General features: G+C 49.2%; 2 pseudogenes; both read right to left on the reverse strand.

Annotated features, from left to right (window-relative positions):
- Positions 1–11,028: 11,028 nt before the first annotated feature.
- On the reverse strand, positions 11,029–12,015 carry LOC147108981 (uncharacterized; annotated as a pseudogene).
- Positions 12,016–23,078: 11,063 nt separating this feature from the next.
- Positions 23,079–55,175, reverse strand: LOC147108982 (uncharacterized; annotated as a pseudogene).
- Positions 55,176–72,089: the final 16,914 nt, after the last annotated feature.

A 72,089-nucleotide genomic window follows, 5' to 3' on the forward strand; every position in this document is an offset into this window, starting at 1 on the left:
ATGACATTTCTTCTTTCAAAAGTTCTTGACAGATGGCACATCATACGTTGACGTGCATTGAGCCCACTGGGCGGGCTTAACAAGGTCAATCGGGAAAATCCCGCTGGTTGGCCAGAAGCTGATGGAGGTGGGACTGAAACCTAACAAGTGAGAGTCCTGCCTCCAAAAGCTTCCCATTCAGAAAATCCAGCCCAAAGAGCCTGCAAAGGGATATAGATAGGTGAATTGAATGGGCAAGGAATTGGCAGATGGAGTATAATGCGGGAAAATGTGAGGTTACCCACTTTGGTAGGAAGAATAGAAAAGCAAAATATGATTTAAATGGAGACTACAGAATGCTGCAGTACAGAGGGATCTGGGTGCCTTCGTACATGAAACACAAAAGGTTAGCATGCAGGTACAGCAAGTAATTAGGAAGGCAAATGGAATGTTGGCCTTTATTGCAAAGGGAATGGAATGTATAAAAGTAGGGAAGTCTCGCTACAACTGTACAGGGCATTGGTGAGAGCACCACTGAAGTACTTCTCTCAGAGTCATAGGCCTAGAAATTCGGTGGCGCCCCATTTGGGGCGCCAGGCTCACCTGGGCACCGGAATTACCGCTCCGGACGGAGCTGCTTGCGCCATCCCGATATTCAGTTTCAGCGCCCCAAACGGAAGCGGGGCGCTGCTCGAGGTGCCCCGCATCCCTCTTGGGGCGCTGCAACTGAATATCGCAGTGCAACGTGCTGCAGCACCACACGCTGCGGCACGGCGCGCTGCGGTACTGCAGGCCTTCCTCCCCTTCTTAAAGGGGAGGAGCCTGCACCAGCGCGATCAGAGATCGCGAGTGCCGGCAAAAGAGCCCGGCACCGAGGAGAAGTGCCGGGCTCTTGGGACACAGCTGGCACTGCCCGGGGGGGGGTGCTCAGGAGGCCAGGGACGGCGGCGCGAGGAGGTGCTGGCAGGCGGCCAGCAAAAAAAATGGCTGCTCCGCACCTCCTCTTTAATTAGCACCACTACTGCCGCAGGTAGGCCCCCTGAACCGGTCGCAAATTGCGACCAGCGTTACCGCGGGGGGCGCGACCAAATATTGCGATTGGGGCGGTAGCGGGGCGCTGCGCACACCGATGGTGTCATCGGTGGCAGCGCAGCGCTACAGGCTAACGCCGCCATTAGCACCCCGCTAAATTTCGTGGGAGGCGTGGCCAGTGGCGCTAAAACCACTAAGTGCCCTCTTTGGGCGCTAACTGGTGGCGTAGCCCACCAAATTTCTAGGCCATAGAGTCATAACGGCACAGAAGTAGGCCATTCGGCCCATCAAGTCCGTGCCAGCTCTCTGTAGAGCAATCAAGTCAGTCCCATTCCCCCGCTCTATTCCCGTAGCCCTGCAAGTTTATTTCCCTCAAGTGCCTATCCAGTCTCCCCTTGAAGACACTGAGGGGGAGAAATTCAGTAGGTTGCGCCACCCATTAGTGCCTTAAGAGGGCGCTAAGTGGGTCGCAAGCCAACTGGCGCCCGGGCGCGGCACTGCCCACGCCTCCCGCTAAATTTCGCCGGACGTTAGTGGTGGTGCTAACCGTTAGCGCTGCGCTGCTGCCAATGACATCATCGGTGTGCGCAACGCCCCGCTGATGCCCCGGCCGCAATATTCGGCAGCGCCCACTGATTTACTGGCGGACGCTGTGTCCGACGGGTTATGGGGGGCCTACCTGCGGCCGGGGAGGCGCAAATTAAAGGCGAGATGCGGGGTGGCCATTTTTGTTGTTGGCCGCCTGCCAGCACCTGCCTGCACTCCCATCCCCGGCCTCCTGAACCACCCCCCCACCCCCCGCGGAGTGCCGCCTGCGCTCCAAGAGCCCAGCACTTCTCTTTGGTGCCGGGCTCTTTTGCCTGCACTCCCGATCCTCGGGGGCCCAGCTGGGCCCCAGATCACGCTGCACAAGGCCACTCCCCTTTAAGAAGGGGAGGAAGGCCTGCAATACCACAACGCGATGCCACAATATTCACTCGCAGTGCCCCAAGAGGGATGCGGGGCGCCTCCAGTAGCGCCGCGCTTCCCTTTGGGGCGTAACCTCTCAATTTTGGGTGGGGGGGCGCGAATGTTTCCGGGGCGCTACTTTTAGCGCCCTGGCGAGGCTGGTGCCCCAAACGGGGCTATACTCAATTTCTCCCCCTGAGTGTCTCCGCTTCCACCACTTCCATCGGCAACGAGTTCCAGGTCTTCACCACTCGCTGCGTAAAAAAGTTTTTCTTCACATCCCCCCTGTATCTCTTGCCCAAAGCCTTTAGTCTGTGTCCCCTAGTCCTTGTACCATCAACTAGTGGGAACAGCCATTCCCCGTCTAGCCTATCCAAACCCGTCATAATCTTGTACACCTCTATCAAATCACCCCTCAACCTCCTTTGCTCTAATGAAAACAAATCCAGCTTCTCCAACCTGTCCTTGTAGCTAAGATCCTCCATCCCCGGAACCATTCTGGTAAATCTCCTCTGCACCCTCTCCAGTTCCTTCACATCCTTCCTAAAGTGTGGTGACCAGAACTGGACGCAATATTCCAGTTGTGCCCTACCCAGCGCTTTATAAAGGTTCAGCATAACTTCTCTACTTTTGTACGTGATACCTCTATTTATGAAGCCCAAGATCCCATATGCTTTGCTAACCACTCTCTCAATATGTCCTGCCACCTTCAGGGACCTATGCACATTAACTCCCAGGTCCCTCTGTCCCTGCACACTCTTTAAAACTGTGCCATTAAGTGTATATTGCCTCTCCCTGTTCCTTCTGCCAAAATGCATCACCTCACACTTCTCTGTATTAAACTCCATCTGCCACTTGTCTGCCCATTCTGCCAGCCTTTCTAAGTCCTGTTGCAGTCGATTGGTATCATCATCACTGTTTGCCACACCCCCAAGTTTGGTGTCATCGGCAAATTTAGAAATTCTACTCTGTATTCCAATATCCAGGTCATTTATATATATCAAAAAAAGCAGTGGCCCCAGCACTGACCCTTGGGGAACACCACTGTCTACCATCCTCCAGTCTGAAAAACAGCCATTTACCACAACTCGCTGTTTTCTGTCCTTACGCCAATTCCTAATCCAAGCTGCCACTGACCCACCTATTCCATGAGCCTCAATTTTGTTAACCAGCCTTCCATGTGGTACTTCGTCAAACCCCTTCCTAAAATCCATGTAGACAACATCCATTGCATTCCCTTCATCAATCCTCCCTGTTACTTCATCATAAACTTCAATTAGATTAGTCAAACATGATTTGCCTTTTACAAATCTGTGTTGGCTCTCCTTAATTAGCTTAAACCTCTCCAAGTGCCTGTTAAATTTTTCCTTATTAATGTTTCTAAAACTTTACCCACCACTGATGTTAAACTGACCGGCCTGTAGTTACTAGGATTGTCCTTACAACCTTTCTTGAACAATGGTGTCACATTTGCCACTTTCCAATCCTGAAGCACCTCCCCCGCATCTAGGGAAAACTGGAAAATTATGGCAAGCCCTTCTGCTATCTCCTCCCCCAATTCCCTTAGCAACCTGGGATGCAAGCCATCTGGACCAGGTGACTTATCCACTCGAAGCATACCCAGTCTTTCTAGTACATCCTGTCTATCAATTTTCACCCCTTCCATTGTTTCTACCTTTTCCACTTCTACCGATATTTTGTCAGCATCCACCTCCTTAGTAAACACCGATACAAAGTACTCATTGAGTATTCTAGCCTTGCCCTGCGCCTCTAAGCACATCTCACCTTCTAGTCCCTAATAAGCCTCAGCCTGCCTCTTACTACTCGCTTACTGTTTACATGCCGGTAGAAGATTTTTGGGTTCCCTTTTATGTTAACTGCCATTCTACTCTCATATTCTCTCTTTGCCAATCTTATTTTCATTTTCACTTCCCCTCTCAACTTATTGTATTTGGTCTGGTTCTCCCTTGAAGAATTCACCTGACATTCATCATACACCCTCTTTTTTTGTTTTATCATCTTCTCTATCTCCCTCGTCATCCAAGGAGCTCTTGCTTTGGTTCCCTTACCCTTCCCTCTTTTTGGAATGTACCTAGCCTGTACTTGGAACATCTCCTCCTTAAAGATCACCCGTTGTTCCATTACAGTTTTTCCTGTCAGTCTTTGGTTCCATTTTACCCTGGCTAGATCCTTTCACATCCCATTGAAGTTAGCCCTATTCCAGTTTAGAAGTTCCACTCTAGATTGTTCCTTGCTCCTCTCCATTGCTAATCTAAATCTTATGATACGATGATCTCTCGTACCCAAGTGTTCTCCCACAGACACTTGGTCGACCTGGCCCACCTCATTCCCCAGCACCAGATCCAGCAATGCCTCCTTCCTAGTTGGGCGAAGAACATATTCGACAAGAAAATTCTCTTGAACACATTTCAGAAATTCCTCCCCCTCCTTTCCCTTTACCCTAGCATTATCCCAATCGATATTTGGGTAATTAAAGTCCCCCAATATCACCACTCTATAGCTCTTGTATATCTCTGCGATTACCCTGCAGATTCACTCCTCTACCTCCCTCTCACTATTTGGAGGCCTATAGAATACCCCTAATAGCGTGATCATACCTTTTGCTCCTCAACTCTAACCAAATGGACACTGTCCTTGTCCCCTCAGGAACATCCTCCCTTTCCAACACTACAATGTCTTCCTTAATCAGCACTGCCACCCCACCTCCCTTTTTTCCTTCCCTATCTTTTCTGAACACCTTGTACCCTTGAATATTAAGTGCCCAGTCCTCACCGTTTTTAAGCCACGTTTCCGTTATTGCCACAACATCATATTGATTCAAGATTCAAGATTGAAGATCATTTTATTGCCATATGTAACGAGTACAATGGAATGCTTACTCCCCACTCACTCCCACAATACAAGCATATAAATATAAAAGCAAAAAATAAAAACAAGTATAAATAAAAACAATAAGCAAATAAGCAAAAAGTATAGCAATAACAGTCCAAGTTGCAGGATATGATGAATAGTGCAAAAAAGCCTCAATTACCACTGGAAATAATAGTAATGTAATATGATAAATATATGGTAATATAAGTATAATATATATATTTACATAAACATATAACTATAATATGTGGGGCAGTGCAGTTAGCAGTTCAGTAGGCGCACTGCCTGTGGATAGAAACTGTTCTTAAACCTGCTGGTCCTGGTTCGGATGCTACGGTACCGACGTCCGGACCGCAGGAGGGAGAACAGTTTGTGCCCAGGGTGATTGGGGTCCTGAATGATGGAGCGGGCCTTGCTCCGACACCTAGACTGGAAGATCTCCTCGATGGACGGAAGTGCACACCCGATTATCTTTTCTGCCGTATTCACAACTCTCTGGATGGCTTTCTTGTTCTGTGCAGTGGTGTTACTGTTGTGTATGTACCTTTAAGAGAATAACTGGTCTCAGACTGCAGTAGCGGCAGTGACCACCCCTGTATAAAAGGCGCTAGAGAGCCTCTGTTTGTTAGTTTTCACTATTGACTTCCACCAGTAAAGACTTGTTTGTTTTCACTCCTGCTGGCCCGTGTCTCAATCATTCACGGACATAACACTGGCGACGAGTAAGGAACGAACTTACCTGCAACTCGGCAGCACCTCAGACGACGTTGTTGAAGGTCGGAGCCAGAAGAAGAAAAAAAAAAAAAAAATTGAGTCCAAAGAAACTCGAGAAACGGGCGTCGACCGTCAATCATTGGTTTGAAAACTTGCAGGAGAGACTGTCAAGAGCCAGGTTCGGTTCACCAGTCTGTGGTTTCCCAGCTAGTCGGGCTGGTGGCAGGTAGTGCTCTGATCCTTCCTGGGCTGCGGCGGGCTGAAGCTCGATCGGGTGGCTTTTCAACGGGGCCGGGCAGCGAGTCGGGAGGCAAAGAGAGAGAGAGAGGGTGGAGCACACAGGGCGCGGCCGGTGCTTCAAAACCGGGCAGCGTTCGGACCTAAGAAGAGGGAGGGAAGTGTCCCAGAGGGTCCGCTCCACGACGGGAAAATAATAAAAGAAAAAGAATCAATACTTAACGCGCAAGAAACCGTGGAAAGCAGCGCTAACAACAGCGGGGAAGAAGGCAAAGCGCGGGAGGCGCCATTTTGTTAAATCGGGGAAGAAGGCAAAGCACGGGAGGTGCCATTTTAGATTTGCAAGATGCCGAAGACTGGCTGTATCACTGCTTTTGATAATACATTAGAGGACTGGACCACATATGTGGAAAGAGTCGAGGTATATTTCGAGGCAAACGAAATAGCGGAGGGGAAAAAGGCATCGATATTGCTAAACTTAATGGGCGCTAGAACGTACCGCCTATTGCGGGACCTGATTACTCCAGCCAAACCGAAGGCGAAGAGTTTTAACGAAATTGTTGCTGTCCTACAGGAACACTTAAACCCTGCACCGCTGTTGATAGCAGAAAGATTTAAATTCCACAGGAGAACTCAGCACAAAGACGAGAGCAATGCTGAGTATCTTACGGAACTACGCAAGCTATCAAAGCACTGCCAGTTCGGAGCAGGACTGGCAGATACTCTACGGGACAAATTTGTCTGTGGACTCCTGAGTGAAGGAACACAGAAGAAGTTACTCTCAGAAAAAGAGCTGACGCTAGATAAGGCTTTCAGCGTGGCAGTATCGTATGAAGCAGCAGCCAGGGGAGCTGCAGAAATTCAACAAAAACCACAGGAATACGGCACCCACGAAATGACACGGGGATTTGCAAGATGTTATCGCTGCGGCAGAACTAACCATGACCAGAAGGACTGCTGGTCCAAAGACAAAATATGCAGACAATGCGGGAAGATTGGACACATTGCACGAGTTTGCAGGTCTGGGAAGAAGACCAGCGACAACAAAAAGGCTACTAAGGAACCGTACAAGAAAGTACAAAAGATGACGGACAGTAGTTCCAAAGACCAGATGAGCGATAGTGAATCCGAGAACAGGAGACTAAGCTGTCTCAAACTTCACAATGTAATCGCAAAAGAGGATCACCGAACCATTTGGGTCACCCTCACGATAGCAGGGTCCCAAGTTAAAATGGAATTGGATACAGGATCAGCGCTAACCGTCATGAATCGACGAGACTACGAGCGGCTATTTTCACACATACCCTTGAGAGAGACATCCACCGTCTTGACGACGTATACGGGGCAAAAAGTATACCCCAGAGGAAAAATAAGGGTGCCTGTCGAATACAATGGCAAGAAAATACGGAAATTGTATCTCTACATACTGCCAAATGGTGGACCACCGTTATTGGGATGGGAATGGATCAGGAAGATAAACTTGGATTGGCATTCCATTCATGCAATGATGGTGGACGGTAAAAAAGATGAAGACGTCACTCCTGGACGATTGTCAACAATCTTAGCTAACGCCAAAGAGGTATTTCAACAAGAACTGGGCACGCTTAAAGGCGTAACCGCCTCGATAAAAATAGAAGAGAATGCAGTTCCCAAGTTTTTCAAAGCAAGACCGGTACCATATGCAATTCGCCCAGCCGTCGAGGCAGAGCTGGAGAATCTGGAGAAGGCGGGCGTGTTGTCTAAGGTCGACTGGAGCGAGTGGGCGACACCCATCGTTCCTGTCATGAAGAAAACGTTAAGCAATAAGTCCGGAGAGCCAAGGAAGATTCGCATCTGTGGGGATTTCAAGGTGACGGTGAACCCTGTCCTTCACACAGTACAATATCCTCTTCCAAGGATAGAAGATATCTTCGCCTCACTGTCTGGAGGGAAGCGTTTTACAAAAATTGACCTAGCACAAGCATATTTGCAGATGGAGGTTGAAGAGTCCTCTAGGAAGTATCTCACGATAAACACTCACAAAGGTCTTTACCAGTATCATCGATTGGTATTCGGAGTAGCATCGGCTCCGGCGATATGGCAAAGAGCGATGGAACAAGTCCTGCAAGGGATTCCGGGGACTCAGTGTTACTTGGACGACATCCTTGTAACAGGTGAAGATGACAGTGAACACCTTAACAACCTAGAACAGGTGCTCACTAGACTACGGGAACATGGGCTGCGAGCCAACCACCCCAAGTGTGAATTTTTTAAGAAACAGATATCGTATTGTGGCCACGTGATTGATGAAGAGGGGTTACATAAGTCCCCTGACAAAATTGAAGCGGTTGTTAAGGCCCCAGCGCCTGAAAATGTGTCGCAACTGAGGTCATTCCTCGGATTGGTGAATTACTATCATAAGTTTTTGCCGAATTTGTCGACAATTTTGCACCCACTAAACGCCCTGCTACGAACGGGGGTAGCATGGAAATGGAGCGATGATTGTAAGCGTGCTTTTCAGAAGAGTAAGGACTTAATCACTTCAAGGGAAGTATTGGCTCACTACAACCCAGCACTGCCGATCAGACTGGCGTGTGATGCGTCTCCCTACGGCATTGGGGCGGTACTGTCACATAAGTTCCTTGATGGGTTAGAGAGGCCGATAGCTTTTGCATCGCACTCGTTAACTTCTGCCGAGCGTAACTACGCTCAGATTGACAGAGAGGCCCTCAGCCTAGTGTGGGGGTTGAAGAAGTTCAATCACTACCTGCACGGTCAAAAATTTACTCTACTAACCGATCATCAACCTCTTGTCTCCATTTTCAACCCTCAGAAGGGCGTATCGATAATGACGGCACAACGGCTGCAGAGATGGTCCCTTTTCCTAGGGGCACACCAATATGACATCGAGTACAAAGGAACTAAACAACATGGAAATGCTGATGGATTGTCACGCCTACTGTTGCCGACGGTGGAAGAAGAAGACCTTGCAGTGGATCCAATGGAGTTATTCCACTCGACCATAGTCGAATGTCTCCCTGTGACGAATGCAAATATAGAAAACGAAACACGGAATGACCCGACACTATCACGGGTCTATGATTTAACGGTGAAGGGATAGCCAGCACATGGCGAACCACTGCTGCCAGCCTTCTCGCCGAGAAGAGAACAGCTGTGTGGATCCAGAGTAGTAATTCCACCTAAGTTGACGGATAGAGTACTCAATGAGCTTCATGAGGGTCATCTGGGTGGGGTAAAAATGAAGAACTTAGCCAGAGCGTTTGTGTGGTGGCCGGGAATCGATAGAGAAATCGAAGAGATGACCAAGAGCTGTGCAGGATGCCAGAAGGTCCAAAACGCCCCACCACAAGCTCCTCTGCATCCATGGGAGTGGCCCTCATCTCCATGGCAAAGGGTGCACATTGATTTTGCTGGTCCCTTCATGGACTCGATGTTTTTAATTGCGGTGGATGCACATTCAAAGTGGCCAGAGGTAATAAAAATGTCCTCAACCACCACGGAAAAAACTATCACAGTTTTGCGAACCATATTCGCCAGGAATGGGCTGCCTGAACAGATTTGCTCTGACAATGGACCACAGTTTGTGTCTGAAGAGTTCCGGAGGTTCTTAAAGAACAATGGCGTTAAGCATTACACATCTGCCCCATATCATCCAGCCACTAATGGATTGGCCGAGAGGTTTGTCCAAACTTTCAAGAAGGCTATCAAGGCAATGTGTAATGAAGATATACCCCTACAACACAAGGTGGACAACTTCTTGTTTGCCTACCGGAATGCGACACATGCGGTTACCAACCAAACTCCAGCCATGATGTTCTTCAATCGAAGAGATGTGGAGAACAGGCAGTTTCAGAATATGAATGAAAGGCCGACCAGGAGTTTTAAGATAGGTCAACCAGTTTTGGCCCGGGACTACCGCACTGAGAAATGGCAGCCAGGAACGATTTGTACATGACAAGGACCTCTCATGTATACCGTGGACGTCGGGGAGAGCATTGTAAGACGCCATGCTGACCAGATTCTAGAGTCACTGGAAAACATCAACTCCACACCACGATCTGATACACCTGGTAATGAAATTGACGTTCCAATTGCAGCTACCGCAGAACCGGTAATATTGGAAGCAGATGAACCAAACAAAGACATTGATCCTGACGCAACATTGCCAGAAGAACCTGATACCCCAAAGAGGCGTTATCCGGACAGAATCAGGAAGCCTCCTCAAAGACTGAACTTATAATTGCTTAAACTTAACCAATGTATCTAGCAACAGTAATTGTGATTGTAATTCGTTATCATTTAGTTGTTAAATGAATGTTATGTACTGTTTATCTAAAAGGGGAGGAATTGTTGTGTATGTACCTTTAAGAGAATAACTGGTCTCAGACTGCAGTACCGGCGGTGACCTCCCCTGTATAAAAGGCGCTAGAGAGCCTCTGTTTGTTAGTTTTCACTATTAACTTCCACCAGTAAAGACTTGTTTGTTTTCACTCCTGCTGGTCCGTGTCTCAATCATTCACGGACTTAACAGTTACCATACCACACATTGACACCACTCGTCAGGACACTCTCTATGGTGCCGCGGTAAAAGTTCACAAGCCACTATGTGCTTATGCCGCATTTCCTCAGGCACCGTAGAGGGTAGAGGTGCTGGTGTGCCTTCTTCAGCATAGCCTCAGTATTATGGTTCCAGGCCAGGTCATCAGAAATCTGCAGTCCCAGGAATCGGAAGCAACTGACGACTTCCACTGGTGTCCCGTCTATGCTGATGGGGCAATGGTTCCCTCGGTGGCTTCTGAAGTCCACGATGAGCTCTTTAGTCTTGCCAACATTCGGGGCAAGGTTGTTGTCATTGCACCATCTCATCAGCTGGACTATCTCATCTCTGTACTCCGTCTCGTCATCGTTGCTTATCAGGCCAATTACTGTGGTGTCGTTGGCAAATTTGATAATCCGGTTGTTGCTGTGTATGGCTGTACAGTCATGTGTAAACAGATTTGAAAGCGGTACGCCACACAGCTAATTGTGCTTGTAGCTCACCAACCTTATTCACCACACTTTGTGCGTTTACGTACATGCATTCTAAACCCATTTTTGAATTTTTCATAGTCTTTCTTAGTCTGCTCCTATCTAATATGGTACTACTTCCGCCTCTAGTACTACTTTCTTCTCTAGTACTATCCAACTCACTCACTCTTTTATGCACCTTATTCCTCTTTTCTATTCCTATATGCTGGTTCCCATCCCCCTGCCAAGCTAGTTTAAACCCTCCCCAACAGCACTAGCAAACCTCCCAGCGAGAATATCGGTCCCGGCTCTGTTGGGGTGTAACCCGTCCGGCTTGTACAGGTCCCACCTTTCCTAGAAATGGTCCCAATGCCTCAGGAATCTAAAGCCCTCCCTCCTGCACCATCTCTCCAGCCACGCATTCATCTGTACTATCCTCCTATTCCTGTACTCACTAGCACGTGGCACCAGGAGTAATGCGGAGATTACTACCTTTGAGGACCTGCTTTTTAATCTCTTTCCTAGCTCCCTATAGTCTGTCTGCAGGACCTCAGCCCTCTTTCTGCCTATGTCATTGGTACCGATATGGTCAACAACCTCTGGCTGTTCACCCTCCCCCCTCAGAGTGACCTGCAGCCACTCAGTGACATCCTTGACCCTGGCACCAGGGAGGCAACATACCATCCTGGAGTCACGTCTGCGTCCACAGAAACGCCTATCTGTTCCCCTAACCAATGAATCCCCTATCACTATTGCTCTTCCACTCTTCTTCCTCCCCCCCACCCCCCGTGCAGCTGAGCCACCCGTGGTGCTGTAGCCTTGGCTCTGGCTGCTCTCCCCAGAAGAACCGTCACCCCCAACAGTTTCCAGAACTGAGAATTGGTTAGTGAGCGAGATGCACTCCGGGGACTCCTGCCCTTCCTGCCTGGTCCTCCTTCTCTGTCTGGCGGTCACCCATTCCCTCTCTGCCTGCACACTCTGAGGCTGCGGGGTGACCACTTCTCGAAATGTGCTTTCCACGTATTTCTCAGCCTCGCGGATGCACTGTAGTGACTCCAGCTGCCGCTCAAGCTCGGAAACCCGGAGCTCGAGTTGCTGCAGTTGGCGACACTTCCTGCACACTTGGTCGTCCAGGCCACAAGAAGCGTCCAGGATATCCCACAGGGCACAGGATGTGCAAATCACAGGACTGAGCTGCCCTGCCATGCCAAGGGTCATGAATCTTTGGAATTCTCTACCTCAGAGAGATGTGAAGGCTGAGTCAGTGAATATATTCAAGGCGGAGATAGACCGATATTTGAGCTACAGGGGAGTCGAGGGTTATGGGGAGCGGGCGGGAAAGTGGAGTTGAGGCCAAGGTCAGACCAGCCATGATCTTATTGAATGGTGGAGCAGGCTCGAGGGGCCGTGTGGCAGAGCGGGCTCGAGGGGCCGTGTGGCAGAGCGGGCTCGAGGGGCCGTGTGGCGGAGCGGGCTCGAGGGGCCGTGTGGCGGGGCAGGCTCGAGGGGTCGTGTGGCGGAGCAGGCTCGAGGGGCCGTGTGGTGGAGCAGGCTCGAGGGGCCGATTGGCCTACTCCTGCTCCTACTTAGAAAATTATAATATAGTCAAGCAGAGTCAGGGAAATCATGTTTGACAAATTTGCTGGAATTCTTTGAGGATCTAACGAGCCGGGTGGATAAAGGTGAGCCAGTGGATGTCATGATTTGGATTTCCAGAAGGCATTCGATAAGGTGCCACATAAAAGGTTACTACACAAGATAAGAGCTCACGGGGTTGGGGGTAATATATTAGCATGGATAGAGGATTGGCTAAATAACAGAAAACAGAGAGTCTGGATAAATGGGTCATTTTCAGGTTGGCAAACTGTAACTAGTGGGGTGCTGCAGGGATCAGTGCTGGGGCCTCAACTATTTACAATCTATATTAATGACTTGGATGAAGGGACTGAGTGCACTGTAGCCAAATTTGCTGATGATACAAAGATAGGTGGGAAAGCAAGTTGTGTGGAGGGCGCAAAGAATCTCCAAAGGGATATAGATCGGCTAAGTGAGTGGGCAAAAATCTGGCAGATGGAGTTTAATGTGGGAAAATGCGAGGTTATCCACTTTGTTAGGAAAAATTAAAAAGCAAATTATTATTTAAATGGGGAGAGATTACAAAATGCTGAGGTACAGAAGGATCTGGGGGTCCTTATACATGAATCTCAAAAAGTCAGCATGCAGGTACAGCAAGTAATTAGGAAGGCAAATGGAATGTTGGCCTTTATTGCAAAGGGAATGGAGTATAAAAGTAGGGAAGTCCTGTTACAACTGTACAGGGCGTTGGTGAGACCACACCTGGAGTACTGCGTACAGTTTTGGTCTCCTTATTTAAGGAAGGATATACTTGCATTGGAGGCAGTTCAGAGAAGGTTCACGAGGTTGATTCCGGAGATGAAGGGGTTGTCTTATGAAGAAAGGTTGAGCAGGTTGGGCCTATACTCATTGGAGTTTAGAAGAATGAGAGGGGATCTTATTGAAACATATAAGATTCTGAAGGGGCTTGACAGGGTAGATGCAGAGAGGATGTTTCCCCTCGTGGGGGAATCTAGAACTAGGGGGCATAATTTCAGAATAAGGGGGCACCCTTTTAAATCGGAAATGAGGAGGAATTTCTTCTCTCAGAGGGTCGTGAATCTTTGGAATTCTCTTCCCCAGAGAGCTGTGGAGGTTGGGTCATTGAATATATTTAAGGTGGAGATAGACAGATTTTTGAACGATAAGGGAGTCGAGGGTTATGGGGAGCGGGCAGGGAAGTGGAGTTGAGGCCAAGATCCGATCAGCCATGATCTTATTGAATGGCGGAACAGGCTCGAGGGGCCAAATGACCGACTCCTGTTCCTACGTCTTAGGTTCTTATGTTGTTAGGTTCTTATATTCGTTATGTTCTTGTGGCTCCCTGAGCTTCCTTGAAAGTCACTAGTAGAAGAATTGTTTTTCAATTGCCTCTTTTTTGCATCTGTTCCTGTTCTGCTGAACAACAGCTTGTATTTATATCGCGCCTTTAACCTAGTAATGTCCCAAGGCACTTCACAGGAGCATTTTCAAACAAAATTAGACACCGCACCACATATGGGGATATTAGGACAGATGAGGTAGGTTTTAAGGAGCATCTTGAAGGAGGAGAGAGAGGCGGAGAGGTGTAGGGAGGGAATTCCAGAGCTTGGGGCCCAGGCAGCTGAAGGTGGAACGATGGAAATCAGGGATGCGCAGGACGCCAGAATTGGAGGAGCGCAGAGGTCTCAGGGAGTCGTAAGGCTGGAGGAGATTACAGCGATAGGGAGGGGCAAGGCCATGGAGGGATTTGAAAACAAGGATGAGAGTTTTAAAATCGAGCCGTTGCTTAACCGAGAGCCAATGTAGGTCAGCGAGCACAGGGGTGATGGGCAATATTCCCCGTAAGCTGCACTGCCTCCTGTGCGGTCAGCCTCCCCCAATGTGTGGCCCATTCAAACTTTTGTGTCTGCGCCGTACCTACAATGTAAAAGCCGGCAAGTGGCCTGCACGGGACCTTGCAGATGGCTATTAACTGACAAGTGAGAGTTTCAGCACTTGTTAGTTGGACAGCAAATACCAGGAGCTCCTCACAAGCTGCTTGATGAGTAGAAAATTCCCGACTACATCGTGGACATGGACCACTTCCCATCCAACGGCAGGGCCAAGGCTTGAAGGTGCCAAGTTTCAGCAGCAGCAGCTCTCTGTGACCCAATCATGGTTTGCACTGAACCCTGGATATAGGTGCATGTGTTGTCATACCTGACCTCCAGGTAACACCATCCAGCACCTGGCGCAAGTCTCACAGAGTTCTCATCGTCTATACACTAGACATTTTCAGTCTCCAGTGTGATGCAACGACCAATGCAGAACAGTTTGTGATGTACCAGCCATCTTGATGCTCTAGACTGGCAAGGGTACAGGAGTATAATGGTTATTTTACTAGACTAGTAATCCAGAGGATATTGGGGAAACACTGTGTGTATGTAGATAAACCTGTATAATCCCCTTTTAACTACTGTATTCCCCTCCCCCCGCAAGACAGTTGTAAGCTGAGAGGAATAAGGCACGTTCAGACTTGCCTGCTGCTGATAGAAGGAAAACCAATCAGGTTCCAGCAGGTGACCAATCTGTGAGTCATCACAGGTTCATGGGCTTCACGAATTCAGTACTGTATTGTGAGAGTTGGAGTAAAGACCTATTTCTTGTAGCTCGCTGTGTTGCCTATTTCTTTACGCGGGAGACCGTAGTCCCCCACATTGGTGACCCCGAATGTCGGCAGCCGAAGCCCCCGACTCACGCAGCCCTACAGAGGCCAGCAACGACCCGATGGCAACCAGCAGCAGCCTGATGTCGGCCGGCGCCTCGTCCTTGAAGCTCCCCACCTTCTGGGAACACCAAGCACCAGCTTGGTTCGCGCACTCGGAGGCCCAATTCACCCTTCGCAGGGTTCAAGACGATGAAGAAAGGTACCTCCACGTAGTCTCAGCGCTAGCAAACTCTACCGCCGTCAAAGTTCTCGACCTGCTGGGGAACCCACCACAGACCGGCAAGTACTCAACCATTAAGGGCCACTTGCTGCAGGCTTACGGCCTGTCCAAGGAGGAGAGGGCCCGTAGGCTTCTCTCACTACCAGGCCTCGGCGATTCTACCCCGACCCAGTTGATGAGCCGGATGCTTGCGCTCCTGGGCTCTGAACCGCAGTGCTTTTTGTTTCGGGCCCTTTTCCTCAGCCTGCTTCCTCAGCAGGTACAGACTGCTCTCGCGGGGTCCCCGATCACGGACTGCGTACAACTGGCAGCCGCCGCGGACAAAGTTTTCGCCGTCGCCTAACTCGGCTGTGCAGCCGCGAGGCTCCCCGACACCACTGAGCGCACGCCGCCACGCCAGGCCGCAGAACTATGCTACTACCATGCGCGTTTCGGCCACAAGGCCCAACGCTGCAGAGCACCCTGCTCTTTCGATCAAACCAAGATGGCCGCCCGGCCCAACGCACCAGCCCCGCGCCGCCACCTAGGCCCGCTCGACCGCATCCCCGCCGCCACGATGGCCATCGGCACCGCAGGTAAACTGCTGTACATAACCGACTCTCTGTCAGGGCGCAGATTCCTTTGCGACACCGGAGCCCAATGCAGCATAATTCCTGCCTCCCAGCTCAACATCCAGGCAGGCCGCAGCAGCCCACCCCTCGTGGCGGCAAATGGCGCAGCCATCGCTACTTTCGGAAAGCGACGGGCCGAGGTTTGTTTCAACAGCCAACGATTTACGTGGGATTTCGTGACGGCCTCGGTGGCACATCCTTTGCTGGGCGCCGATTTTCTTTGCGCCCACGGACTCCTGGTCGACGTCCGCGACAGGCGCCTGATCGACGCAGCAACTTTCGCTTCACTGGCCTGCCAGCAGAGCAACAGCCCGGGCCTCGTTGGGTCCTGCTCCGCCCCGGCGCATGACGACTACGCCCGCCTACTCGCAGATTTCCCGAGGCTCACACAACCGACCTTCTCAGCCGCGGCAGCCAAGCATGGGGTCGAGCACCACATCGCCACTACGGGACCACCAGTGTTCGCTCGAGCCAGACGCCTGGACCCAGCCAAGATGGCGGTGGCCAAGGAAGAATTCGCAATGATGGAAAAACTGGGCATCATCTGCCGCTCGAACAGCCCTTGGTCGTCCCCCCTCCACATTGTGCCCAAGCCGGGCGGTGGCTGGTGCCCCTGCGGCGACTACAGACAGCTCAACGATGCCACCACGCCCGATAGATACCCCATTCCGCACATCCAAGACTTCTCGGCACACCTAGCAGGAAAGTCCGTCTTTTCCAAGATCGACCTGATTCGCGGCTACCATCAGGTCCCCGTCCACCACGCAGACGTCCAGAAGACGGCGGTCATCACCCCCTTCGGACTGTTCGAGTTCCTGCGCATGCCCTTCGGGCTTAAGAACACCGCACAGGCCTTCCAACGGCTCATGGACTCCGTCCTATGGGACCTGAGCTTCCTGTTCGTCCATCTGGACGATATCCTCGTGGCCAGTGCCAGCAAGGCCGAGCACATCGCGCATTTGCGCTCCCTTTTCCAGCGCCTCAGCCAACACGGGCTAATCGTCAACCCGGCCAAATGCCAGTTCGGAGCAGCCTAAATTGACTTTCTCGGCCACAGAATCTCGCCAAGGGGAGCCATTCCCCTACCTTCCAAGGTGCAGGCGGTGGCGGACTTTCCCCAGCCCACCTCGGTTAAGGCGATGCAGGAATTTTTGGGGATGGTCAATTTCTATCACCGGTTCGTGCCCAAGGCCGCCGCACTCATGCGCCCCCTCTACGAAGCCACCAGGGGCAAAACGGGCAAAGAGCAACTCACCTGGTCCAGCGAGATGGCAACAGCCTTCCACCGGACCAAAAGCGCCTTGGCCAATGCCACACTACTGGCCCACCCCATCCCGGGCGCCAAGACCGCCCTCACCACGGACGCCTCGGATTACGCCGTCGGCGCCGTCCAGCAACAGTGGGTCGAGGGCGCGTGGCAGCCACTGGCATTTTTCAGCCGACAGCTGCGCAAGAACGAGCAGGCCTACAGCACGTTCGACAGAGAGCTCCTGGCCCTGTTCCTGGCAATCCGGCACTTCCGTTTCCTTCTGGAAGGCCGGCCGTTCACCGCATTCGTGGACCACAAGCCGCTCACTTTCGCCATGGCCAAAGTAACCGAACCCTGGTCCGCACGCCAACAGCGCCAACTCAACTTCATCTCGGAGTTCACCACGGACATCCGCCACGTCGCCGGCAAGGACAATTTGGTGGCCGACTGCCTCTCAAGACCCTCGCTCCACGCAGTGCACCTGGGCGTCGACTACGCCAGCATGGCGAGAGACCAGGCTGCCGACGCGGAGATCCAGGCCCTCAGGACGTCAACTACCAGCCTCACCCTGGCCGACATCCACTTCCACACAGCCGGCACAACCCTCCTGTATGACGTCTCAGTCCCCTCGCCTAGGCCGGTTGTTCCATCCGCCTGGCGCAAGCGAGTTTTCGACATCATCCACGGCCTTTCACATCCAGGGATGCGTGCGTCTCAGAAACTTATGTCCGCCAAGTTCGTCTGGCCTGGACTCCACAAGGATGTGAGAGACTGGACCAACACATGTGTGCCGTGTCAGCGCGCTAAGGTCCAGCAGCACACCAAGGCGCCATTGGAGTGTTTCCCGGTGCCCGAGAGGCGTTTCGACCACGTCCACGTCGATCTGGTAGGCCCCTTGCTGCCGTCGCACGGTTTTACACACCTGCTCACGATCGTCGACCGCACCACCAGATGGCCCGAGGTGGTTCCCCTCGCCTCCACCACCATGACCGACGTCGCGCGAGCATTCGTCTCGACATGGGTGGCCCGGTTCGGCATGCTGACCAACATATCCTCGGACAGAGGCCCCCAGTTCACCTCCCACTTGTGGAATGCCATCATCGCTGGCCTCGGCACCAAGTTACACAGGACAACAGCCTACCACCCGCAGGCCAACGGGCTCTGCGAGCGCTTTCATCGTTCTTTGAAAGCCTCCCTCCACGCCAGCCTGGCCGACACCAGCTGGATCGACAAACTACCCTGAGTTCTCCTGGGATTGCGTACCGCGCCCAAAGAGGACCTCCGCGCCTCTGCGGCCGAGATGGTCTACGGCCAACCGCTCAGAGTACCAGGCGACTTCCTCCCCCTGACAACGGAGCCGTGGTCGGCCGCCAGACAGCTTTCCCTGCACCAGGACGCGGCCCAGCAATTCCGTCCAGTGCCCACTTCGCAACACGGCACGCAGCCGTCCTACGTGCCTCGAGACTTACGACATGCGGAGTTCGTCTTCGTGCGCCGGGACGCGCACAGAGGCCCGCTGCAGGCACCATACACCGGCCCCTTCCCAGTATTGGAGATGGGGGACAAAGCTTTTCTTATCGATGTCGGCGGGAAGCCGGACCTTATTTCAGTAGACCGCCTCAAACCGGCGCACCTGGACCTCAGCTTCCCGTTTCGGCCGGCTCTTCCCCCACGGCAGGGCAGACCTCCCGCGTTGGCGGCGGCCCCACAAGAGGACCAAGACACGCCAGAACCTTACTTCCCGGCCGCCGCCCCACCTTCGCCGGCAGCCCGTCCAGCCAGCCCACCGGCAGACCAGCCGCCAGACCAGCCGACGAACCAACCGGCCGACCTCCCAGACAGCCCGCCTCACACGCCAGATGGCTACTACAGCCGCTACGGCCGCTTGGTCAAACCTCCGCAGAGACTGACTTTTACAGTTAACAAGGATTCTGGGGGGGCGTATTGGGGAAACACTGTGTGTATGTAGATAAACCTGTATAATCCCCTTTTAACTGCTGTATTCCCCTCCCCCCGCAAGACAGTTGCAAGCTGAGAGGAATAAGGCACGTTCAGACTTGCCTGCTGCTGATAGAAGGAAAACCAATCAGGTTCCAGCAGGTGACCAATCCGTGAGTCATCACAGGTTCGCGGGCTTCACGAATTCAGTACTGTATTGTGAGAGTTGGAGTAAAGACCTATTTCTTGTAGCTCGCTGTGTTGCCTATTTCTTTACGCGGGAGACCGTAGTCCCCCACAATATGAGTTCAAATACCACCATGGCAGTTTGAGAATTTGAATTCAGTTTAAAAAGTCTGGAAATAGAAAGCTGGTAGGACAGCAGGTTCCTCTCCCATGGAACCACTGTCCTGGGGCTGTGCCTCAGCACTCTTACAGCTCTGTGCAACAACAGCGCAGGAGTGATTTGACACTCTGGAAGCCCCTGTCAACGCTGGCCCCTACTGCCAGGTGACAGTGGTCTGAACTTCTGTCTCACATGTGTGAGCTGTCATGGAAGTTGTGAATGCTGTCACCAGAGGCTCCATTACGGTGGGCCCCACTGTCGTGTTCGCATGCTTGACAGAATTGTCTCCACGCTATGTGCAAATCCCCGGCACAAGTTGGAGCTGGACTCCTCCAGTACACCTAGCGTTTCCTGGTATATGCCTACCAGCCTTCTTCGGTAGTCTGGGCTCTCAAAATCAGCATCTGAGTCATCGGAAGAGGAACTAGTGTGTGACCTCGCCCTCCAGTGAGCTGGCAGCTGTGGAGTCCTACCTCCCTGCTCGAGCTTGTGCCTGGTGAGCCACACGTGAAGAGCCCCCCTCTAGCCTAACCTCTAAAGGACACGTGATGCCAATCTCTAAGCTGGTGTTTGCTAGTGCTTGAGTGCTGCTGCATCTTCAGGGAGGCTGGCCTCCTCTTCCTCTACATCTTCAGAAACTGATTTTTTTTAAATTCATTCACGGGATGTGGGCGCCGCTGGCAAGGCCAGCATTTATTGCCCATCCCTAATTGCCCTTGAGAAGGTGGTGGTGAGCCACCTTCTTGAACTGCTGCAGTCCATGTGGTGTTAGGGAGGGAGTTCCAGGATCTTGACCCAGCGACGATGAAGGAACGGCCGATATATTTCCAACTCAGGATGGTTTGTAACTTGGAGGGGATCTTGGAGGTGAACTTGGAGGTGGTGTGTTTCCATGCGACTGCTGCCCTTGCCCTTCTAGGTGGTAGAGGTTGTGGGTTTGGGAGGTGTTGTTGAAGGAGCCTTGGTGGGTTGCTGCAGTGCATCTTGTAGATAAGAACATAAAAAATAGGAGCAGGAGTCGGCCATTTGGCCCTTCGAGCCTGCTCCGCCATTCAGCAAGATCATGGCTGATCTTCTACCTCATCTCCACTTTCCTGCACTATCCCCATATCCCTTGATTCCCTTAATGTTCAAAAAATTTATCGATCTCTGTCTTGAATATACTCAACGACTGAGCCTCCACAGCCCTCTGGGGTAGAGAATTCCAAAGATTCACCATACTCTGAGTGAAGAAATTTCTCCTCACCTCAGTCCTAAATGGCCGACCCCTTATTCTGAGACTGTGACCCCTGGTTCTAGACTCCCCAGCCAGGGGAAACATCCTCCCTGCATCGACCCTGTCAAGCCCTGTAAGAATTTTGTATGTTTCAATGAGATCACCTCTCATTCTTCTAAACTCTAGAGAATATAGGCCTAGTCTACTCAATCTCTCCTCATAGGACAATCCCCCCATCCCAGGAACCAGTCTGGTGAACCTTTGTTGCACTCCCTCTATGGCAAGTATATCCTTCCTTAGGTAAGGAGACCAAAACTGTCCACAATACTCCAGGTGTGGTTTCACCAGGGCCCTATATCATTGCAGTAAGACGTCTTTACTCTTATACTCAAATCCTCTTGTAATAAAAGGCCAACATACCATTTGCTTTTCTAATTGCTTGCTGTACCTGCATGTTAACTTTCAGTGATTTGTGTACAAGGACACCCAGGTTCCTCTCTCAACCCTACCACGGTCTCTAAATTGTCAGACTGCTTGTCCGACATCCAGTTCTGGATGAGCAGAAGTTTTCTCCAATTAAATATTGGGAAGACCGAAGCCATTGTTTTCGGTCCCCGCCACAAACTCCGTTCCCTCGCCACTGACTCCATCCCTCTCCCTAACATCTGTCTGAGGCTGAACCTTGGTGTCATATTTGACCCTGAAATGAGCTTCCGACCACATATCCGCAGCATAACTAAGAACGCCTATTTCCACCTCCGTAACATCGCCCGTCTCCGCCCTTGCCTCAGCTCATCCGCTGCTGAAACCCTCATCCATGCCTTTGTTACCTCCAGACTTGACTATTCCAACGCATTCTTGGCTGGCCTCCCACATTCTACCCTACGTAAGCTTGAGGTCATCCAAAACTCGGCTGCCCGTGTCCTAACTCACACCAAGTCCCGTTACCCCATTACCCCTGTGCTCGCTGACCTACATTGGCTCCCGGTTAAGCAATGCCTCGATTTCAAAACTCTCATCCTTGTTTTCAAATCCCTCCATGGCCTCGCCCCTCCCTATCTCTGTAATCTCCTCCAGCCCCACAACCCCCTGAGATATCTGCGCTCCTCTAATTCTGCCCTCTTGAGCATTCCTGATTATAATCGCTCCACCATTGGTGGCCATGCCTTCTGTTGCCTGGGCCCTAAGCGCTGTAATTCCCTGCCTCTGCCTCATTACCTCTCTCTCCTCCTTTAAGACGTTCCTTAAAACCTATCTCTTTGACCAAGCTTTTGGTCACCTGCCCTAATATCAACATAAGTAGCTCGGTGTCTAATTTTGTTTGATAACGCTCCTGTGAAGCGGCTTGGGATATTTTACTACGTTAAAGGCGCTATATAAATGCAAGTTGTTGTTATTGATCGTGCTCCCAGAATGGTATTAGACAGGGAATTCCATGATAATGACCCAGCGACAATGAAGGAACTGTGATATATGCCGTCAGGATGGTACATGACTGGGAGGGGAACTTGGAGGTGTTGGTGTGTCCCTGGTCCTGTCCTTCCCAGTGCTAGAACTCTCAGGGGAGGCAGTGCAGTCACAGGAACCTTGGTGTGTTGCTGCAGTGTATCCTGTAGTTTGTAAATACTGCAGCTACGGAGGAGGTGGATATTCAGTCAAGTAGTAGATGTGCCAGTCAAGCAAGTTGCTGTGCCCGGATAGTGGTGAGCTTGATGATTTGTGTTGGGAAACTGAATTTTGTGACAAAATTCTGGAGAATCTGTTCACTCAAGTGAACAGATTCTCCAGAATAAACTCTAGATGCAGTGAGTGTGTAATTATAACACCACTTGGCACAGATGGAAACCTATAAAGGACTGACATCGCCAAATGCTTGGAAATGTTACACCAGCTTAGACCCTTCCATCAGGCTGTTACAATGAAGCTGCCCTCTGCAGTGTGTCTCAAACTGAGCTCCTCACTGCCAGTAATCTGAGACTGAGGAGTTATGTTTGTGGTTTGCTGAAGCAGTGATTGGAGGTTAGTTGGAGCAGCTGGGCTGTGTTAGAGTGAAATGCAGTCTGGGCACTCGGCCTTGTTTGTGTTCAAATGTTAAAGGAGACCACTTGAATTACAAAACAATGTTATATTTTAAGAAAAAGAGAGATTTGCACAATCTTTCAGTCACGGTTTTAACAATATATCTATTCACCTGCCCAGTATCTCTCTGATGGAGGTATCTGTGCACCAGACCATCCCAGTGCTCCATGAATCATGCTTTGGCTATGATTCTGTCACATATCAAATTGATCTCCCACCCTTCTGCTCACTTGGCAGAGTGACCCTCCTAATATGTATATAGAAATAAAATATGATTTCATTCTGTGGTGTTACAATAGTATTCAGTTTACTCGTGTTTCAGTTGTAAATTCTGCTGTCTATTGCTGCCTGCCACAGCAATCGACACCAGGCAAACTGTCAGGTGGCTCATTTTGGCACCTTGGAAGGTACAAAACTAAATGGGGTAGAGGAACAAAGAGATCTGGGAATACATACACATAAATCATTAAAAGTAGCAACACACGTTGATAAGGCCATAAGGAGTGCGAACCAAACACTGGGGCTCATTTCTAGAGGAATAGAATACAAAAGCTGGGAGGTACCAGGCAGGTAGGGCAGAAATCCCCAGAGTGCATCTCGCTTGCTAACTGGTTCACAGTTCTGGAAACTGGTGGGGGTGATGGTTCCTCTGAGGAGAGCAGCCAGAGCCAAGGCCATGGCACCACACGTGGCTCAGCTACACAGGGCGGGGAGGAAGAAGAATGGAAGAGCAATAGTGATAGGGGGTTCATTGGTTAGGGGAACAGATAGGCGTTTCTGTGGACGTAGACGTGACTCCAGGATGATATGTTCACCAACCTCTTGTGTGGGACCTTATTGAAGGCCTTCTGAAAATCCAGATACACCACAACTACTGGTTCCCATTTGTCTACTCCACTAGTTACATCCTCAAAGAACTCCAATAGGTTTGTTAAACAGGATTTCCCTTTCATAAATCCATGTTGACTCTGCCCAATCTTACTATTAGTTTCTAAGTGCCCAGTTATTGCATCCTTTATAATAGATTCCAGCATTTTCCCAACTACTGATGTGAGGCTAACAGGTCTGTAGTTCCCCGTTTTCTCTCTCCCTCCTTTCTTAAATAGTGGGGTTACATTTGCTATCCTCCAATCTGCAGGAACCGTTCCAGAATCTATCAAATTTTGGAAGATGACAACCAATGTGTCCACTATCCCAATGACCACCTCTTTCAAAACCCTAGGATGTAGGTCATCCGGTCCTTGGGATTTATCGACTTTTAGTCCCATTAATTTTGCTAGTATTTTTTTTTACTAATAATAATTTCTTTAAGTTCCTCATTCTCTCCACACCCTTGGTTTTCTCGTATTTCTGGGAGGTTTTTTGTGTCTTCCTCCGTGAAGACAGAAACAAAGTATTTATTTAATTTCTCAGCCATTTCCTCATTCCCCATTATAAATTCTCCCATCTCTGACTGTAAAGGAGCTACATTTACCTTCGCCAGTCTTTTCCTTTTCAAATACCTATAGAAGCTTTTACAATCCAATTTATATTTTTCTCTAGTTTGTGCTTATATTCCATTTTCCCTTTCTTCATCAATTTCTTGGTCTCCCTTTGCTGATTTCTAGTTTCCTCTGTTTGGATTGAAGACCTTAGTTTCAGATTGGACTACATCACTCTCAAACTTAATGTAAAATTCAATCATATTATGGTCAATTGTCCCTAACGGCCCCTTTACCACAAGATTATTGATTAGCCCTTTCTCATTACACAGTACCAGATCCAGAATAGCCTGTTCCCTGGTTGGTTCCTCCACATACTGATCCAGGAAACCATCTCGCATGCATTCCAAGAATTCGTCCTCCACAGCATTAGTGGTAATTTGATTTGCCCAGTCAATATGTAGATTAAAGTCCCTCATGATTACCGTATTGCCCTTGTTACATGCACTTCTAATTTCTTGAGTCATTGGGACCATTTCTGGGGAAGGTGGGACCTGTACAAGCCGGACGGGTTATACCTCAACAGAGCCGGGACCAATATTCTCGCGGGGAGGTTTGCTAGTGCTGTTGGGGAGGGTTTAAACTAACTTGGCAGGAGGATGGGCACCAGGATGTAGGAGTAGAAAAGAGGAATAAGGTGCATGGAAGAGTGAGTGTGTTGGATAGTACTAGAGAAGAAAGTAGTACTAGAGGCGGAAGTAGTACTATACTAGATAGGAGCAGACTAAGAAAGACTATGAAAAATTCACAAATGGGTTTAGAATGCATGTACATAAATGTACAAAGTGTGATGAATAAGATTGGTGAGCTGCAAGCACAATTAGCTGTGTGGCAATATGATGTGGCAATAATGGAAACGTGGCTTAAAAACGGTGAGGACTGGGCACTTAATATTCAAGGGTACAAGGTGTTCAGAAAAGATAGGGAAGGAAAAAAGGGAGGTGGGGTAGCAGTGCTGATTAAGGAAGACATTGTAGTGTTGGAAAGGGAGGATGTTCTTGAGGGGACAAGGACAGAATCCATTTGGTTAGAGTTGAGGAGCAAAAAGGGTATGATCACACTATTGGGGGTATTCTATAGGCCTCCAAATAGTGAGAGGGAGATAGAGGAGAAAATCTGCAGGGAAATCGCAGAGATATGCAAGAGCTATAGAGTGGTGATATTGGGGGGCTTTAATGACACAAATATCGATTGGATAATGCTAGGGTAAAGGGAAAGGAGGGGGAGGAATTTCTGAAATGTGTTCAGCAGAATTTCCTTGACCAGTATGTTCTTCGCCCAACTAGGAACATTGCTGGATCTGGTGCTGGGGAATGAGGTGGGCCAGGTCGACCAAGTATCTGTGGGAGAACACTTGGGTACGAGTGATCATCATATCATAAGATTTAGATTAGCAATGGAGAGGAGCAAGGAACAACCTAGAGTGGAACTTTTAAACTGGAATAGGGCTAACTTCAATGGGATGCGAAAGGATCTAGCCAGGGTAAAATGGAACTAAAGACTGACAGGAAAAACTGTCACGGAACAATGGGTGATCTTTAAGGAGGAGATGTAAGTACAGGCTAGGTACATTCCAACAAGAGGGAAGGGTAAGGGAATCAAAGCAAGGGCTCCTTGGATGACGAGGGAGATAGAGAAGGTGATGAAACAAGAAAAGAGGGTGTATGATGAATGTCAGGTGAATTCTTCAAGGGAGAACCAAGCCAAATACAATAAGTTGAGAGGGGAAGTGAAGATGAAAATAAGATTAGCAAAGAGAGAATATGAGAGTAGAATGGCAATTAACATAAAAGGGAACCCAAAACAGTAAGGGGGTAGTAAGAGGCAGGGTGGGGCCGATTAGGGACGAGAAGGTACTCGCCCGTAATTTCCGATCGGAGGCTTCCTGCCGATGCCTCCTACCGGAAAAAAATCGCCGCACTTACCTGAGGGCTCCTGAGGTCCGGACACTTCCACTCCTGGGCCTCTCCACAGTCAAAATGCGCAGGGTTCACGTATCCCAGGGGCGCATGCGGTCCGCAAGCGTCCCTGGGATCACGTGGGCCAGGCGAGCCAATGAAAGAAGGGAATCTCCCTTTATACTTTTGTCAGATAGACCTGTCAAAAGTATGAATGGGGACCACTGAAAGCAGACACTAAAATATTAATTACATTTTTTTTTAAATCACGTTTTTAAAATGAGTAAAATTACATTAAATTAAATATTTTAAACAAAAATTGAATTTTTTGAAAAAATAAGTAAAGTTTTTTACAGGGCTAAAAATCAACTCACCTTTTTTAAAAGTATTTTAAAATTACAAATGAGTGAATTTTTTTTACTATTTTAAACTCTTATGCTGGTAAAAGCAGGCTATACGTCTATGCTTTTACCAGGCGTAAGATTTCTAAGGGTTTTCAGCGGGCGGAGGTTCTCTCCCCCCGGAGAGGCCCTTCTCCAGGGCAGGCATCCGATCTGTCAAGAGGATTCTTGACAGATCGGAAATGCTGGTTTTCAGCGCATGCGCTTCCCATGCCTGAATCCTGCATTTCTGATGTCCCTACCGGTGTGTACACAGCTCGTACACACCCGTCGGCATAGGAAAATACAGGCCGATATATGCTTAGAGGCGCAGGGCAAGGCTAGAATACTCAATGAGTACTTTGTATCGGTGTTTACTAAGGAGGTGGATGCTGACAAAATATCGGTAGAAGTGGAAAAGGTAGAAGCAATGGAAGGGGTGAAAATTGATGGACAGGATGTACTAGAAAGGCTGGGTATGCGGAGAGTGGACAAGTCGCCTGGTTCAGATGGCTTGCATCCCAGGTTGCTAAGGAAATTGGGGGAGGAGATAGCGGAAGGGCTTGCCATAATTTTCCAATCTTCCCTAGATGCGGGGGAGGTGCCTGGGGATTGGAAAGTGGCAAATGTGACAATTGTTCAAGAAAGGGTGTAAGAACAATCCTAGTAACTACAGGCCGGTCAGTTTAACATCAGTGGTGGGTAAAGTTTTAGAAATAATAATCAAGGAAAAAATTAACGGGCACTTGGAGAGGTTTAAGCTAATTAAGGAGAGCCAACACAGATTTGTAAAAGGCAGATCGTGTTTGACTAATCTAATTGAATTTTTTGATGAAGTAACAGGGAGGATTGATGAAGGGAATGCAATGGGTGTTGTCTACATGGATTTTCGGAAGGCGTTTGACAAAGTACCACATGGAAGGCTGGTTAACAAAATTGAGGCTCATGGAATCGGTGGGTCAGTGGCAGCTTGGATAAGGAATTGGCTTAAGGACAGAAAACAGCGAGTTGTGGTAAATGGCTGTTTTTCAGACTGGAGGATGGTAGACAGTGGTGTTCCCCAAGGGTCAGTGCTGGGGCCACTGCTTTTTTTGATATATATAAATGACCTGGATATTGGAATACAGAGTAGAATTTCTAAATTTGCTGATAACACCAAGTGAAGTTATGCTGAAACTTTTTAAAGCGCTGGTTAGGCCACAACTGGAGTATTGCGTCCAGTTCTGGACACTTCACTTTAGGAAGGATGTGAAGGCACTTGAGAGGGCGCAGAGGAGATTTACCAGAATGGTTCTGGTGATGGGGGAATCTTAGCTACAAGGACAGATTGAAGAAGCTGGATTTCTTTTCATTAGAGCAAAGGAGGTTGAGGGGTGATTTGATAGAGGTGTACAAGATTATGACGGGTTTGGATAGGCTAGACGGGGAAAGGCTGTTCCCACTAGTTGATGGTACAAGGACTAGGGGACACAGATTTAAGATTTTGGGCAAGAGATACAGGGGGGATGTGAGAAAAAACTTTTTTACGCAGCGAGTGGTGAGGACCTGGAACTCGCTGCCGACGGAAGTGGTGGAAGTGGAGATACTTAATGTTTACAAGGGGAGACTTGAAGGAAATAAACTTGCAGGGCTACGGGGATAGAGCGGGGGAATGGGACTGACTGGATTGCTCTACAGAGAGCCGGCACGGACTTGATGGGCTGAATGGCCTCCTTCTGTGCCATTATGGCTCTATGACTAATTACTTTATATCGAAATAACAACAGAAAACGCTGGAAAAACTCAGCAGGTCAGGCAACATCCGTGGAGAGAGAAACAGAGGCAACGTTTCAGGTCGAAATCCTTCTTCAGGTTTTGACCTGAAACGTTAACTCTGTTTCTCTCTCCACGGATGTTGCCTGGCCTGCTGAGTTTTTCCAGCGTTTTCTGTTGTTATTTCGGATTTCCAGCATCCGCAGTATTTTGCTATCGTACTTTATAATGAACCTTGGTTAGACCACACTTGGAGCACTGTGTGCAGTTCTGGTCTCCATACTGCAAAAAGGACATTGAAGCACTGGAGAAAGTGCAGAAAAGATTTACAAGGATAGTTACCAGAATTGAGAGGATGCGACTATCAGGAAAGATTGAGCAGACTGGGGCTCTTTTCTCCAGAAAAGATAAGACTAAGAGGAGAGCTGATAGAGGTCTTTACAATTCGGGTTCGGCTATTTCTATGTGGGTGAGTCCTGAACAAGGGGCGTAAATATAAGATACCCACTAACAAATCAAATAAAGAATTTAGGAGGAATTTCCTTTCACAGAGAGTGTTGCGAATGGGGAACCTGCACCACATGCAGTGGTTGAAGCAGAAAGCATTGATGCATTTCGAACGAAAGGCTTGGATTTCTATCGCGCATTTCACGACTTCAGGACATCCCAAAGCGCTTGCAGCCAATTAAGTACTTTTGAAGTTTAGTCACTGTTGTAATATAGGAAACATGGTACCTAATTTGTGCACAGCAAGACCCCACAAACAGCAATTTGATACCAGAAAATCTGATGTTGGTTGAGGGATAAATACTGGCGAGAACACCAGGGAGAACTCACCAGCTCTTCTTCGATATAGTGCCAAGGGATCTTTACGTCCACATAAGAGGTTTAACATCCACTCTGAAAAACGGCACCTTCGACAGTGCAGTGCTCCCTCAGTACTGCCCCTCCGACAGTGCAGCACTCCCTCAGTACTGCCCCTCCGACAGTGCGGCGCTCTCTCAGTACTGCTCCTCCGACAGTGCAGCGCTCCCTCAGTACTGCCCCTCCGACAGTGTGGCGCTCCCTCAGTACTGCTCCTCCGACAGTCCGGCGCTCCCTCAGTACTGCCCCTCCGACAGTGCAGCGCTTCCTCAGTACTGATCCCCGACAGTGCAGCGCTCGTTCAGTACTGCCCCTCCGACAGTGCAGCATTCCCTCAGTACTGCCCCTCCGACAGTGCAGCATTCCCTCAGTACTGCCCCCCACCCGACAGTGCAGCGCTCCCTCAGTACAGCGCCTCCGACAGTGCTGCGCCCCTTCAGTACTGCCCCTCCGATGATGCGGCACTCCCTCAGTGCTGCCCCTCCGACAGTGCAGTGCTCCCTCAGTACTGCCCCTCCAACAGTGCAGCGCTCCCTCAGTACTGCCCCTCCGACAGTGCAGCGCTCCCTCAGTACTGCCCCTCCGACAGTGCAGCACTCCCTCAGTACTGCCCCTCCGACAGTGCAGCACTCCCTCAGTACTGCCCCTCCGACAGTGCAGCACTCCCTCAGTACTGCCCCTCCGACAGTGCAGCACTCCATCAGTACGGCCCCTCTGACAGTGCAGCGCTCCCTCAGTACTGCCCCTCTGACAGTGCAGCGCTCCCTCAGTACTGTCCCTCCGACAGTGCAGCGCTCCCTCAGTACTGCCCCTCCGACAGTGCAGCGCTCCCTCAGTACTGCCCCTCCGACAGTGCGGCGCTCCCTCAGTACTGACCTACCGACAGTGCGGCGCTCCCTCAGTACTGCCCCTCCGACAGTGCAGCACTCCCTCAGTACTGCCCCTCCGACAGTGCAGCGCTCCCTCAGTACTGCCCCTCCGACAGTGCAGTGCTCCCTCAGTACTGCCCCTCCGACAGTGCAGCGCTCCCTCAGTACTGCCCCTCCGACAGTGCAGCACTCCCTCAGTACTGCCCCTCCGACAGTGCAGCGCTCCCTCAGTACTGCCCCTCCGACAGTGCAGTGCTCCCTCAGTACTGCCCCTCCGACAGTGCAGTGCTCCCTCAGTACTGCCCCTCCGACAGTGCGGCGCTCCCTCAGTACTGCCCCTCCGACAGTGCAGCACTCCCTCAGTACTGCCCCTCCGACAGTGCAGCGCTCCCTCAGTACTGCCCCTCCGACAGTGCGGCGCTTCCTCAGTACTGCCCCTCCGACAGTGCAGCGCTCCCTCAGTACTGTCCCTCTGACAGTGCAGCGCTCCTTCAGTACTGCCCCTCCGACAGTGCAGCGCTCCCTCAGGACTGTCCCTCTGACAGTGCAGCGCTCCCTCAGGACTGTCCCTCCGACAGTGCAGCGCTCCCTCAGTACTGTCCCTCTGACAGTGCAGCGCTCCCTCAGTACTGTGCTGAAGTTTCAGCCTAGATTTTTCTGCTCAAGTGTCTGGAATGGGACTTGAATCCGCAACCTCCGACTCAGAGGCAAGAGTACTACCCACTGAGCTGCGGCTAACATTCCAATTGCATATTTAACGGTAGGCTGGAAGTTGAAATTAATTTGCCATTTAGATGCCCCTTCAGCAAGTTTATTAATATGTTTTTGTATTTAACATTGTCGGGTAGATGTATTGTAGCTGTACCAGAACAGCTTGGCCAAGGCTGCGGTTAGTTCTGGTGCACAGCCCTTAACAGGACAGGTCGATTGGTGAGGACAAGGTCCAGTAGGTTGTCCCCTCGTGTTGGTTCTCTCATCTCCTGCCCCAGGCCCAGTCTGGCAGCTATGTTCTTCGGGCATTGGCCAGCTCGGCCAGTCATGGTGCTACCGAGCCACTCTTGGTAATAGACATTGAAGTCCCCCACCCAGAGTACATGCTGTGCCCTTGCTACCCTCGGTGCTTACTCCAAGTGGTGTTCAACATGGAGGAGTGCGGATTTATCAGCTGAAGGAGGGCGGTAGGTGGTAATCAGCAGGCGGTTTCCTTGCCCATGCTTGACCTGAAGCCATGAGACTTCATGGGGTCTGGAGTCATTGTTGAGGACTCCCAGAGCCACTCCCCTCCCCAGCGCACCCACCCTTCCGACTGTATACCACTGTACTCCCACTTCAAAAAAATCCTTGGGATATGGCCATTGCCAGCAAGGCTAGCATTTATTGCCCATCCATAGTTGACCTGACTAAGAGTCAAGCACATTGGTGTGGGACTGGAGTCACATTTCGGCCAGATTGGGTAAGGACAATGGGTTTCCTTCCCTAAAGGACTTTAGTGAACCAGTTACATTTTTGCGACAATCTGGTAGCTTCATGATCACTTTTACTGATTCCAGCTATTTATTTCTTAATTCAAATTCTCAAACTACGATGGTGTTTTGAACTGTCTGGCCGGAATTTTGCCTGCACTCAGGGGTTTGGAGGCAGGACCTCTGGCAAAATCGCGAAGATTGACAGCAGGTGGGAAACCCGTTGTTAACCCGCCTCCAATCAATCTTCCCAAGTGTTGGGTCCCCAATTTGTGCATGGACCTGACACCTAGTGGCGGGAAGAGGATTATAGCCACTTAACTGCCTGTTAAAGGTTGTTAACAGGCAGTTAACAGGCTCTGTTTCAATTTTGACACGTCTACTTTGGGCTTCCTGACGTGTGGCGTGCTGTGAGTCTGCTGTAATGTTTCTGCATTGATGACAGCTGCAGAAGTGGTGTGTAGGATTCAATTGTGCACTGGTGAGTTTCAGTGGTAAGAAAATGTTGGGAAATTCATTTTTAATGCATTTAGACTTTTCTGTACGTAACAAGTTTTGAATTGTATGTGTAGTCCCACCTCATTGGGAGAACCTCTCTCACCAGTGAAAGATCACTTCTGTAACCTCACCTGCAGCTGCTATCTGTTCTAGCCTAAGAAGGGAGTCACTGGAGAGCCTGGGTGCAAGAGCTCACCTGTGAACAGTCATTGTCAGTGTTCGCAGCACCTCAATGCTGTCAAACGCTGAGAAATGAGCTGTCAAAGAAAAATTGTGCGTAATAACAACAGAAAATGCTGGAAAAACTCAGCAGGTCAGGCAACATCCGTGGAGAGAAATTTGAGTTGACGTTTCGGGTCGAAACCCTTTTTCAAAACTGGAAAGGAAATAAAATAGATTGAAGGCAGGGCTGCGATCGAACAAAAGAAGTAAAAGAGACATTAAAAGGTATTCAAAACCAGATGAGATGGTAATAGGCCAGTGGAGACAAAAGACAGCTGAGATTAGGTGAGAAGTGTACTGGCTGGATAAGAGACAGCTGCCAGGTGGGAGAGAGAAAAAAAAGGAAAGGGGGAGGGGGAAAGGAGGACCCAAAACAAAGGGGTGGAAAAAAATATAAGTAAAAAAGTAATAGCGGCCGAGGTTATGATCTGAAGTTGTTGAACTCGATATTAAGTCCGGAAGGCTGTAAAGTGCCTAATCGGAAGATGAGGTGCTGTTCCTCGAGTTTACGTTGAGCTTCCGTGGAACAATGCAAGAGGCCAAGGACGGTGAGGTCCGAGTGGGAATGGAGAATTAAAATGACAGGCGACCAGAAGCTCGGGGTCACCCTTACGGACTGAACGGAGGTGTTCCGCAAAGCGGTCACCCAATCTGCGTTTGGTCTCCCCAATGTAGAGGAGACTGCATCGTGAGCAGCGAATACAGTATACTAGATTGCAAGAAGTACAAGTAAATCGCTGTTTCACCTGGAAGGGGTGTTTGGGGCTCTGGACAGTGGGAAGGGGGGAGGTATAGGGGCAGGTGTTACATCTCCTGCGCTTGCACGGGAAGGTGCCAGGCGAAGGGGAAGGGCTGTTGGGGGTGATAGAGGAGTGGACTAGGGTGTCTCAGAGGGAGCAGTCCCCACGGAATGCTGAAAGGGGAGGGGAGGAGAAGATGCGTTTGGTGGTGGGATCACTTTGGAGGTAGCGGAAATGGCGGAGGATGATCCGTTGAATGTGGAGGCTGGTGGGGTGAAAGGTGAGGACAAGGGGAACCCTATCATGGTTCCGGGAGGGAGGGGCAGGGGTAAGGGCAGAAGTGCAGGAGATAGAACGGACACGGTCGAGGGCCGTGTCAACCACGGTAGAGGGGAATCCTCGGTTGCGGAAAAAGGGAGACATGTCGGAAGCACTGGTGTGGAAGGTGACATCGTTGGAGCAGATACGGCGGAGACGGAGAAACTGGGAAAATGGAATAGAGTCCTTACAGGAGGCTGGGTGGGAGGAAGTGTAGTCCAGGTAGCTGTGGGAGTCAGTGGGCTTGTAGTGAATATTGGTCGATAACCTATCCCCAGAGATGGAGACGGAGAAGTCGAGGAAGGGAAGGGAAGAGTCAGAGATGGACCATGTGAAGGTGAGGGAAGGGTGGAAATTGGAGGCAAAGTGAATGAAATTGTCTAGTTCGGGGCGAGAGCAGGAAACGGCACCGATACAGTCATCAATGTACCGGAAAAAGAGGTGAGGGAGGGGACCTGAGTAGGACTGGAACAAAGATTGTTCCACATATCCCACGAAAAGGCAGGCATAGCTAGGACCCATGCGGGTACCCATAGCAACACCTTTGATTTGGAGGAAATGAGTGGAGTTAAAGGAGAAGCTGTTCAATGTGAGAACAAGCTCAGCCAGGTGAAGGAGAGTGGTGGTGGATGGGGACTGGACGGGCCTCTGTTCAAGGAAGAAGCGGAGCGCCCCCAGGCCATCCTGGTGGGGGATGGAGGTGTAGAGGGATTGTACGTCCATGGTGAAAAGAAAGCGGTTGGGGCCAGGAAACTGGAAACTGTTAAAGTGGCGGAGGGCGTCCGAAGAGCCACGGATGTAGGTGGGAAGAGACTGGACAAGGGGAGAAAAGATAGAGTCGAGATAGGAAGAGATAAGTTCCGTGGGGCAAGAACAGGCTGAAACGATGGGTCTACCAGGGCAGTCCTGTTTGTGGATCTTGGGAAGGAGGTAGAAGCGGGCTGTGCGGGGTTGGGGAACTATGAGGTTGGTGGCAGCGGGGGGAAGATCTCCAGAGGAGATGAGGTCAGTGACAGTCTTGGAAATGGTGGTTTGATGTTCGGTAGTGGGGTCATGGTCCAGGTGGAAGTAGGAGGAGGTTTTGGAGAGTTGACGTTCAGCTTCCGCTTGGTAGAGGTCAGTTCGCCAAACAACAACAGCACCACCTTTGTCAGCGGGTTTAATGATAATGTCAGGGTTGGATCTAAGAGAATGGAGTGCTGCAAGTTCAGAGGGAGGTAGGTTGGAGTGAGTGAGGGGAGCAGAGAAATGGAGACGGCCGATGTCACGGCGGCAGTTAGCGATGAAAAGATCTAGAGAGGGTAAGAGGCCAGGGGGAGGGGTCCAGGTAGAACGGGAATTCTGCAAGCGGGAGAAAGGGTCAGTTGTGTGGGGGGAAGACTCCTGGTCAAAGAAGTGGGCACGGAGACGAAGGCGGCGGAAAAAGAGCTCAACATCGTGCCGAGCTCGAAATTCATTGAGGTGGGGGCGTAAGGGGATGAAGCTCAGGCCTTTGCTGAGGACTGATCGTCACTGGCCTATTACCATCTCATCTGGTTTTAAATACCTTTTAATGTCTCTTTTACTTCTTTTGTTCATTCGCAGCCCTGCCTTCGATCTATTTTATTTCCTTTCCAGTTTTGAAAAAGATTTCGACCCGAAACGTCAACTCAAATTTCTCTCCACGGATGTTGCCTGACCTGCTGAGTTTTTCCAGCATTTTCTGTTGTTATTTCGGATTTCCAGCATCTGCAGTATTTTGCTATCGTACTAAAAATTGTGTGTGGTCCCTTTAAGAAAACCGGCAGATGACGCGTCATCAAATGACGTCATCTGACCGGCTTCTTCTTTGTTGGCTGGCAAACCCGCAGGGCGGGCTTAACAAGGCCAATTGACGTAAAATCACGTCCGTGGGCCGGATGAAGTTGGGGGCGGGACTGGAACCCGGAAATCAGCTGACCCACTCCCAAGCCGCATCGATCGCGGCCTTATTCTCTGGTTTACTAGTCCAGTAAAATAACCACTGTACTACCATATACTCGGCATGAGGTATTGGCAATGTGTTTAGGTCACTAGTTTGGACCACACTGCAGCCTACATGTTATATATGCACTGATTCTCTTAGATCCTGTTAGTCAATGGCTGGCCATCACTCCATAAACATGCTAAAGCTTTGGAGGTAGCTGTCTTCACACATCTATTAACACACATGAGAAACTATTAAATGTTGGTGTACAGAGCAATTTAGGTTTCCTCGTACAGGAAACACAGAGTTAGCATGCAGGTACAGCAAGCAATTAGGAGGTCAAGTGGCATGTTAGCTTTTATTGCAATGGGGTACTTAAAAAAGAAATTAGGGGAGCGAAGAGGGGGCATGAAAAAACACTGGTGTTGTGTATGTACCTTTAAGGGAATAACTGGTCTTAGACTGCAGTACCGGCAGCGACCACCCCTGTATAAAAGGCCCTAGCAGGCTTCTGTAGTTTCAGTTTCAAGCTGCCTCTTGTTCAGTAAAGTACCTGTTAAACTGTTCTCCCGAAGTCCGTGTATTATTGAGGCGCGGACTTTACAGTGGCGACGAGTAAGTTCGAACTCACCTGCAGTGTGGCATCATCTCACGGGGATCTCGCCTGAAAGGAAGGTCCTGGAAGGTCGTAGTCCGAGCAACGGGCGTCGACCGAGGGCAACTGCCCGAAGAATCCATCGGTGTTTGGAGAATTGCGGGAGAGACTGTGGTTCCAGCGAATCGTGCTGGTAGCAGGTAGCGCGCTGACCCTTCCGGACTGCGGCGGGTTCAAGCTCGATCGAGCGGCTCTACAAATCGGGCCTCGCAGCGTCGCCGGGAAAAGAAAACAAGAGAGAGAGGGTGGAGTGCACAGGGCGCGGTCGGTGCTCGAGAACAGGACAGCGGAGAGAAACTAAACGGGGGGGAAGGAAAGCGAGGCGCGCCGAAGCTGCGGGTCGCCGCCATTACCCCGTAGAACGCTAGAAGCAGCATGGCAGTAAGGGGAAGCAGCAAAAGCGCGGGAGGCACCATTTTATCCCGTTGGGGAAGAAGCAAAAGCGCGGGAGGCGCCATTTTATTCCATTGGGGAAGAAGCAAAAGCGCGGGAGGCGCCATTTTAAATCGCCCAAGAAGCCGAAAAGTGGCAGTATCACTGCTTTCGACAACGAGGTAGAAGACTGGACCACGTATGTGGAAAGAATTGAAGTGTACTGCAAGGCAAATGAGGTGGCTGATGGAAAGAGGGCGTCGGTATTATTAAATCTGATGGGTGCGAGTACGTACGGCCTATTGCGGAATTTAATTACCCCAGCTAAACCAATGGAGAAAAGTTTTGAGGAGATTGTTCATATCTTACAGGAACATCTAAGCCCTACACCACTGCTGATAGCAGAAAGATTCAAGTTCCATAAAAGAAACCAGCACAAAGATGAGAGCAATGCTGACTATCTTACGGAACTACGCAAGTTATCGAAGCACTGCCAGTTCGGAGCAGGACTGGCAGACACCTTACGGGATAAGTTTGTCTGCGGGCTCCAGAGTGAAGGAACCCAGAAACGACTACTTTCAAAAAAGGACCTGATGCTAGAACAGGCTTTCAGCGTGGCAGTATCCTACGAAGCAGCAACACGGGGAGCTGCGGAAATACAACAGAAACCACAAGAATACAGCGCTAACGAAATGGCGTATGGAGCCGAAAAGTGCTATCGCTGCGGCAGAACAACCCATGAGCAGAAGGACTGCTGGTTTAAAGACAAAATATGCAGACAATGCGGGAAAATGGGACATATAGCAAGAGTCTGCAGGTCGGGAAAGAAGACCAACACGACAAGAACTACTAAGGAACAGTACAGGAAAGTAAAGAAACTGACAGATAGTAGTTCAGAAGATCAGGAGAGTGATAAGGACTCCGGGAGCAGGCGACTAAGTTGTTTAAAGTTACACAACAGGATCGCAAAAGAAGATCACCGAACCATTTGGGTCACCCTCATGATAGCAGGGTCCCCAGTGAAGATGGAATTGGACACAGGATCAGCCCTAACTGTCATGAATCATAGTTACATATAGTTACATAGAGATAGGAACAGGAGTAGGCCATTCGGCCCTTCGAGCCTGCTCCACCATTCAATGAGATCATGGCTGATCTTCATCTGAGATCTTAGCTGATCTTACCAGTTCAGTACCCCGTCCCCGCCTTTTCTCCGTAACCCTTAATCCCCTTAGCCTTCAGAAATATATCCAATTCTCTCTTGAAAATATTTATTGAATTAGCCTTCACAGCCCTCTGTGGCAGGGAATTCCACAGGCTCACCACTCTTTGAGTGAAGAAATTCTTCCTCATCTCTGTTTTAAATGATTTGCCCGCTATTTTTAGACTGTGGCCCCTGGTTCTGTGCTCCCCTGCCATTGGAAACATTCTCTCTGAATTCAGCCTGTCCAGGCCTGCCATAATTTTATATGTTTCGATGAGATCCCCTCTCAATCTTCTAAACTCCAGTGAGTACAAGCCCAAACTATTCAATCTCTCCTCGTAGGTCATTCCCGCCATTCCAGGTATCAGCCTGGTGAATCGCCGCTGCACTCTTTCCATGGCAAGAACATCCTTCCGCAGATGGGGCGACCAAAACTGTACACAATACTCCAGATGCGGTCTCACCAGCACCTTGTACAGCTGTAGTAAGGTATCCCTATTCCTATACTCGAACCCCCTTGATATGAAGGCCAACATACCATTTGCCTTCTTAATCGCCTGTTGCACCTGCATGCTCTCCTTCAGTGACTGGTGCACAAGAACACCCAGGTCCCTCTGCACTTCCCCATCTCCCAATCTATTGCCATTTAGATAATAATCTACCCTCCTGTTTTTACCCCCAAAGTGGATAACCTCGCATTTATCCACATTATAGTGCATCTGCCACGTATCCGCCCATTCCCCCAACCTGTCCAAATCGCACTGTAGCCTCCTGACATCCTCATCAGAGCCCACCCCTCCTCCTAGTTTAGTGTCGTCAGCGAATTTGGAAATATTGCATCCAATTCCCTGATCCAGATCATTTATATATATTGTGAACAGCTGGGGTCCCAGGACAGATCCTTGCGGCACCCCGCTGGTCACTGCCTGCCACTCCGAAAACGAGCCGTTTATTCCAACTCTCTGTTTTCTATCCGCCAGCCAGTTCTCTATCCACGTTAATACTTTGCCCCCAATCCCATGAGCCTTAATTTTGCATGATAATCTTTTGTGTGGAACCTTATCGAAGGCTTTCTGGAAGTCAAGGTACACCACATCCACTGGCTCTCCCCCATCTATTTTACCAGTTACTTCCTCAAAAAATTCCAGCAGATTAGTCAAACACGATTTACCCTTTGTAAATCCATGTTGACTCTGTCCGATCCTTTCCCCATTTGTCAAGTGCTCCGCTATTTTATCCTTAATAATGGACTCTAGCATTTTGCCCACAACCGATGTAAGGCTTACTGGTCTATAATTCCCTGCTTTCTCTCTACCCCCCTTTTTAAATATTGGGGTAACATTAGCTACCCTCCAATCCACGGGTACTGTTCCCGAGTCAATGGAGTTCCGGAAGATGATCCTTAGAGCATCTGCTATCTCCAGGGCCACCTCCTTAAGTACCCTAGGATGTAGTTTATCAGGCCCCGGGGATTTGTCGGCCTTCAGTCCCCTCAACTTACCCAACACCATATCCCTAGAGATACTAATTTCTGTCAGCTCCTCCCTCTCATTAGTCCCTATGTTTGCCGATATTCCTGGGAGGTTATTTGTGTCCTCCTTTGTGAATACAGAACCAAAGTATGAGTTTAATTGGTCTGCCATTTCCTTATTCTCCATTATATATTCTCCCGAATCGGACTGCAAGGGACCGACTTGGGATTTTACCAGTCTTTTCCTCCTGATATACCGATAAAAGCTTTTGCAGTCTGTCTTTATGTTTGCTGCAAGTTTACTTTCGTATTCTATTTTCCCCTTCCTGATTAATCCCTTTGTCCTCTTTTGCTGTATCCTGTACTGCCCCCAATCTTCCGGTCTGGTGCTTTTTTTTGCCAGTTGATATGCCCTTTTTTTTGATTTTATGCTGTCCCTAATTTCCCTCGTTATCCACGGTTGAGCCACCTTTTTAGGTTTATTTTTATGCCAAACCGGTATAAACATGTTCTGGAATTCTTCCATTCTATCTTTGAATGCTTGCCATTGTCTATCCACTGTCAATCCCCCCAGAAACACCACCCAATCAATCTTACCCAATTCCCGTCTCATACCCTCGTAATTCCCTTTATTTAAGTTCTGGACCTTAGTCTCTGATTCAATTTCCTCACTCTCCATCTCGACTGAGAGCTCGATCATATTATGATCGCTCTGACCCAAGGGGCCTCGTACAAGAAGATTGTTGATAAGTCCCTTCTCATTGCACAATACCCAGTCTAAAATGGCCTGATCTCGAGTCGACTCCTCGACATATTGGTCCAGATAACCGTCCCGAAAACATTCCAGGAATTCCTCCTCCTCAGAATTTTTACTAATTTGGGTAGTCCAATCAATATGTAAATTAAAGTCACCCATGATGACAGCTGTGCTCTTATCGCACGCTTCTCTAATTTCCCTTTTTATGCCTTCCCTCACCTCCATATTACTATTTGGAGGCCTATATATCACACCCACTAACGTTTTCCTCCCCTTGCTATTTCTCATTTCTACCCATACAGATTCCGTTTCATCCGAGTTAATATCCTTCCTTTCCATTGCATTAATCCCCTCCTTTACCAGCAATGCTACCCCACCTCCCCTACCTTTTTGCCGATCCTTCCTAAATATTGTATATATATAATCGACGAGACTATGAGCGGCTATTCTCACACATACCCTTAAAGGACACGTCCATTGTATTGAAGACATACACGGGGCAAAAGGTCAACCCCAGAGGAAAAATAAGGGTGCCAGTTGAATATAACGGAAAGGAAACACAGAAACTATACATGTATATACTACGAGATGGAGGACCACCATTATTGGGACGTGAATGGATCCGAAGACTACAATTGGATTGGCATTCCATTCTGGCACTAACTGTGACTGACAAAAAAGATGATGACGTCGCACCTGGACGTCTGTCACAAATCCTATCTGACGCGGAAGAGGTGTTCCAACAAGGACTTGGGACTCTAAAAGGAGTAAAGGCAACCATAAAGATTGAGGATAACGCAACCCCAAAATTTTTCAAGGCCAGACTGGTGCCATACGCGATACGCCCAGCTGTGGAAGCTGAACTGGACAGTCTGGAGTGTTCGGGGGTGCTGTCTAAGGTGGGCTGGAGCGAGTGGGCCACACCCATCGTTCCTGTAATGAAGAAAGCATTGAGCAGCACGCCTGGGGAGCCAAGGAAGGTTCGCATCTGTGGGGACTTCAAGGTGACTGTGAACCCAGTCCTGCACACAGTACAGTATCCGCTTCCGCGGATAGAAGATATTTTCACCTCACTATCTGGAGGGAAACGTTTTACAAAGATTGACCTGGCTCAAGCATATCTACAAATGGAGGTGGAAGAAGCATCTAGGAAATACCTCACGATAAACACTCACAAAGGCCTTTACCAATACAATCGACTGGTATTTGGGATAGCATCGGCCCCGGCTATGTGGCAGAGGGCAATGGAACAAGTCCTGCAAGGGATCCCGGGGACCCAGTGTTATTTGGACGACATCCTGGTTACGGGCGAAAATGACAATGAACACCTTGCCAACCTGGAACAGGTGCTCACGAGATTGCAGGAATATGGGCTACGAGCCAACCATCCCAAATGCGAGTTCTTCAGGAGACAAATCTCGTATTGTGGCCACATGATTGATGAGGAAGGGTTGCATAAGTCGCCGGGCAAGATTGAGGCTGTAGTCAAGGCTCCAGCACCAGAAAATGTGTCGCAACTGAGGTCGTTCCTCGGGCTGGTGAACTACTACCATAAGTTCTTGCCGAATTTATCTACAATTCTGCACCCACTGAACGCCCTCCTTCAAACTGGTGTAACATGGAAATGGAGTGATGAGTGTAAGCGTGCCTTTCAGGAATGTAAATGCCAAATCACTTCAAAAGAAGTATTGGCCCACTACAACCCAACACTACCGATTCGGTTGGCATGTGATGCGTCACCTTACGGCATTGGAGCGGTGCTGTCACACAAATTCCGTGATGGTTCAGAGAGGCCAATAGCCTTTGCATCGCGCTCGCTAACCTCAGCCGAGTGTAACTGTGCCCAGATTGACAGGGAGGCCCTCAGCCTGGTGTGGGGGGTGAAGAAGTTCAATCACTATCTGCACAGGCAGAAATTCACCCTACTGACTGATCATCAACCCCTGGTCTCAATTTTTAACCCAAAGGGCGTTCCGGTGATGACGGCGCAACGGCTGCAAAGATGGTCACTTTTTCTGGGGGCACATCAGTTTGACATAGAGTACAAAGGTACGAAACAACATGGAAACGCTGATGGGCTGTCGCGCCTACCGTTGCCTACGGCGGAAGAAGCACCTGCAGTGGACCCGGTGGAGATATTCCATGCGACCATAGTCGAATATTTGCCTGTTACAAACGCAAGTATTGAGAAGGAAACCCGAAATGACCCGACACTCTCTCGGATCTATGATTTGACGGTGAAGGGATGGCCAGCATATGGCGACTCACTGTTGCCAGCATTCTCGCCAAGGAGAGAACAGCTGTCAGTGTGCCAGGGAACCTTGATGTGTGGATCCCGAGTGGTAATTCCACCCAAGTTGAGAGATAGAGTACTCAATGAGCTTCACGAGGGTCATCTGGGAGGGGTAAAAATGAAGAGCCTAGCCAGGGTGTTTGTGTGGTGGCCGGGAATCGATAAAGAAATCGAGGATATGACCAAGAGATGCACAGGATGCCAGAAGGTCCAAAACGCTCCACCACAGGCCCCGCTACATCCATGGGAGTAGCCCTCATCTCCATGGCAACGGGTACACATTGATTTCGCTGGTCCATTTATGGACTCAATGTTTCTAATCGCTGTGGACGCCCATTCAAAATGGCCAGAGGTCATTAAAATGTCCTCCACCACCACGGAGAAAACTATTGCAGTCCTAAGGACCATATTCACCAGGAATGTGTTGCCAGAACAGATCTGTTCCGACAATGGCCCACAGTTTGTGTCTGAGGATTTCCGGAGGTTCCTGAAGAATAATGGGGTGAAACATTACACATCTGCCCCATATCATCCAGCCACAAATGGATTGGCTGAGAGGTTTGTTCAGACCTTTAAAAAGGCCATAAAGGCAATGTATAATGACGACATACCACTGCAACACAAGGTGGATAACTTCCTGTTTGCTTACCGGAATGCGACACATACAGTAACCAACCAAACTCCAGCCGTACTGTTTTTCAACCGGAGACTAAGATGTCGCTTGGATTTGCTCAAACCAAACATAAGACAAGATGTTGAGGATAAGCAGTTCCAGCACATAAATGAGAAGCCAACCAGGAGCTTCAAGATAGGGCAACCAGTCTTGGCCCGCGACTACCGAACAGAAAAATGGCAGCCAGGCACGATATGCACACAGCAGGGACCACTAATGTACACAGTGGACGTTGGAGAGAGCATCGTGAGACGCCATGCTGACCAGATTCTAGAGTCACAGGAACAAGCCAAACCTGTACCACAAGCATGTGCACCTGGTAATGAGCCCGAAGTACAGATTGCGTCTACCTCAGAAGCAGGGGTATTGGAAGCTGACGAACCAACCAATGACAATGAGCCAGAATTGACTCCACCGCCAGAACAGGATACTCGAGAAAGGCACTATCCAGTCCGGATCAGGAAGCCTCCTCAAAGACTGAACTTATAAATGACTATTTCAGTTGATGTATATATTACTGAGAAAATTGTAATTGTAATTAGTTATTATTTAGTTGTTAAATGAATGTTATGTACTGTTTATCTAAAAGGGGAGGAATTGTTGTGTATGTACCTTTAAGGGAATAACTGGTCTTAGACTGCAGTACCGGCAGTGACCACCCCTGTATAAAAGGCCCTAGCAGGCTTCTGTAGTTTCAGTTTCAAGCTGCCTCTTGTTCAGTAAAGTACCTGTTAAACTGTTCTCCCAAAGACCGTGTATTATTGAGGCGCGGACTTTACAACTGGCGAGCAAAAAAAAGGAAAATCCCAAGGTGTTTTATAAGTATATTAAGGGTAAGAGGATAACCAGGGAAAGAGTAGGGCCCATTAGGGACCAAAGTGGCAATCTGTGTGTAGAGCCGGAAGATGTAGGTGAGGTTTTAAATGAATATTTTCCATTTGTGTTCACTATGGAGAAGGACGATGTAGGCATAGAAATCAGGCAGGGGGATTGTGATATACTTGAACAAAACATAGTACCATTGTTCAAGAAGGGTAGTAGGGATAAACCAGGGATTTACAGGCCAGTGAGCCTAACATCAGTGGTAGGGAAATTATTGGAAAAAATTCTGAGGGACAGAATAAGTCTCCATTTGGAGAGGTAAGGATTAATCAAGGATAGTCAGCATGGCTTTGTCAGGGGGAGATCATGTCTAACCAATTTGATTGAATTTTTCGAGGGGGTGCCTAGGTGTGTGGATGAGGGTAGTGCAATTGATGTAGTCTACATGGACTTAAGTAAGACTTTTGACAAAGTCCCGCATGGGAGACTGGTCAAGAAGGTAAGAGCCCATGGGATCCAGGGCAATTTGGCACATTGGATCCAAAATTGGCTTAGTGGCAGGAGGCAGAGGGTGATGGTCGAAGGTTGTTTTTGTGACTGGAAGCCTATGTCCATTGGTGTACCGCAGGGATCGGTGCTGGGTCCTTTGCTGTTTGTAGTGTACATTAATGATTTAGATATGAATGTAGGAGGTATGATCAGTAAGTTCGCAGATGACACAAAAATTGGTGGAGTGGGTAAATAGCGAGGAGGGAAGCCTCAGGCTACAGGACGATATAGACGGGTTGGTCAGATGGGCAGAACAGTGGCAAATGGAATTTCACCCTGAAAAGTGTGAGGTAATGCATTTTGGGAGGACTAACAAGGCAAGGGAATACACAATGAATGGTAGGACCCTAGGAAGGACAGGGGGTCAGAGGAACCTTGGTGTGCATGTACATAGATCCCTGAAGGCAGCAGAACAGGTGGATAAGGTGGTTAAAAAGGCATTTGGGATACTTGCCTTCATTAGCCGAGGCATAGAATATAAGAGCAGGGAGGTTATGATGGAGCTGTACAAAACGCTGGTGAAGCCACAGCTGGAGTACTGTGTGCAGTTCTGGTCGCCTCACTATAGGAAGGATGTGATTGCTTTGGAGAGGGTGCAGAGAAGATTCACCAGGATGTTACCTGGGCTGGAGCGTTTCAGCTATGAAGAGAGACTGGACAGGCTGGGGTTGTTTTCCTTAGAGCAGAGAAGGCTGAGGGGAGACCTGATTGAGGTGTACAAAATTATGAGGGGCATAGATAGGGTAGATAGAAAGGAACTTTTCCCCTTAGTAGAGGGGTCAATAACCAGGGGGCATAGTTTCAAGGTAAGGGGCAGGAGGTTTAGAGGGGATTTGAGGAAAAAAAATTTCACCCAGAGGGTGGTTGGAATCTGGAACTCACTGCCTGAAAGGGTGGTAGAGGCAGGAACCCTCACAACATTCAAGAAGCATTTAGATGAGCACCTGAAACACCATAGCAGACAAGGCTACGGACCAAGTGCTGGAAAATGGGATTAGGATAGATAGGGCTTGATGGCCGGCGCCGACACGATGGGCCGAAGGGCCTCTTTCTGTGCTGTACTATGACTATGACAGGAGTAAGGAAGTCTTGCTACAATTGTACAGGGCTTTGGTGAGACCACACCTGAAGAACTGTGCACAGTTTTGGTCTCCTTATCTGAGAAAGGACATACTTGCCTTAGAGGCGGCACAACGAAGGTTCACAAGATTGATCCCTGGGATGAGAGGGTTGTCCTATGAGGAGAGATTGAGTAGAGTGTGGTTATACTCTCTGGAGTTTAGAAAAATGAGAGGTGATCTCATTGAAACATACAAGATTCTGAGAGGGATTGACAGGATAGATGCTGAGAAGTTGTTTCCCCTGGCTGGAGAGTCTAGAACTGGGGGCAGAGTCTCAGGATTGAGGGTCGGCCATTTAAGACTAAGATGAGGAGGAATTTCTTCACTCAGACGGTTGTGAATCTTTGGAATTCTCTACCCCAAAGGGCTGTGGATGATGAATTGTTGAGTATATTCAAGGCTGAGATCGATAGATTTTTGGACTCTAGGGGAATCATGGGATATGGAGATCGGGTGGGAAAGTGGGGATGAGATTGATGATCAGCCATGATCTTATTGAATGGCGGAACAGGCTCGAGGGGCTGTATGGCCGACTCCTGCTCCTAATTTTTATCTTATGTTCCTAACAGCTGCATGACATCTGGTAATAGCAGGACAAACAGAACCCCCCATAATCTTATGAAAGAATTGATCCATGGAAGTGATTCAGATACATTTGTAAACCAATAAGGTTTTGTTATGGTTTATGCTATCTCAAAACCATTATAATCTTGTTATCACTCCTGGGTAAAACTATTACTCTTTGTTTTTATAGCATAAATATAATCTGGATAATTTCATGGAAGATCTCAACATTTTAACCAGTATATAACAGGTTATTGAATCTATATTCCTGATGTTATCTCTTAATCAATAAAAGTGGAGTCTATTCTCTTTTCTTCTCCTTAGGCAGTCCCTGGGAACCGAGGATGACTTGCTTCCACACTAAAAATGAGTTCTCAGGTGACTGATGAGTCTAATGCGGGACCTACAGTCTCTGTCACAGGTGGGGCAGACGGTGGTTGAAGAGGTGAGTGGGTGGGGTGCTTGGGTTGACGTGCGCTCCTTGCGCTGCCTGCGCTTGGTTTCTGCTCGAGGTGTTCGGCGCCTTCCCAGATGCTTCTCCTCCACTTTGTGCGGTCTTGGGGCCGGGATTCCCAGGTGTCGGTGGGGATGTTACAATTTTTCAAGGATGCTTTGAGGGTGTCCTTGAAGCATTTCCTCTGCCCACCTGGGGCTCTCCTGCCGTGCCGGAGCTCCGAGTAGAGCACTTGTTTTGGCAGTCTCGTATCGGGCATGCAGACGATGTGGCCCGTCCATCGGAGCTGATCGAGCGTGGTCAAAGCTTCGATGCTGGGGATGTTGGCCTGAGTGAGAACACTGACGTTGGTGCGCCTATCCTGCCAATGGATTTGCAGGATCTTGCAGAGGCAGCGTTGGTGGTACCTCTCCAGTGCGTTGAGGTGTCTACTGTACATGGTCCATGTCTCTGAGGCATACAGTAGGGCGAGTATCACTACTGCTCTGTAGACCATGAGCTTGGTGCCGGGTTTGAGGTCCTGGTCTTCAAACACTCTCTTCCTCAGGCGACCGAAGGCTGCACTGGCACACTGAAGGCGGTGTTGGATTTCGTCATCGACGTCTGCCCTTGTTGACAGTAGGCTCCCGAGGTATGGAAAGTGGTCCACGTTGTCCAAGGCCTCGTCGTGGATTTTGATAATCGGGGGGCAGTACTGTGTGGTGGGGGCAGGTTGGTAGAGGACCTTTGTCTTTCGGTTGTTTAGTGTAAGGCCCATGCTCTCTTATGCTTCGGTGAAGGTGTTGACGATGGTTTGGATTTCGACCTCTGACTGTGCGCAGATGCAAGCGTCGTCTGCATACTGTAATTTGATGACAGAGGATGGGACGACCTTGGATCTGGACTGGAGGCGACGGAGGTTGAACGGTTTCCCGTTTGTTCTGTAGATTAGCTCCACTCCAGCGTGGAGCTTACTGAGGGTGAGGTGGAGCATTGCAACAAGGAAGATCGAGAAGAGCATTGGTGCGATGACACAGCCTTGCTTGACCCCGGTCCATACGTGAAATGGTCTGACTGCGCTAAAGAATCCACGCATGTTATGGTTGTCGGCTAGCTGCTGAATCTCCTGCGCTTTCTCCACCCACCATCTGTTCTTTAGGTCGCGAGTTTTTTGTTGGACCTCGGCCTTCAGGTGTCTGTAGAGCTGCTTTCTTGCTCTCGAGTTGTGTTGCTGTTTCCAGATCAGGAATGCCTTGCGCTTGCGGCTTATTAGCTGCTGGATCTCCTGGCTGTTTTCATCGAACCAGTCTTGGTGTTTCCTGGTCGAGTGACCGAGCGTCTCTTCACAGGTGCTGATTATGGAGGCCTTGAGTGCAGACCAGGCGCTGTGGACACTCTGTGTCTCTGCATCACTGGGAGTCATCAGGTGGGTTGTGAGGCGAGGCTGAATTTGGCTTTCTTAGCAGGGTCTTTGAGTGCTCCAGCGTTGATTTTCCTGCGGCATTGTTTCTGTTGCTGCCGCTGTTTTGGGGGTACATTGATGGAGATAACAGAGCGGATTAGGCTGTGGTCTGTCCAGCAGTCATCAGCTCCTGTCATGGCGCGGGTGACGCGGACGCCCTTGCGGTCCCTCACTCGGACGATGACGTAGTCCAGCAGATGCCAGTGCTTGGAGCGAGGATGTTGCTATGAAGCCTTGGGCTTGTCTCTCTGATGGAACAAGGTGTTGGTTATAACAAGGCCATGTTCTAAGCATTTCGTCAGGAGGAGGGTACCGTTGGAGTTGGCTTTCCCTACCCCCTCTCTGCCGATCACACCTCCGCAGTGGTCTGTGTCCTTTCCAACTCTGGCGTTAAAGTCACCAAGGATGATCAGCTTGTCGCCGTTGGGACTCGGGGCAGGGATTGCTCGAGGCTGGAGTAGAATTCCTCTTTGGTCTCGTCTGTGATTTCCAGTGTTGGGGCGTACGTACTGATGACCGTAGCGCACTGGTTCCGGTCTGTGATTTCCAGTGTTGGGGCGTACGCACTGATGACCGTAGCGCACTGGTTCCGGTCTGTGATTTCCAGTGTTGGGGCGTATGCACTGATGACCGTAGCGCACTGGTTCCGGTCTGTGATTTCCAGTGTTGGGGCGTACGCACTGATGACCGTAGCGCACTGGTTCCGGGCTGTGATTTCCAGTGTTGGGGCGTACGCACTGATGACCGTAGCGCACTGGTTCCGGTCTGTGATTTCCGGTGTTGGGGCATACACACTGATGACCGTAGCGCACTGGTTCCGGTCTGTGATTTCCAGTGTTGGGGCGTACGCACTGATGACCGTAGCGCACTGGTTCCGGTCTGTGATTTCCAGTGTTGGGGCGTACGCACTGATGACCATAGCGCACTGGTTCCGGGCTAGGCTGAGCCGTGGAGTCATGAGGCGTTCGTTTATTCCACAAGGAGAGTCTCCGAGACGTCCAACTAGCTCATTTTTTATGGCGACTCCGACCCCATGGAGGCGGCGTTCTTCTTCAGGTTTGCCTTTCCAGAAGAAGGTGTAACCACCGCCTTGCTCCTTGAGTTGGCCTTTCCATGCCCGCCGGGTCTCACTTAGGGCGGCGATCTCTATATTGAAGCGTCTGAGCTCCTGGATAACGATAGCAGTACGGCGTTCCGGTCTGTCACTGTTGGGGTTGTTCATGAGGGTCCTGACATTCCAGGCCCTGAACTTCATTTTAAAGGGTGGAAGATGCCTGTGTGGGAATTCTTTTAACGTGGGGTGGCCGTTGCATACCAGCTACCACACGGGCTTGACAGAGCAAGATCTTGGTCCAATGGCAAGGGGATCCAAGACGATTGGAGACCAGGCTCTGCTACATCGGCCTAGCACACACACACAAACATACTGCTACTGTCCTCCTCCCTCCTTCCTGCAGGTCCTCTCTGCCTGGGTTTCATAGGATGCAATGTAATCCTCCCGACCTCGCTATTGGCCCATGCTGCACCTTCCCTGGGCGCCGACCCCGCTGCTGGTCCACGCTGCGCCACTCCTGGGCCTCAACCATGCTGCTGGGCTGGTCCTTGTTCCTGGGGCTCGTCCTCGTCCCTGGGCCTCGACCTCGCTCCTGGGCCTCGACCTCGCTCCTGGATCCCGGCCTCGCTGCTCCTCCCATCCCTGCTCCTGGGTCTCGACCTCGCTCCTGGGCCTCGACCTCGCTCCTGGGCCTCGACCTCGCCCCTGGGTCCCGACCCCGCTCCTGGGCCTCGACCTCGCCCCTGGATCCCGACCTCGCTCCTGGCTCCCGTCCCTGCTCCTGGGCCTCGACCTCGCTCCTGGATCCCGGCCTCGCTGCTCCTCCCGTCCCTGCTCCTGGGCCTCGACCTCGCTCCTGGGCCTCAACCTCGCTCCTGGGCCTCGACCTCGCTCCTGGGCCTCGTCCTCACTCTCGACCTCGTCCTTGCTCCTGGGCCTCGACCTCGCTCCTGGGCCTCGTCCTCACTCTCGACCTCGTCCTCGCTCCTGGGTCCCGACCTCGCTCCTGTGTCCCGGCCTCACTCCTGGGCCTCGACCTCGCTTCTGGGCCTCGACTATTAATTGGTAGTAATCTTAATTTCATTCCGATCGGAAAAACACGGCGATATCGGCGTCTCTAGCCGCATCTTCCGCTCCCTCTGCAGAGCTCATGTCGGCGGCGGCCTCTCTCTCATCTCTTGTAATCAGTCCTTGAAACACAGTCTTGTTTATGGGTGGCCTAAATTCCCCTCCTACGAATTTGTTTTGCTAACCTGCAGCCTTGACATCGGCGTTTTAAAAAGTCATAGGTTTTTAAAATAACGAAAAATAAAATTAGGATTCTCAGTATAACGGAACAGAGCATTATATACTTTGAGCAGTCTGAGTTGGCATGACCTACTCAAAGGTCAGGCACAGTGTTAGTGGGGTGGGAGGAATTCAGCATTTTGACTTTCCAGTCCAAACCTAGCAAGTTCTAATGGATATTCTATGTGGTGTTTCAGCATTCATTACCTCCTTTGCTGTCTCTCTCTACCTCAGTTAGGCATAGGATCAGCTGAATGTGATAACAAACAAATTTTATTTGGCACAGGAGGCATTTCATCAAGCTGATCATACTACGAAAATCAGACGGATTCACAAAAATAGGCATTCTCTCAACAAACCACGGACATTAAATTAATATTATATTAAAAATCTTATATCTGCATGCACTTCCTGTCTCCAAACCTTATTTCCTGCTGTCATGCTTTGGCCGCACATCTGTGTCAGTTTTTCCCATTGTAACTTCCTCTTTCCATATTTCCTATTCAATTTACTTGTATCAACTTTGCCACAGTTTGTTGATGAACCAATCAAATCACTCAAAATGTTTTTTCAAGAGATTTTCATCCCCCATTTTTTCTCAGTAGCTGAAATTTCTAATGCCCAAAATAAGGTTTGAAGCAAAAAAAATAAAAAATAAAAATAATTATATATTTTGCAATAATATAATTACATTTATTAATTGCATTGTTTTTGTGTTTTTTACTTGAAGGCCTCAGCCCCTACTAAAAGCCTGAGCCAAGAGTGCATGACTCTGTTCATTGAAGGCAGGTGCTGAAGTCTGAGCATGTGCAGTGCGCAGATTGCCCACCTGTTGTAGGACCTGCTCTTCAATAGACAGATGCTCTGCTCTGCCACATTACTGCCCAGGTGGTTCAGCTGAAAATACCCCTCTGTGTTCTTCATTCTCTCTTCTTCAGCTTACTATGCTTCTGACATTTATATCTATCTATATATATAAAAGGATACTTCTGTCTGTCATTCCGTCTGTCTTTCTGTCTGTCTGTCTGTCTTGATTTAACTCGAAAGTTATAGAGCGTACCTACACGTGCATTACGTCAAAAGAAAGCTGACGATTCCAGAACCGTCCTAAGCGTATTTACGTTTCGGCCGGACAAAAATTGCGCCCGCGGTATCCAAAAAACGTTCAACATTCCGTTCATTAGCATCTCATTATCCACTCATTAGCGACAGAGTGACCTCGAGGTCGACCAATCGTACGCCGGGTTCCTGGCGCGTGCGGGTGGGCCCTCCTACAGTCGAGTGACGGGACGATTGACCAATCCTACACTTTGGTGACCTGACGGTCGGCCAATTGGTGCGTGTGTGGGCGGGCCTTATCGTTCTGAACCGAGGTGAGTCGCCGCCATCTTGATTCTAAACTTTTCATTTCTTTTTCCCACTTTCTGCGTGTTCCTTTTCAAATCTACATTTCCAGCAAAAAAAAAGTTGCTTTTAAAACACAAATTGTTTTTAAAAAAAGTTAATTAATTTGTAAATCTTTTCTCTAACCTCTATAATTCTCCTACCTTTCACCGTTTTTCCAGGCCCGGGGCCTAGGCTTCTCCAACTGCCAGCAGTGCAACTCTAGACCCAGGCTTCCGGCCTAGGCAGAGACAAACACTGGCAGAGGAGAGAGGGTGTGCTGCCTCAGCTCCATTCCCAGGGTCAGTAGGTGGGGAGGCTTCATAAGCAACTGGGGTAGGTCGCAAGCCCTGAATAATAATCTGAAGATCCTGTGTTTGCAGCTGAGGAAATTTCTTCTGCTGACAGCCCCAGATTAACGGCAGCCATCTTTGTCAAGGAGGGCGAAAAGTTTCAGTGCGACGCCATTTTGATTCAGTGTGTAACAGAGTGCCTGCGCGGCCATCTTAGCACAGGAACATAGAGTGGGTGGGGCTTCTGTGCTCCAAATCGGGTCCTGGTGACCGAGACAGACAATCGACTGTGTGGGCGGGGCCTAATCTTTCCAACTGAAAAGCAAGCGGCGGCCATTGTTTGTGGTACAACACTGAGAGGTGAGGACCCCTTTTTTAATAAAAAGATTGGTGAGGTTGTAAAGTGTATGTTATAGAAAGATTTACCAAAAATGTTTTATAAGTACAGGAAACTTTGTGCTATCCAGAGGTGAGCTATCCGGCAATCTGGAGCCACCACAAAAATCAGCAGCCGTTTTTTATTCTTTGTTTGTTTATTTTCCTTTGTTTGAACAGTCAAGCTGTGCAAGGTCTGTAGCTATAGCAACAGCTTCAACTGTAGAGCTTTAGGGCCACACCTGAAGCTGTTGCTAAGCACCAGTGTTTGTTGTCAAATACGGAGATAAGAATCTCCATATCTCTCAACATTAACTCTGGAGAGTAGGGCAGTTTTAAGGCAAGGCAGCAGCTCGGTCCCGTGGGTGCCAGATAGCACAAAGTTTCCTGTACTTTAAGTATATCTCCCCCCCTCCCTTTCCACCCCCCACACCCCCACCCCCCCTCCCCCCCACAGCCCCCACCCCACCCTTCCCCCCCACACCCCCTCCACACACCTCACACACACCCCCACCCCTCCTTCCCCCACCACACCCCAACCCCCCTTCTCCCCCTCACACCTCCACCCCCACACACCCCCACCCCCCCCACACCCCCACACCCCCACTCCTTCCCCTCCCCCCTCCCCTCCTCCCCCCTCCCCTTCCCATCCGCTCTCTCTCTCTCTCTCTTCCCCCCAGTCGCTCTCTCTCTTCCCCCCCAGTCGCTCTCTCTCTTCCCCCCCAGTCGCTCTCTGTCTTCCCCCCCAGTCGCTCTCTCTCTTCCCCCCCAGTCGCTCCCTCTCTTCCCCCCCAGTCGCTCTCTCTCTTCCCCCCCAGTTGCTCCCTCTCTTCCCCCCCAGTCGCTCCCTCTCTTCCCCCCATCGCTCCCTCTCTTCCCCCCCAGTTGCTCTCTCTCTTCCCCCCCAGTCGCTCTCTCTCTTCCCCCCCAGTCGCTCTCTCTCTTCCCCCCCAGTCGCTCTCTCTCTTCCCCCCCAGTCGCTCTCTCTCTTCCCCCCCAGTCGCTCTCACTCTTCCCCCCCCGTCGCTCTCACTCTCCCCCCCGTCACTCTCCCTCTTCCCTCCCGTCGCTCTCTCTCTTCCCCCCCATCGCTCTCTCTCTTCCCCGTCACTCTCTCTCTTCCCCCCATCGCTCTCTCTCTTCTCCCCGTCACTCTCTCTCTTCCCCCCCAGTCGCTCCCTCTCTTCCCCCCCAGTCGCTCTCTCTCTTCCCCCCCAGTCTCTCTCTCTCTTCCCCCCAGTCGCTCTCTCTCTTCCCCCCCGTCGCTCTCTCTCTTCCCCCCAGTCGCTCTCTCTCTTCCCCCCAGTCGCTCTCTCTCTTCCCCCCGTCGCTCTCTCTCTTCCCCCCAGTCGCGCTCTCTCTTCCCCCTGTCGCGCTCTCTCTTCCCCCCAGTTGCGCTCTCTTCCCCCCAGTCGCTCTCTCTCTTCCACCCCAGTCGCTCTCTCTCTCTCTTCCCCCCCAGTCGCTCTCTCTCTCTCTTTCCCCCCAGTCGCTCTCTCTCTCTCTTCCCCCCCAGTCGCTCTCTCTCTCTCTCCCCCCCCAGTCGCTCTCTCTCTTCCCCCCCCAGTCGCTCTCTCTCTCCCCCCCCCCAGTCGCTCTCTCTCTTCCCCCCCCCCAGTCGCTCTCTCTCTCTCTCTTCCAACAACAATATGCCCTCAAAAGACCCTCGGCACCGCCGGGCACTTCAGCTAGTAGAGTATAAAGTAACTAAAGCTACAACATGTGTATAATTAGTACAATCTGTCATTTTTTCTTTCCTTCTATCTCTCTCACACACATATAAACAGTCGATATCTGAATAAACCCTTGAAGTTTGTCCTCTAACTTTTCTTCAAATCATTGTGAAAAACAAACAAATAGGTTTTGTTCGAGACTAAAAAGAAGCACTCTATCATTTGGCTAGCTGAAATGCGTTTGATGCATTCTGAGACATTGTGCACACTGCAGGGACTATCAGCTAGGAGGGAAATTAATTTTTACCATTTACATATTGATTGATGTTAAGTTGAAATTTAGTACAAAATACAAATATTTAACAAGTGAGGAGAATACCTTTAAGGTTCAAATGTGTTGCAATGAGCAGATTTAGCAAACAAGCTGAGACAGGTGAAGACTAAAGTTAGAAGGTGTTCCACAGGTGGAGAAAGGGGTGTATTGCAGGCTTACTAGTGATCTGTGACCTTACTTCAGTTAAATTAATGTTGGGAGAGGTGGTGGGATCACACAGGAGAGACTGAATGGTGAACAATTATCACCTTGTACATAAGAACATAAGAAATAGGAGCAGGAGTAGGCCATTCGGCCCCTCGAGCCTGCTCTGCCATTCAATAAGATCATGGCCGATCTTGTATCTCATCTCCACTTCCCTGCATTATCCCCATATCCCTTGATTCCTTTAATATTCAAAAATCTATCGATCTCTGTCTTGAATATACTCAATGACTGAGCCTCCACAGCCCTCTGGGGTAGAGAATTCCAAAGGTTCACCACCCTCAGTGAAGAAATTCTCCTCATCTCAGTCCTAAATGGCCGACCTCTTATTCTGAGACTGTGACCCCTGGTTCTAGACTCCCCAGCCAGGGGAAACATCCTCCCTGCATCGACCCTGTCAAGCCCTGTAAGAATTTTGTATGTTTCAATAAGATCACCTCTCATTCTTCTAAACTCTAGAGAATATAGGCCTAGTCTACTCAATCTCTCCTCATAGGACAATCCCCCCATCCCAGGAACCAGTCTGGTGAACCTTCGTTGCACTCCCTCTATGGCAAGTATATCCTTCCTTAGGTAAGGAGACCAAAACTGTCCACAATACTCCAGGTGTGGTCTCACCAGGGCCCTATATAATTGCAGTAAGACGTCTTTACTCTTATACTCAAATCCTCTTGTAATAAAGGCCAACATACCATTTGCTTTCCTAATTGCTTGCTGTATCTGCATGTTAACTTTCAGTGATTCGTGTACAAGGACACCCAGGTCCGTCTGAACACCAACATTTCCCAATCTCTCACCATTTAAAAAATACTCTGCTTTTCTAGTTTTCCTACCAAAGTGGTTAACTTCACATTTCTCCACATTATATTCCATTTGCCATGTTCTTGCCCACTCACTTAATCTGTCTATATCCCCTTGAAGCCTCCTTGTATTCTCCTCACAACTTACATTCCCACCTTGCTTTGTACAGAAACAAGGGCTGTGGTGTCGCTCATGATGTCAAAGATACGGTGCTTTACAACAAAGGGGTGTTTAACTGTATGGTGCACAAGATCAGGGCCACTGATATAACTATCATTTTCCATTAGTCCCACTCCCCTGCTCTTTCCCCACAGCCCTGCAATTCTTTTCTATTCAAGTATTTATCCAATTCCCTTTTGAAAGTTACTATTGAATCTGCTTCCACCGCCCTTTCAGCCAGCGCGTTCCAGATCACAACAACTTGCTGCATAAAAAAAATTCCCCATCTCACCTCTGGTTCTTTTGCCAATTACATTAAATCTGTGTCCTCTGGTTACCGACCCTCCTGCCACTGGAAACAGTTTCTCCCTATCTACTCTACCAAAGCTCCTCATGATTTTGAACACCTCTATAAAATCTCCCCCTTCCACATTCTCTGCTCTAAGGAGAACAACCCCAGCTTCTCCAGTCTCTCCACACAACTGAAGTCCCTCATCCCACTATTCCATTTTAAGTTATCTGCTAGTCTTTTTCCACATTCCCTTGATAATTCTCCTCTTGACGGCACGACATGGCAATTCCTCTCAACACAGAAGGCAACTATAATTTTCAGCAACATTCCCCAAGACTAATCCAGACATTGGAATCTTTGTTTGAGCAGATTCTGCTTTATTTTGCTCCTTGTACATGCATGTGCCCCACTGCATTTTCTTTCCACTGTACTGTGGTAATTCCAAACTTATCTCATCAGCCAAGGCTCAAGATATCCTTGGCCATTCAGTATGCATCAATCAGCCAGAACAGTCTTGAAATGAGGTTAGGACTATAGACTGGCATAGAATGAATGTATTGTGGCAGCTGGCACAATATGTATTGCGTGCCTGGGATCTACCTGCATGATATAGTTCCAGGATCACATATAACCTGCATGTTAATAGAAAGGCATTGTTGAAAGAAAACCATTAAAAAAAAATTGTTCTTAGGATGTGGGCAACACTGGCAAAGCAGTATTTATTGCCCACCCATAGTTGCCCTGAGGGCATTAAGAATCACCACAAAGTTTAGGACTGTCATCACAAATTAATACAATTGAAAATCATCATAACCTTTATAAATTAGCTGTACTGTTGCAGTGCACCTTTCTCAAAATGTTTGCTTTATATTGTAGGAATTCCAGAGATATTGCAACATAAACCCATGTATGCTGTTATTTAAACCAATGCACCAAGCCAGTCGTCACTCCGTCCAGATGCCCGTCCCCCACTGGCTGTCAACCCTGTATTTAGAGATTGTGTTGTAGTCGCCATTCGCTGGGGCTGTCTGGAGTGGGGCTCAAACCTTCTGACTCAGAGGCAGGGATGCTGCCACTAATTGTACCTTAAAGTACAATATTTAAAATCCTAAATGTAGCCAAAATGATGTAAATTCTCAGGAATGACCATTCGGGGATTGTGCTTTCCTCCCATATGTTCTCTGAATAATCTTTGCACAATTCCTTGTCACGTAGAGAGAACTTGAACTCTGACTCTCTGCAAGTAATGTGTGGCTAACTTAATAAATACAAAGTTTAATGACTTTGACACATCATCCACAAATTAGGCATTGTAAAAATGTTATCCCTTTGTTATTAATGATTATAAATCACTGCATTCTTGCCTTCAAATGAAACAGTTTGGAATGTATTATTGCACGGGTGTAGCTTTCACCATTGTACACCGTTCTATTAATACTGGTGAACTTTGGCTTGCTTTATGTTTAAAAACTGCAGCTGCAGGCAACAATCACTAATTTTGCTTTCATTGACAACTGATTGTCCCTCCTGTTTATTGCTGCGTTGGTCCCATTTCTTTGGAGATGTAGTTAACAGAGCTAATAGCAAGGTGGGAATAGGAGAGTTGTGGTCTGGTATTTTACACAGTATGAACCTAAAGAGAACCTAAGACTGCAGAGAAAAGGAAGATGCCGGGCAGGTTGATTTCATTTAAGAAAGAAAAAAGAATGACTTGCATTTATATAGCGCCTTTCACGACCTCCGGACGTCTCAAAGCGCTTTACAGTCAATGAAGTACTTTTGAAGTGGAGTCACTGTTGTAATGTAGGAAATATTAAGGCAGGAAATATTGTATCGATTCACTGACCCTATCCGAATGTCAAGAATTTGGAATTTATAGGGAGACGGAACTGGATTTCTTGTGGATTGAGAATAATTTCATTTACAGTTGGAGAAAGAAGAACATAAGAACATAAGAAATAGGAGCAGGAATCGGCCACTTGGCCCCTCGAGCCTGCTCCGCCATTCAATAGGATCATGGCTGATCTTGGGCTCAAAGCCACTTCCCTGCCCGCTCCCCATAACCCTTCACTCCCTTATCTTGCAAAAATCTGTCTACCTCCACCTTAAATGTGTTTAATGACCCAGCCTCCATGGCTCTCGGGCAGAGAATTCCACAGATTTACGACCCTCTGAGAGAAGAAATTCCTCCTCATCTCAGTTTTAAAAGTGCGACCCTTTATTCTGAAACTGTGCTCCCACGTTCTAGATTTCCCCATGAGGGGAAACATCCTCTCTGCATCTACCCTGTTGAGCCCCCTCAGTATCTTAAATGTTTCAATAAGATCACCTCTCATTCTTCTAAATTCCAATGAGTATAGGCCCAGCCTGCTCAACCTTTCCTCATAAGTCAACCCCCTCATCTCTGGAATTAACCGTGTGAATCGTCTCTGAACTGCTTCCAATGCAAGTATATCCTTCCTTAAATAAGGAGACCAAAACTGTACGCAGTACTCAAGGTGTGGTCCCACCAATACCTTGTACAGTTGTAGCAGGACTTCCCTGCTTTTATACTCCAACCCCCTTGAAATAAAGGCCAACATTCCATTTGCCTTTTTGATTACTTGCTGTACCTGCATGCTAACTTTTTGTGTTTCATGCACAAGGACCCCCAGGTCCCTCTGAACTGTAGCATTTTGTAATCTCTATTTAAATAATAATTTGCTTTTTTTATTTTTCCTTCCAAAGTGGATAACCAGGCACTTTCCCACATTATACTCCATCTGCCAAATGTTTGCCCACTCACTTAGCCTGTCTATATCACTTTGCAGATTCTTTGAGTCCTCTGCACAACTTGCTTTCCCACCCATCTTTGTATCATCTGCAAACTTGGCTACATTACACTCGGTCCCTTCATCCAAGTCATTAATGTAGATTGTAAATAGTTGAAGCCGATGGATGAGGACATTGCGAACGATGTGAAAGAGCACACCATAGCCACACTGGGCTGCACTTTGCTTCTAGCTAACCCTCATGCTAGCAATCAGAAGAATTCGACAGATAATCAGCATTATCCAGGAATTAAATTTGCAGCCCAAAATACATCAAAGTGGTAAAGATGATACTCGCTTTATTGAGATGGAGCATAAACTTGGGACAGGAGTTTTGATGTCAAGGTGGGAAACCTGAGTAACTGATCAATGTCCAATAGTATTGGAATCTTTAGGCCTGAGGGTATGGCTGTGAGTCTCTATATGAGCACAATTTTTATACAAAGGGTTTCAGAGTCTGGTTTCACAAGTCGTTGCTCTCACTGCATATTTGCTCTATTTTATAACGTTAAAGTGGCATTGAGGAGTACATGCTATGTCAATACAGCGTGCTGTATTTTATGTCAGCTCAGCCTCTGCCATTACCAGAGACCCATTATCAGAACCCCATTACCAGAACCTCATCACCAGAACCTCATCACCAGAACCTCATCACCAGAACCTCATCACCAGAAACTTATTACCAGGGACCCATTATCAGAAACCCATTACCAAAAACCCATTACCAGAACCTCATCACCAGAAACTTATTACCAGGGACCCATTGCCATAAATCCATTACCAGAACCCCATTACCAAAAACCCATTACCAGAACCTCATCACCAGAACCTCATCACCAGAAACTTATTACCAGGGACCCATTGCCATAAATCCATTACCAGAACCTCATCACCAGAACCTCATCACCAGAAACTTATTACCAGGGACCCATTATCAGAAACCCATTACCAAAAACCCATTACCAGAACCTCATCACCAGAAACTTATTACCAGGGACCCATTGCCATAAATCCATTACCAGAACCTCATCACCAGAACCTCATCACCAGAAACTTATTACCAGGGACCCATTATCAGAAACCCATTACCAGAACCTCATCACCAGAAACTTATTACCAGGGACCCATTGCCATAAATCCATTACCAGAACCCCATTACCAAAAACCCATTACCAGAACCTCATCACCAGAACCTCATCACCAGAAACTTATTACCAGGGACCCATTGCCATAAATCCATTACCAGAACCTCATCACCAGAACCTCATCACCAGAAACTTATTACCAGGGACCCATTATCAGAAACCCATTACCAAAAACCCATTACCAGAACCTCATCACCAGAAACTTATTACCAGGGACCCATTGCCATAAATCCATTACCAGAAACCATTAACAGGGACACAGCCCAATTTATAGGTAGACATAGGTTGAAAGAGGGATGCGGTTCTGCAGGCAGAATTTAGGGAGCTTGGAAAGAGATTAAAAAGCAGGACCTCAAAGGTAGTAATCTCCGGATTACTCCTGGTGCCACATGCGAGTGAGTATAGAAATAGGAGGATAGAGCAGATGAATGCGTGGCTGGAGAGATGGTGCAGGAGGGAGGGCTTCAGATTCCTGGGACATTGGGGCAGGTTCTGGGGGAGACGAGACCTGTACAGGCCGGACGGGTTACACCTCAACAGGGCCGGGATCAATATCCTCGTGGGGAGGTTTGCTAGTGCTGTTGGGGAGGGCTAAAACTAGCTTGGCAGGGGGGATGGAAATCTGAGCATAGATTCAATAGGAAGGAAAGCAAAGCTGGAAATGGAAGGCAGTAAATTAGTAAGTGAGTTTGGAAGGCAGAGGAAGCAAAGGCTAGAAAATAGACAACAAGGGCATTTGGCTGTGCTAAATGGTATATACTTCAACGCAAGGAGTCTAGGGAATAAAGCAGGTGAGCTGAGGGCACAGATAGACATGTGGGAGTCTGATATTATAGCTGTTACTGAGACATGGCTGAAAGAAGGGCAGGAATGGCAGCTCAACATTCCTGGTTACAGGAGGAGATAGAGAGGGGGATAAAAAGGGATGGGGGGCGCTCGTAATATTGGTTAAGGAAACAATTACAGTTGTGAGGAGGGATGATCCGTTAGAAGGATCATACAATGGGTTGAACTGAAGAACAAAAAAGGGGCAATCACACTGCTGGGAGTGTAATATAGACCCCCAAACAGTCAGAGGGAGATAGAAGAGCAAATATGCAGGCAAATTTCTGAGAAGTGTAAAAACAATAGTGCAATATTAGTAGGGGATTTCAACTACCCTAATATTAACTGGGATAGAATTAATGTAAAAATAGAGGGTGCAGAATTCTTAAAATGCATTCAGGAGAACTTTTTAGCCAGTACGTAACAAGCCCAACAAGAGAGGGCAGTTCTGGACTTAGTTTTAGGGAATGAAGCTGGGCAGGTGGAAGGGGTATCAGTGGGAGAGCATTTTGGTGGTAGTGATCGTAATTCAGTTAGATTTAGTGTAGTTATGGAAAAAGACAAAGATAGACCAGGTGTAAAAGTTCTCGATTGGGGAAAGATCAATTTTACTAAGCTGAGAGGTGATTTAACAAAAGTGGACTGGAGACAGAAACTTGAAGGTAAATCAGAGTCAGAGCAGTGGGAAACATTCAAGGAGGAGATAGTGAGGGTTCAGAGCAAGTACATTCCCTTAAAGAAAAAGGGTGGGACTTTCAAATCCCGCCCCCTGGAGGTCAAGGAGCATACAGGGTAGGATAAGGAAATAAAGGGAAGCTTTTGTCAGATACTGAGGACTCAATACTGCAGAAACCCTAGAGGAGTATAGAAAGTGCAGGGGTGAAATTAAAAAAGAAATTAGGAAAGCAAAGAGAGGGCGTGAAAAAATATTGGCAAGTAAAATCAAGGAAAACCAAAAGATGTTTTATAAATACATAAAGAGCAAGAAGATAACTGAGGAGAGAATAGGGCCTATTAGAGACCATAAAGGTAACCTGTGTGTGGAGGCAGAAGACATGGGTATGGATCTTAATGAATATTTTGTGTCTGTTTTCACAAAAGAGAGGGATGACATTGTAGTTAAGGAGGAGGAGTGTGAAATATTAGATGGGATAAACAAAGTGAGAGAGGAAGTATTAAGGTGTTTAGCATCTTTGAAAGTAGACAAATCGCCAGGCCCCGATGAAATGTATCCCAGGCTGTTAAGAGAGGCAAGGGAGGAAATAGCGGAGGCTCCGACCATCATTTTCTAATCCTCTCTGGCTACAGGCATGGTGCCAGAGGACTGGAGGACTGCTAACATTGTGCCATTGTTTAAAAAGGGAGAAAGGGACAGACTGAGTAATTACAGGCCAGTCAGCCTAACCTCGGTGGTGGGAAAATTATTGGAAAAAATTCTGAGAGACTGTATAAATTATCACTTAGAATGTCTTGGATTAATCAAGGAGAGCCAGCACGGATTTGTTAAGGGAAGGTTGTGTCTGACTAACTCGATTGAATTTTTTGAGGAGGTAACGAGGAGGGTTGATGAGGGTAGTGCGTTTGATGTAGTCTACATGGATTTTAGCAAGACCTTTGACAAGGTCCCATATGACAGGTTGAAATTCAATTCGGAGAAGTGTGAGGTAATGCATTTGGGGAGGGCTAATAAGGCAAGGGAATACACAATAAATGGTAAGATACTGAGAAGTGTAGAGGAACAAAGGTACCTTGGAGTGCATGTCCACAGATCCCTGAAAGTAGCAGGACAGGTAGATAAGGTGGTTAAGAAGGCATACGGAATACTTGCCTTTATTAGCCGAGGCACAGAGTATAAGAGTAGAGAGGTTATGCTAGAACTGTATAAAACACTAGTTAGGCCACAGCTAGAGTACTGTGCACAGTTCTGATCACCACATTACAGGAAGGATGTGATTGCACTAGAGAGGGTGCAGAGGAGATTTACCAGGATGTTGCCTGGGCTGGGGAATTTTAGCTATGAGGAGAGATTGGATCGGCTGGGGTTGTTTTCTTTGGAACAGAGGAGGCTGAGGGGAGACTTAATTGAGGTGTATAAAATTATGAGGGGCCTAGATAGAGTGGATAGGAAGGACCTGTTTCCCTTAGCAGAGAGGTCAGTAACCAGGGGGCAGAGATTTAAAGTAATTGGTAGAAGGATTAGAGGGGAGTTGAGGAGAACTTTTTTCACCCAGAGGGTGGTGGGGTTCTAGAACTCAAAGGTGGTAGAGGCAGAAACCCTCATCACATTTAAAAAGTACTTGGATACGCACTTGAAGTGCCGTAACCTACAAGGCTACGGACCAAGTGCTGGAAAGTGGGATTAGGCTGGAGAGCTCTTTGTCGGCCGGCACGGACACGATGGGCCGAATGGCCTCCTCCTGTGCCGTAAGTTTCTATGATTTACTTAAAACTAGAGGGCTTCACGAGGGAGCATGTGGTGTCTGCCAATATGCTTGAGGCCTTCTGCAACCGGTGGGCACCGCAGGGTATAGAGGGATAATTGATATTCACAATAACAGTATGATTTAATTATTATTCGTGTACTGCCGCTGCATTAAGCATAGCTATTACTTCTTCTTCTTAGGCAGTCCCTCGGAACCGAGGATGACTTGCTTCCACATTAAAAATGAGTTCTCAGGTGACTGATGAGTCCAGTGCGGGCCCTACTGTCTCTGTCACAGGTGGGGCAGACAGTGGTTGAAGGGGCGGGTGGGTGGGGTGCTTGGGTTGACATGCACTCCTTGGCTTCCATTTGCTCCCGGCGAAGAGACTCGAGGTATTCGGCGCCTTCTTGGATGCTTCTTCTGCACTTTGTGTGGTCTTGGGCCAGGAATTCCCAGGTGTCCGCGGAGTGCTGCAAATTGGGAAAGAGTCCGAGAGCGGGAGCAGTCAAACAACAATAACTGCAAAACTACTAAAGTGACACCACAACCTGGGAAGGAGCTGATTGGTAAGTAGGACCTGGTGAGTATTTCTACAGTCCAGTCGTTGAAGTAAAACTAAGGTCTCTAGCTTAGAGTAAGTAGTGTTTAAAGGGAAGTAAGGTCCCTAGTGTATTTAATATTCTTTAATTTAAAGGAAGTAAAGGGAGTAAATTAAGGGTAGGACATGGCAGGGCAGCTCAGCAGTGTGGAGTGCTCCTCCTGTGCTATGTGGGAAGTCAGGGATACTTTTGGTGTCCAGGGCGAACACATGTGCAGGAAGTGTTTCCAGCTGCAGCTACTCGAAATCCACGTGGATCTTCGTGGATAGCACGTTTAACGAGGTGGTCACGCCGCAGGTAAAGCGTGCACAGGCAGACAGGGAATGGGTGACCACCAGACAGAGTAAAAGAACTAGGAAGGTAGCGCAGGAGTCCCCTGGGTCCATCTCCCTCTCCAACAGATTTTCCATTTTGGATACTGCTGGGGGAGATGGTTTCTCAGGGGAATGCAGCAAGAGCCAGGGATCACAGTCTAAGGATAAGGGGTAAGCCATTTAGGACTGAGATGAGGAGGAATTTCTTCACCCAGAGAGTGGTGAACCTGTGGAATTCTCTACCACAGAAGGCAGTTGAGGCCAATTCATTAAATATATTCAAGAAGGAGTTAGATATATTTCTGCCTCCTACATTTCGTTGTACTGCACTTGTGCACTAACAATGACAATAAAAGTTGATTTGATTTGATTTGATTTGATTTAAGGCTAAAGGGATATGGGGAGAAAGCAGGGACAGGGTGAATTTGGATGATCAGCCATGATCTCAGTAAATGGCGGAGCGGGCTCGAGGGGCCAAATGGCCTACTCCTGCTCCTATCTTCTATGTTTCTATGTTTTTATGTAAGAGCCAAGTCCGTGGCACTACGAGTGGCTCAGCTGCACAGGAGAGGAGGAAAAAGAGTGGGAGAGCAATAGTGATAGGGGATTCTATTGTAAGGGGAACAGATAGACGTTCCTGTGGCCGCAGACGTGACTCCAGGATGGTATGTTGCCTCCCTGGTGCCAGGGTTAAGGATGTCACTGAACGGCTGCAGGGCATTCTGAAGGGGGAGGGTGAACAGTCAGAGGTCATGGTTCACATTGGTACCAACAACATGGGTAGAAAGAGGGATGAGGTCCTGCAACAAGAACTTAGGGAGCTAGGTAGCAGATTAAAAAGCAGGACCTCAAAGGTTGTAATCTCTGGATTACACCCGGTGCCACGTGCTAGTGAGTATAGAAATAGGAGGATAGAGCAGATGAATGCGTGACTAAAGAGTTGGTGCAGGAGGGAGGGCTTTAGTTTCCTGGATCACTGGGTCTGTTTCTGGGGAAGGTGGGACCTGTACAAGTCGTACAGGTTGCACCTGAACCGGAACGGGACCAACATCCTTGTGGGGAGGTTTGCTAGTACTGTTGGGGGGGGTTTAAACTAACTTGGCAGGAGGATGGGATACGGAGTGGAGCTATAATAGGGGGTGATGTACAGCCAAATATAGAGGAAAAAACAAGTCAGCTTGGAAGGCAGAGCAAATATGTAACGGCACAAGGGAGTAGGGCAAGGCTGGATGGCATTTATTTTAATGCAAGGAGTCTTGCGAGTAAGGCAGATGAATTGAAGGTGTTGATGAACACATGGGAGTATGATATTGTTGCTATCACAGAGACATGGTTGAGGGAGGGGCAGGACTGGCAGCTCAATATTCCAGGGTATAGAATCTTCAGGCGAGACAGAGGGGGGTGTAAAAGAGGAGGGGGTGTCGCAATATTAATCAAGGAGTCAATTACTGCTGTAAGGAGGGATGATATCTTAGCAGGTTCCTCTAATGACGCCATATGGGTAGAACTTAAAAACAAAAAGGGGGCAAGCACTTTGCTGGGAGTGTACTATAGGCCCCCAAACAGTCAGGGGGAGATAGAGGAACAGATATGTAGGCAAATCTCAGAGAAGTGTAGAAATAATAGGGTAATAATAGTAGGGGATTTCAACTTCCCCAATATTAACTGGGATAGTCAGAGTGTGAAAGGCTTAGAGGGTGTGGAATTCTTAAAGTGCATCCAGGAGAGCTTTTTGAGCCAGCATGTAGAAAGTCCTACAAGAGAGGGGGCGGTACTGGACCTAATTCTAGGGAATGTGGCCGGGCAAGTGGTAGAAGTGTCAGCAGGAGAGCATTTTGGTGACAATGACCATAATTCGGTGAGATTTAAGGTAGTCATGGAAAAGAACAAAGATGGACCAGAAAGAAAGGTTCTAAATTGGGGGAAGGCCGATTTTAATATGATAAGGCAGGATCTGGCCAAAGTGGACTGGGGTCAGCTACTTGTAGGAAAATCCACATCAGAGCAGTGGGAGTCTTTCAGAAAGGAAATAGAGAGAGTACAACGCCAACATGTTCCCGTAAAGGTCAGGGGCGGGACCAACAAGCCCAGGGAACTCTAGCTGTCAAGGGATATACAAGAATGGATTAGGAAAAAAAGGGAGACTTTTGGCAGATAGAAAGGAGTAAAACCAGTGGAAGCCCTTGAGGAGTATAGAAAGTACAGGGGGGTACTTAAAAAAGAAATTAGGAGAGCGAAGAGGGAGCATGGCAAAACACTGGCAGGCAAAATAATGGAAAATCCCAAGGTGTTTTATAAGTATATTAAGGGGAAGAGGATAACCAGGGAAAGAGTAAGGCCCATTAGGGACCAAAGTGGCAATCTGTGTGTAGAACCGGAAGATGTAGGTGAGGTTTTAAATGAATATTTTGCATCTGTGTTCACTATGGAGAAGGACGATGTAGGCATAGAAGTCAGGCAGGGGGTTTGTGATATACTTGAACAAATTAGTATTGAGAGGGAGGAGGTACTAGCAGTTTTAGTGGGCTTAAAAGTGGATAAATCCCCAGGCCCAGACGAGATGTATCCCAGGCTGCTGTGTGAGGCAAAGGAGGAGATTGCAGGGGCACAGACACAAATTTTCAGAACCTGTCTGGCCACAGGGGAGGTGCCAGAGGACTGGAGGACAGCTAACGTAGTACCATTATTCAAGATCGGTAGTAGGGATAAACCAGGGAATTACAGGCCAGTGAGCCTAACATCAGTGGTAGGAAAATTATTGGAAAAAATTCTGAGGGACAGAATTAGTCTCCACTTGGAGAGGCAAGGATTAATCAAGGATAGTCAGCATGGCTTTGTCAGGGGGAGATCATGTCTAACCAATTTGATTGAATTTTTCGAGGGGGTGACTAGGTGTGTGGATGAGGGTAGTGCAGTTGATGTAGTCTACATGGACTTCAGTAAGGCTTTTGACAAAGTCCTGCATGGGAGACTGGTCAAGAAGGTAAGAGCCCATGGGATCCAGGGCAATTTGGCACATTGGATCCAAAATTGGCTTAGTGGCAGGAGGCAGAGGGTGATGGTCGAAGGTTGTTTTTGTGACTGTAAGCCTGTGTCCATTGGTGTACCGCAGGGATCGGTGCTGGGTCCTTTGCTGTTTGTAGTTTAGATATGAAAGTAGGAGGTATGATCAGTAAGTTCGAAGATGGCACGAAAATTGGTGGAGTGTTAAATAACGAGGAGGGAAGCCTCAGGCTACAGGACGATATAGACGGGTTGGTCAGATGGGCAGAACAGTGGCAAATGGAATTTCACCCTGAAAAGTGTGAGGTGATGCATTTTGGGAGGACTAACAAGGCAAGGGAATACACAATGAATGGTAGGGCCCTAGGAAGGACAGAGGATCAGAGGGACCTTGGTGTGCCTGTAGATAGATCCCTGAAGGTAGCAGGACAGATAGATAAGGTGATTAAAAAGGCATATGGGATACTTGCCTTCATTAGCCGAGGCATAGAATATAAGAGCAGGGAGGTTATGATGGAGCTGTACAAAATGCTGGTTAGGCCGCAGCTGGAATACTGTGTGCCGTTCTAGTCGCCACACTATAGGAAGGATGTGATTGCATTAGAGAGGGTGCAGAGGAGATTCACCAGGATGTTACCAGGGCTGGAGCGCTTCAGCTATGAAGAGAGACTGGACAGGCCGGGGTTGTTTTCCTTGGAGCGGAGAAGGCTGAGGGGGGACCTGATTGAGGTGTACAAAATTATGAGGGGCATAGATAGGGTAGATAGAAAGGAACTTTTCCCCTTAGTAGAGGGGTCAATAACCAGGGGGCATTTTTCAAGGTAAGGGGCAGGGGGTTTAGAGGGGATTTGAGGAAGGACTTTTTCACCCAGAGGGTGGTTGGAATCTGGAACTCACTGCCTGAAAGGGTGGTAGAGGCAGGAACCCTCACAACATTCAAGAAGCATTTAGATGAGCACTTGAAACGCCATAGCATACAAGGCTACGGACAAAGTGCTGGAAAATGGGATTAGAATAGACAGGGCTTGATGGCCAGCGCGGACACGATGGGCCGAAGGGCCTCTTTCTGTGCTGTATAACTCTATGACTCTATGGCCTAGAAATTCAGTTGGGGTGCCCAGCTCGCCTGGGCGCCGGAATTACCGCTGCGCGCGGAGCCACTTGCGCCAGCGGGATATTCAGTTTCAGCGCCCCAAGTGGAAGCCGGCCGCTAAACAAGGGTTTCGGCGCCCCACTTGGGGCGCTGAAACTGAGTATCGGCGTGCAAAGTGCCGCAGCGCCACCCGCTGCGGCACGGCAGCCTGTGGTACTGCAGGCCTTCCTCTCGTTCTTAAGGGGGAGGTGCCTGCAACAGCGCGATCCCCGCTCGCGAGTGCCGGCAAATGAGCCCGGCACCAAGGAGAAGTGCCGGGCTCTCTGGAAACAGCCGGCAATGCCGCGGGGGGGGGTGTAGGAGGCTGGGGACGGAGGTGCAGGCAGGCGGCCGCCGAAAAAGCGGCCGGCCGCACCTCCACCTTAACTCGCCCCACTACCGGCACAGGTAGGCCCCGTGTACCGGTCGCTGTTTGCGGCCGGCGCAGAGGAGGCGGCAGCAACCAAATATGGCCAGCGGGGCGATAGCGGGGCGCTGCGCACACCGATGACATCATCGGTGGTGGCGCAGCGCTACAGGCTAACGCCGCCATTAGTGCCCCGCTAAATATGGCAGTAGGTTTGGACAGTGGCGCAAAAGCCCTCTTTGGGCGCAAACTGATGGCGCAGGCCACTGAATTTCTAGGCCTATGACTATGACTCTATGTGTCGGTGGGGATGTTGCACTTTTTCAAGGAGGCTTTGCGGGTGTCCTTAAAGCGTTTCCTCTGCCTACCTGGGGCTCGCTTGCCATGTCGGAGCTCCGAGTAGTGCGCTCATTTTGGGAGTCTCGTATCGGGCATGCGGACGATGTGACTGTGGTGATTATTCCTTGTTTAGTAAAAGTATTGTGATTGGTTGTTTGTTAACTGCCTTGGGATATATGTTGTAATCTCATTGGTAGTTGATGATCACATGATGTGTTGTGGCCACCTTAAATTCAGTTCTTTTCCAGCTTTGGTTGGGACTGGATGTGGGAAGATGTGCTGCAGATTTTAAAGTTAATAAAGCCTAGCTTTGGAAGGCAAATCTATTCTTTATTTCAGTGACCCATCCATCGGAGCTGCTCCCCAGGTATGGAAAGTGGTCCACATTGTCCAAGGCCTTGTCGTGGACTTTGATAATCCGGGGGCAATACCACATGGCGGGGGCAGGTAGGCAGAGTACACTTCGGTGAAGGTGTTAACGATTGTTTGGAGTTTGACCTCCGAGTGTGCGCAGATGCAAGCGCCGTCTGCATACTGTAATTCGACGAGAGGATGGGACGACCTTGGATCTGGACTGGAGGTGACGGAGGTTGAACAGTTTGCCGTTTGTTCTGTATGTTAGCTCCACTCCAGTGGGGAGCTTACTGAGGGTGAGAGGGAGCATTGCAGCAAGGAAGTTCGAGAAGAGTGTTGGTGCGATGACACAGCCTTGCTTGACCCCAGTCCTTACGTGAATTGGGACTGTGGTGGAACCGTTGGTCAGGATCATAGCTTGCATGTCACTGTGAAGCAGGCGGAGAATGGTGACAAACTTTTGAGGGCAGCCGAATTTGAGGAGGACACTCCATAATCCCTCATGGTTGACAGTGTCGAAGGCCTTTGTGAGGTCAAAGAAGGCCATGTACAGCGGTTGGTGCTGTTCCCTGCATTTCTCTTGTAATTGGTGCGCGTTGAAGATCATGTCCATGGTGCCCCTTAGTGGGCGGAATCTGCATTGCGACTCTGGGAGGAGCTCCTCAGCTACTGGGAGAAGGCGATTGAGGAGGATTCTTGCGACGACTTTCCCTGTGGCAGACAGCAGGGAAACTCCTCTGTAATTACTGCAATCGGACTTCTCACTTTTCTTGAAGATGGTCACAATTACGGCATCTCTGAGATCCCCTGGCATGCTCTCCTCCTTCCAGATAAGAGAAATGAGTTTGTGAATTCACGCCAGTAGTGCTTCTCTGCCATGCCTTAGTGCCTAGGCAGATATTCCATCTGCTCCTGAGGCCTTGTTGTTCTTCAGTTGTTGGATGGCCTTTTCAACCTCATGCCAGGCTGGGGTTGTGCTGAGATGGTGGCGGGTAGCATGTTGCGGGATGGAGTTGAGGACATTCGCGTCGAAGACAGAGTCTCAGTTAAGGAGATCTTTGAAGTGCTCCTTCCAGCGGGCACTGACTGCCTGTCTGTCCTTGATGAGTATCTCTCCGTTCTTGGCCTGCAGTGGGGTAGGACCTTGGGTGCTTGGGCCGTAGATAGTCTTGACTGCGCTAAAGAATCCACGCACGTCATGGTTGTCGGCTAGCTGCTGGATCTCCTGCGCTTTCTCCACCCACCATCTGTTCTTTAGGTTGCGAGTTTTTGTTGGACCTCGGCCTTCAAGCGTCTGTAGAGCTGCTTTCTTGCTCTCAAGTTCTGTTGCTGTTTCCAGATCAGGAATGCCTTGCGCTTGTGGTTTATTAGCTCCTGGATCTCCTGGTCGTTCTCATCGAACCAGTCTTGGTGTTTCCTGGTCGAGTGACCGAATGTCTCTTCACAGGTGCTGATTATGGAGGCCTTGGCCCCGATTTTCGGGCAGCTGTCGGGCGGCTTTTCATGCGGCCGTGGTACGAAAATCGCGGAAAAAGTGGGTCGGGACCCCCCCCCCGCCTGATTCCCCGCCCTGTCCGACTTTTGGACCGCCGTTTCCACGCGCCCCGCTTCAGTCCCGCCCGCCGCTGGTGGGACTGCTCGTCGGAGCACTAATCACCAATGATCACCTTGTTAAGGACGATTTTCCCGTGCTGTTGCGACTTTGGGGCTTTCCCCACCTGAAACCCGCCTGCGGGGAACCCCGCCGATGAGAGCTGGCATGAAAACAGCTGGCTTGCTTGCTTGCAGCAGCAGGTCGCTGAGGGCTGAAGAGATTTAAATAGGCAGCATTTGCAGGCTGCAGGGCCTTGTTGATCAAGGCTTGGGGGAACTATTTGAAGCCTTAGGAGCAGCTGCAGGAAGTTGGAGACTCACACACTTCTTCAGTGTGAGCTCCTGGGAAGCCCCTTTCACCACCCTAACTCAGGACCTCCTCAACTGAGGCATCTGCTAGAAGCATGGGAGGCCTTTGGCACCTTCCCTTCCTGGCATTAGAGGATCTCCAACAGCAGAGGTGGCAGCAGCAGAACCAGGAACAGCAGGATGATTACCAGTAGCACCAGGCTGCTGCTCACTCACCTGAAGCTGCACAGGCCAGAAGGGGCCAGCGCTTGGAAGTGGCTTGAGAGCATCTTGCTGCGCTTTAGGGGGCCAGTGGGACCCGTTTCTGCACTGGCAGTCCTACTCAGAAGGACTTCCATGAAGATCTGGTTTCTCTGTTCAACAGATGGCCAACGCTCCTCAAGAGATGTCATTCTCTTATGAGCACTCACCATGTTTTCCGTATGCTGGCGAGTTATCTCCTCCATGGAGGTTGCCAACCTTTCCATGGTGCTGCGTTCATGCACCAATGACTCCACAAAGGCTCTGCTCATGGTCGCTATGGACTCCTCCATTCGCTCCACACTCGCAGCGACCCTGGAGACAAAACCTGCCAGAGACTCCTGCATCTGTGCATGGAGATCCATCACCTCTTCTCTTGCGGATGGACCCAGAGGCAGAGGGTCGAGATGCAGCGCAGCTGAGCTGAGCTGGCAGAGCCCTGCGCCCTCCGACGAGGACTCTCCACTGCTGTCCCTGTCTCCAGAATCTGCTGAGGCTCACTTGTGAGCTGTGAAACACCAGGTGACAACACTACTCTATGTCCCAAAGGTCCCCCCGAGGTGTGAGTGTCTGCGCTGGTGCTGGGTGCGCTTACTTCTGCTGACGCTGTGCCCTCAGAGGTTGGAGCTTCCTCTGAGGAGTCTGGCTGCACAGCCTCTTCCTCCTCCACAGTGAGGATGGGGGCTCTGGATGGTACTGTGGGGGAGTAAAGGAAGGAGTTACAGATGTAATGCCAAGGTTCCTCTGGTGACTCCCAGCGAGTTGGCATCTGCTGACACCTGCATCCATGCAGCATTGGTCTCAGTGGGAGGCCTCTTCCTCCCTGACCTAGGGAAGAGGACCTCCCTGTGGGCCCTAACCCCATCCAATAATGCCTGCAGTGAAGCCTCGTCGAATTTGAAGGCAGCTCGGGGTGTGGCACTGGCCACAGCTGCTGCAGGCTCCTCTGCCATCCTGTATGGTTCATTTGGAAGCCTTCAGAGGATGCAGTGCTTGCTATGGACCTTGAAAGCACCACGAATGATGACATCATACTGTGGGGATTTCTGACTCGAATTGGACAATTAGCAAGGCTTCCCACATGCTGGGAATTAATTGGCCAATTGAGGGAAAATTGCGTGGGGCTGGCTGACACTTTTTTATGTGTGTCAGAAACCCCACATTCGGGGAAACCCGACCATTCCCCACACAAGCCGAAAATCGG

Source organism: Somniosus microcephalus, chromosome 12 (assembly GCF_052327205.1).
Source record: "Somniosus microcephalus isolate GS21.2 chromosome 12, FLI_Smic_1.0, whole genome shotgun sequence".
NCBI classification, from domain to species: domain Eukaryota; kingdom Metazoa; phylum Chordata; class Chondrichthyes; order Squaliformes; family Somniosidae; genus Somniosus; species Somniosus microcephalus.